The 72,089-nt window shown below is 37.3% G+C and overlaps 4 protein-coding genes and 1 long non-coding RNA gene across 6 annotated transcripts; 4 read left to right on the plus strand and 1 right to left on the minus strand.

Moving 5' to 3' along the window:
- The first annotated feature begins 6,071 nt into the window (after positions 1-6,071).
- Positions 6,072-30,121, plus strand: LOC136238111 (uncharacterized). 2 transcript variants are annotated; one of them, XM_066028442.1, is made up of 3 exons: positions 6,072-6,247; positions 17,591-21,559; positions 29,515-30,121. In XM_066028442.1, exons 1-3 carry the CDS (start codon positions 6,240-6,242, stop codon positions 29,534-29,536), a joined length of 3,999 nt encoding a protein of 1,332 aa, XP_065884514.1. In that variant the 5' UTR covers positions 6,072-6,239; the 3' UTR covers positions 29,537-30,121. The 2 variants fall into 2 exon arrangements, with proteins under 2 accessions (XP_065884514.1, XP_065884513.1); XM_066028441.1 differs by lacking the exon at positions 29,515-30,121 and adding an exon at positions 28,820-29,454 and having other exon boundaries at positions 6,073-6,247.
- LOC136238112 (52 kDa repressor of the inhibitor of the protein kinase-like) lies at positions 21,599-27,463 on the plus strand. Its single transcript, XM_066028443.1, has one exon. It carries the CDS (start codon positions 24,688-24,690, stop codon positions 27,448-27,450), a length of 2,763 nt encoding a protein of 920 aa, XP_065884515.1. The 5' UTR covers positions 21,599-24,687; the 3' UTR covers positions 27,451-27,463.
- Positions 30,122-34,654: 4,533 nt separating the features above from the next.
- LOC136238446 (uncharacterized) lies at positions 34,655-37,545 on the plus strand. Its single transcript, XR_010692988.1, has 3 exons — positions 34,655-35,376; positions 36,656-36,727; positions 37,242-37,545. It is a non-coding gene; the product is annotated as an uncharacterized lncRNA (long non-coding RNA).
- A 2,669-nt stretch (positions 37,546-40,214) lies between these two features.
- Positions 40,215-42,177, minus strand: LOC136238514 (uncharacterized). Its single transcript, XM_066029051.1, has 3 exons — positions 42,137-42,177; positions 40,467-42,005; positions 40,215-40,421 (listed from the first exon to the last, which is right to left on the minus strand). Exon 2 carries the CDS (start codon positions 41,864-41,866, stop codon positions 40,751-40,753), a length of 1,116 nt encoding a protein of 371 aa, XP_065885123.1. The 5' UTR covers positions 41,867-42,005; positions 42,137-42,177; the 3' UTR covers positions 40,215-40,421; positions 40,467-40,750.
- A 9,968-nt stretch (positions 42,178-52,145) lies between these two features.
- Positions 52,146-55,480, plus strand: LOC136239623 (uncharacterized). The gene is made up of 7 exons (XM_066030389.1): positions 52,146-52,326; positions 52,418-52,519; positions 54,736-54,888; positions 54,943-55,017; positions 55,068-55,123; positions 55,177-55,217; positions 55,278-55,480. The coding sequence occupies exons 1-7, from the start codon at positions 52,186-52,188 to the stop codon at positions 55,376-55,378; spliced, it is 669 nt and encodes a 222-aa protein (XP_065886461.1). The 5' UTR covers positions 52,146-52,185; the 3' UTR covers positions 55,379-55,480.
- The last annotated feature ends 16,609 nt before the right edge of the window (positions 55,481-72,089 follow it).

Consider the following 72,089-nt stretch of genomic DNA (forward strand, 5'->3'; position numbering starts at 1 on the left):
TTGTGCCCCACTAGTATGGTCTTTGCTCTAAAACCTTCCTCAATATTATTGATGCAGTTTTTGAAGTTGTAAATACAGTACAATCTCAATCTTCTGATACATGCAACCATTGACCTTTTACAACCTATAGCTATGTGCTGAATCGTATCACTGTAACACGTGTGTCATTCAACCATGCAAGAAAGCACATATTTGTATACACTGTGCATTCACAGCTGACCATCAACTTTTTTGTCATATGACATACTAAATTCTCCTTATAACTGTATCAAATTATTCCTATTCTAGATTTTCCAGAGAAATGTGGGTGGAAGGAGTGTCATTAGGGTAATAAAAGTGTATGTATATATATATAGCTAGTTTGTGTATAGCAAGTCACTCTAAATTATTTTATGTCACTGGAAACTGCATGTTAATTTATTCAAATGTGAAGTGGCTATGCGTCAGCCTTCATTAAGTAAACTGGCCTTGCTTTAAACCACAAGAAAAGTAACTGTTGAAGTTTCGTCATTGAATGTGCATGCATTGATGTAGCATTTGGAAAATCACCTTTGATTACATGGAGAAGTTAATGTTGTCATTTTCCATTCTACATGCAAGTGTTTATTCATGAATACAGTTTAAGTTTTGACTCACTAACTCTGGAACTTACCAACTGTTGTCAATCAGTGCGTACCAGTGTTCAGTTAGCTATAGAAAGTTGAAGTTTAGAACCACTTGCCAGATCAAAATCTTATGTTTAATATTATTGACAAAGTTGAAGCTATATGACCTATCTGATGCTTTGAGGCTTGTGGTTGATGCTACTTTAACTGGATAGCTAGCTAAGACCACTATTTGGTGATTTTCTGTTTTTTCATCAGAAAATTAATATAGAGTGCGGGCAGTACTTGTCACAATAAATTATAGCTAGCTATAGACTAATTTTCATACCTGTATACTATCAAGGGCCTGATACTCTCTGCATAGCAGGAAATTTGCTAACTTAGCAAAATTAAAATAGTTAGTTTAGCAATTATCCTCTGTAGCTAATTATAGTTGTCCTTTGTCACATGATCAGTTCCACTCGAGACTCAACTTCTTACTTGTAAATTCTCTTGGCTACAATGCACAAGGTAGATACTGTATGAGTGTGTGAACTGCAAATCTTCAATATTTGGTTAATCAGACAAAATAATAGTTAAATCTTTAATAATGGGGAATTCGTGTGGCAGTAAAAGTACATGTGGGCGCTGATGAAAAACAAAACAGAAAAAGTGGCTTAATCAAGGACAAAACTAACCAGATATGTTTCAGTAGGCAAGACATAATATACCTTTTAGAATAATATGGTTCAACGGCATCGACTCTACCTGATTAAATGGCTACAGACCCAAGGTATATTCAGTATCCCTGGAGAATGACTGTTGAGATTTCAGTTTAGATGGTGTCTCTGTGATTACGTCAGTAAACTCATCCAGGAGACTAGAGGCATACAAGTCCTCATAGTTTCTACTTATGGAAATAAAATATCAAAAGTTAGTTTATATGCAAATAAACTTGTTTATATTATATTATGTTGGCACAGAGAGTAAATTGAAGACTAAAGAGGAACTCTAGATCTATAAAGACACTTAGAATTCCAATAGACTCTGACAATGGTATTGTCAATAGTCAGGTAACTAAGAACTTAATAGCAGTCACAAATATTGGGACTTAAGGATTTGACGGCATCGACTCTACCTGATGGTGTTACTATTGCAAGGCGTTCAACAACGTCCTTGGCAAATGACCTCGGGGACATAGGCTTCTTTTTGGGGGTCTCACCGATGATATCTGCAGACACATCCAGGAGACTACTATCCATGTCTTCAATAATGTTACTTGTGTCACCATGTGTGGTGGAGAGAAAAAACTGTAAATAATAAAATGTTTAATCTTAATACTGTAGTAAGTTATGATATGTGTTAAGAGGTGATTAGTGAGAGATAAGATGGTAGACGGAACTCTGTGACGTTGTTCAGAATTCCAGGAGACTCTGACAATAGTATTGTCAATAGTCAGGTAACTAAGAACTTAATACTAGTCAATACTAGTACTGACATAATCACAGAGTGACTGCTATAAAGTTCTTAGTTACCTGACTATTGACAATACCATTGTCAGAGTCTACCAGAATTCTGACTGTCTTTACAGATCTAGAGCTCCTCTTTAGTTTTCAATTTACTCTCTGTGCCAATATCTATCTATATATATAAAGCTGAAAAGCATTCTGTCTGTCTGTCTGTCTGACGGTCACGCTGCTTACTCACCAGACTTGGCGCGAATCGACATAGTCTGTGCTGATAATGAAGGGCTCATCATCCGCCTACTCTAAGATTGTTATCACGAGTTCACGCGTGCTTCCTTTCGGTCTCTACAGCGCGTAGAAGGCCAAGGTGTAGAGAAAACTTGAGCAACATTCCTTTGAAAACCACAGCACATACTGTTCGAGTGGTAGAACGCCTGACTAGCGTGTAAGAGGTCGTGGGTTCAAATCCAAGTGTTGACAGATTTTTTTCTTTCTACTCAGTACCTTTGTGTTAACACCTTTTTAAAACACGACTTTTAGCTCATCATATCTTGGCATGCAAAGCACGTATCGAGGCGGGAGCAACTCGAGTGTTGTTGTAGCAAATCAATACGTGCTTTTGTTCGCTCTTTATAGGGCGATGAAGCCGCACTGGTGTAGGGAAGGATCACTGAAAAGTTGAGCTACATTCCTGTCAAAACCACTGATAAACAACTGTGGCGATTTGTGCACCTCTTAACCCCAAGTTATTATAACCAGCCAGGGTTCAATCCCCACCTAGGTCATAACTTTTTTTTTCACTTTTGGGACCTTTTTGATGCACCTTTTTGCTCTGTCTGTTCCATGCAAGTCTTCATCTACAAACTCTTATGATCAGTTTTTCAGCACTGGCACTGAATTACCTCACATAATAGGGACTCTTTTAGCACTTTTGGGACAGGGCAGACAAATTTCCAACATATTTGTCCGTCTGTGTGTTGGTCCAGTGTGTTGTATTAGAGTAGGTAAAAGCTTCTTTCACCAGTATCCAGAATATCTACATCTTTGTTTTAAGCACATAGGTGTGCACTGACATGAAAAACTGTTTGTTCAGACTTACCTCAATACTGCTGTAGTAATAGGCAGCTTGCATGATTGAACAAATACTACTGTGCATCTGAAAAATGATAATACTGGAACCATGCAGATCCATAGTTTACACCGAGGAACTGCATCTGACCTGGCACAACTGTTTCACTATCCTGCTTACATGCTTTCACTCTAAAGATTCATACATTACCTTACTGGTCAATTACACTGCAGGTGTTTCAAAACTGGGTTTTTGTATGGCAAGAGGTATATGTGTCACTGCAACATCAGAACTGAAAGTGCATAGGACAAGTTCTGAACTTTTGCTTGCCATGCAGTAACTATAACTGCAAATTGTGTTGACTTTAAATTATGCTCAAGTTCATTTCTCTTTGTGACAGTCAGTAAGGTAAACATCAAAATGTAGAAACTGAAATTGTACCGTGTGTACACAACCTGTATGTAATGTAGGGTATACTGTATACAATTGCCTTAGCTCGCATGCAGTTTAACTAATTAGCTAGCCTTGCATGCATGCTTCACTATAAATTATTATGTACTGCATAAGGATCATGTACTTTAAAGCACTATCGACATACATGCTACACAGTAAATATAGGACACTAATATTTATGCTTAGTTCCCAATATATTACAGGGGCGGATCCAGAGTTTGGAAAGAGGGGGGGGCACCTTGCTGAAAAAAGTCGAAGAGCAAAAAAAAAAAAGGTCACGACAATAATAGCTAGTTATCCTTTACCAAACATATTATATATAAAATAAAATACTATTTGTAGCTTCATAGATAAGCTACACTGCCTCATGAACATTGTGACTGCTTTATTAGAGTAATTGACTGCTCTATTAGAGTATCTCGATCTTGTATGCAATTTCTTGAGGGGGGGGGGGGGGGGGGGGGCATTTGCCCCAAATGCCCCATCCTGGATCCGCCATTGTATTAATTATTGTTGCATTAGTTCTCATGTAAAGCAGCAAAGGTTTCATTTGTTCTATACAGCACGTTGAAGTCACTGGTAGGGAAGATGCACTGAATAATTAAACTACAATCCTGTCAAAACCACAAACAATAAACTTTAGTGTTTTGCATCATATTTAATGACATAAGAAAACCTCATGCTCTTTAAAAAATGTGACATCACCATGTACCCTACATAGCTACATTAGCAGTGCTGGTGTTTAATCTCTTCGTGGCATTAAAATGTTTAATGTGGAGATGGTCCTGCACATAGGGCAGGTACCAATGCTAGTACTATAATATAAACAAGTTTATTTGCATATAAACTAACTTTTGATATTTTATTACCATAAGCAGAAACTACGAGGAATTGATTGCCTCCAGTCTCCTGGATGAGTTTACCGAAGTGATCACAGAGACACCATCTAAACTGAAATCTCAACAGTCATTCTCCAGGGATACTGAATATACCTTGGGTCTGTAGCCATTTAATCAGGTAGAGTCGATGCCGCTGAACCATATTATTCAAATACTATTATATAGAGTCAAGGGCAGTGTGACTGCTCTATTAAGAGTTTCTGACTGCTCTATTAGACTATCTTGATCTCTTACAGTGTTTTCAAACTCTGTATCTAATTATTATCAGGTCACGTGCATTAATAATAATAATAATGCTTTACAGAATAGTAATTCTGAGGGTCTACCAGTGACCTACACTGATAGCCTAACATGCACTAAATAATAACTATACACTAACATCTACATACTTAGTTACAAGTGGTTAAAATTGTTAGATGCAGGATTCTTGGAACAACAGGAACAGGGACAAAAGTAATGGAAACAACAAGGAGAATTGTCAAAGTTAGCTAAGAAATTATTCCATAGAAATTTCTTCAATTTCTGTTTTATTACAGCTAATGATTGTGTGTGATCAATTATTGGCAGAGAGTTCCATAGTCTAGGTAGGCAGAAAAAATAAGAGTTCATAGTGGCATTTGTATGGCTGTCTTGTGGTGCAGTTATGGTGCCAGAAGATCTAGTATTGAAGTTGACATAATATTAAAGTGCCTGTAATATTAGTAATAGTACTCATAAGGCCATACCAAATTAATCATATGTTTCACACATTGTTTGCTCTCTAGCAGTGACCTGGCAGGTCGAAGAATAAATAAAAATGCAGCCGCAATCATTTTAGCTGCAACCGACTGTTTTGTTAGAGTTGACTGCCCTATTAGAAAGTCTCGATCTTGACAGGTGCAAAAGCTATCGCCTTTCTGAAATAAAGTGATGGAGCCTTCCCCTTTACTACTACACCTGTTACTGCTTGCACACTATTTACAGCCACATCAGCACTATTTTAAAGAGATCACGTGATTTACTTGGGTAGATTTATAATTTGTCGTGGGGTTCCAGGGCTTCCATGCAGGTGGGTGACCAGAAACTAAGGTATCACTTGGTGTAGCCTGGAATTATATTATTAAAGGCTCCAGTGAAATCAAAGTAGGGCTTTGACCAGGGCCGCCCAGAGAAATTAAGGGGCCCAGGACAATGAGTTAAAGTGGGGCCCCAGAGGTAAGGAGGTTTCACCCAAGCTGTAAGTTGAAGACAAAAAAAAAAGGTCATGACCTGCTAACAATGACAATAACTACCCCTCACCAACCATATCTTCTTATCTATAAGCTTACTACACTGCTCCTCTGAAGAATACTGTGACTGCTCTATTAGAGTATTTAGATCTGACTGCTCTATTAGAGTATATCGATCTTTTAAACAGGTATTCAAGGGGCCCTTCATGGGGCCTCCTGGGGCCCCTTTCAGGCTGGGCCCGGGGCAAAATGCCCCAGTTACCCCCCCTGTGGGCGGCCCTGGCTTTGACTTACCCCCCAACTACGCACAATTCAGAAATCACGTGATAACAAAATACGTACCATTCATGTCGTGGGCGATCGATGACGACAAGCAACATGTTGTACGTCAAAATAGTCGTTTTGCCACGCGGCCCGGGACTCATAAAATCGTATGATACTCTGAATGGAGTCTGTACCACAAAATAAACTTTCGGTCACATGACCAGACTAATTGATGTTCTGTAGGATCACCTCCTTCAACTAGCTACGTAGAAACCAACTTTGATGTGAAGACAGAAATGTGCAGGTGCGTCGTACGCATACGTATAATAAGTTATAAGTCAGTGTAGCTACTGTATTAAGATTCTCAGACAGCATCTGCCTCGACATTCCCTCTGACAAGTTACTGAATTACTCGGCCGGGTTTATTAAACAGATTTAGAATTTTGCTGCGTACGTAGCCACCTAGCACAGCTTTTGACCAGAAAATTATAGTGTTGTGAATCATTACAAGCTCGTGGAGCAGGCCATGTAGGTCAGTAGCAGCACTGATCATTGGTGATGGGAGCATGGTACGTAGGTGGAACGTGATCCACGCAGACACATTATGGCCGATCTGAGCAGAGAAAAGCATGACTTGCATCTCAACCAATACAGTACCCGGTTCACCTCTCTTTTCAGCAGCAATCAGGGTTGCAATACCTTTGGCAGTGGCTAGGGCCCATACCTCCAGATGATGAGAAGACTAGTGGAGAGAAAGTGTCTCTTTCAACCTCATGCCTGGCTAGTAGTACACAAATATCCTACATAACACAGCAAGATCACACGTTCCGCCAAGTTGCACTGTGCATCAATCATCATGGCAGCTATGCTGTTGGCTAGTGAGCCACTTGCTGTCAGTACTGGAAGATCAGCACTTTACCCATTAGTTCATGCAACTGATAGCCAGTATGTTTCACCATGATCAATTTTACATCATCAAGCAATCGAGGCTTTTTGCAGTGGATCAGATGATCAAGAGTATAGGTATTCAACTAAGTACTTTAGAAAGCAATGTAGAAACAATCTAATCCAAAACAGCCAAGCTGTAAAAAAAGAGTGCGGCCCTGAGAAAGGCTATGGTGAAAAAAGATGTGAAATCCAAGGTGGCGGCCAAGAAATGGCTGTGATGGTAGGTTAATGGTAAAAATTTTAATAACGACAATTCAGGTGAATTTTGTGCCAATTGACCAAGCGGCACCAAATTCACCTGAATTGTTGTTATTAAAATTTTTACCATTAACCTACCATCACAGCCATTTCTTGGCCGCCACCTTGGATTTCACATCTTTTTTCACCATAGCCTTTCTCAGGGCCGCACTCTTTTTTTACAGCTTGGCTGTTTTGGATTAGATTTCACTTCTTTTTGTATTTGTATACCCCAAAGCCGGATATGGCCGGCTTTAGGGCTTTTTAACCTGTCATTTTTTCTTTACTACAGGAAGAAGAAAAGATGAAACAGGGTGATTTCTTTGTAGCTGACCTCTCTGCAAGGTGACCCTTCTAGCTGATCTCTCTACCGGATGACTTGTTTGTAGCTGAACTCTCTACAGGGTGGTTTGTTTGTAGCTGAACTCTCTACAAGGTAACTTCTTCTAGCTGATCTTTCTACAGGGTGATTTGTTTGTAGCTGAACTCTCTACAATGTAACTTCTTCTAGCTGATCTTTCTACAGGATGATTTGTTTGTCTCTACAGGGCAATTTGTTTGCAGCTGAACTCTCTACATGGTAGTTTCTTTGTAGCTGAACTCTCTACAACGTAATTTCTTCTAGCTGAACTCTCTACAGGGTGACTTGTTTCTAACTGAACTCTCTACATGGTGATTTGTTTGTAGCTGAACTCTCTACAAGGTAACTTCTTCTAGCTGATCTTTCTACAGGGTGATTTGTTTGTAGCTGAATTCTCTACAGGGCGATTTGTTTGCTGCTGAACTCTCTACATGGTAGTTTCTTTGTAGCTGAACTCTCTACAATGTAATTTCTTCTAGCTGAACTCTCTACAGGGTGACTTGTTTCTAACTGAACTCTCTACAGGGTGATTTGTTTGTAGCTGAACTCTCTACAAGGTAACTTCTTCTAGCTGATCTTTCTACAGGGTGATTTGTTTGTAGATGAATTCTCTACAGGGCAATTTGTTTGCAGCTGAACTCTGTACATGGTAGTTTCTTTGTAGCTGAACTCTCTACAATGTAACTTCTTCTAGCTGAACTCTCTACAGGGTGACTTGTTTCTAGCTGAACTCTCTACAGGGTGATTTGTTTGTAGCTGAACTCTCTACAAGGTAACTTGTTCTAGCTGATCTTTCTACAAGGTGATTTGTCTGTAGCTGAATTCTCTACAGTGCAATTTGTTTGCTGCTGAACTCTGTACATGGTAGTTTCTTGTAGCTGAACTCTCTACAATGTAACTATTTCTAGCTGAACTTTCTACAGGGTGAGTTGTTTGTAGCTGAACCCTCTACAGGGTGATTTGTTTCTAGCTGAACTCTCTACAAGGTAACTTCTTCTAGCTGATCTTTCTACAGGGTGATTTGTTTGTAGCTGAATTCTCTACAGGGCGATTTGTTTGCTGCTGAACTCTCTACATGGTAGTTTCTTTGTAGCTGAACTCTCTACAATGTAACTTCTTCTAGCTGAACTCTCTACAGGGTGACTTGTTTCTAGCTGATCTCTCTACAGGCCTAGGGTGACTTGTTTCTAGCTGAACTCTCTACAGGGTGATTTGTTTGTAGCTGAACTCTCTACAAGGTAACTTCTTCTAGCTGATCTTTCTACAAGGTGATTTGTCTGTAGCTGAATTCTCTACAGGGAAATTTGTTTGCTGCTGAACTCTCTACATGGTAGTTTCTTTGTAGCTGAACTCTCTACAAGGTAACTTCTTCTAGCTGAACTCTCTACAGGGTGACTTGTTTCTAGCTGAACTCTCTACAGGGTGATTTGTTTGTAGCTGAACTCTCTACATGGTAACTTCTTCTAGCTGAACTTTCTACAGGGTGATTTGTTTGTAGCTGAATTGTCTACAGGACAATTTGTTTGCAGTTGAACTCTGTACATGGTAGTTTCTTTGTAGCTGAACTCTCTATAATGTAACTTCTTCTAGCTGAACTCTCTACAGGGTGACTTGTTTGTAGCTGAACCCTCTACAGGGTGATTTGTTTGCTGCTAAACTCTATACAAGGTAACTTCTTCTAGCTGATCTTTCTACAAGTTGATTTGTCTGTAGCTGAATTCTCTACAGGGCAATTTGTTTGCAGTTGAACTCTGTACATGGTAGTTTCTTTGTAGCTGAACTCTCTACAATGTAACTTCTTCTAGCTGATCTCTCTACAGGGTGACTTGTTTCTAGCTGAACTCTCTACAGGGTGATTTGTTAGTAGCTGAACTCTCTACAAGGTAACTTCTTCTAGCTGATCTTTCTACAAGTTGATTTGTCTGTAGCTGAATTCTCTACAGGGAAATTTGTTTGCTGCTGAACTCTGTACATGGTAGTTTCTTTGTAGCTGAACTTTCTACAATGTAACTTCTTCTAGCTGAACTCTCTACAGGATGACTTGTTTGTAGCTGAACTCTCTACAGGGTGATTTGTTTGTAGCTGAACTCTCTACAAGGTAACTTCTTCTAGCTGATCTTTCGACAGGGTGATTTGTTTATAGCTGAATTCTCTACAGGGCAATTTGTTTGCAGTTGAACTCTGTACATGGTAGTTTCTTTGTAGCTAAACTCTCTACAATGTAACTTCTTCTAGCTGAACTCTCTACAGGGTGACTTGTTTCTAGCTGATCTCTCTACAATGTAACTTCTTCTAGCTGAACTCTCTAGAGGGTGACTTGTTTGTAGCTGAACCCTCTACAGGGTGATTTGTTTGCAGCTGAACTCTCTACATGGTAGTTTCTTTGTAACCGAACTCTCTACAATGTAACTTCTTCTAGCTGAACTCTCTACAGGATGACTTGTTTCTAGCTGATCTCTGTACAGGGTGACTTGTTCCTAGCTGAACTCTCTACAGGGTGATTTGTTTGTAGCTGAACTCTCTACAAAGTGACTTCTTCTAGCTGATCTATCTACAGGATGACTTGTTTCTAACTGAACTCTCTACAGTGTGATCTGTTCATAGCGGAACTTTCTACTGGGTGATTTGTTTGCAGCTAAACTCTTTGCATGATTGTTTCTTTGTAACTGAACTCTCTACAAGGTAACTTCTTCTTGCTGATCTCTCTACAGGGCAATTTGTTTGTAGCTGAATTCTCTACAGGGTGATTTATTTGAGCTGAACTCTCTACATGATGGCTTCTTTGTAGCTGAACTCTCTATTAGGTACCTTCTTCTAGCTGATCTGACTACAGGGTGACTTGTTTGTAGCTGAATTCCCTACAGAATAACTTGCAATGTAATATAACTGAGTAAATTATACATGCAGCTGAATGCTTTATTAGGGTGACTGTTCTATTAGAGTATCTCGATCTCGCATTTGCTGCACGTAGTTGCCTTTCGAATCATAACTCAGTGATTTGTAATGCGATTCTTCTGTACTACTGCAAGAACTTTCTATGATGATTATTCCAGCTACATACTGATTTTCAGCTCGTTGCTCTAAGCGGTTTGCCTGGTAGACACGAAAACTAATAGTTTTTTTATTCATAAAAATCGATCGCGTAATTTTGACACAGGTTGGGTTTTGTGTCATATCTCCATGGTCTTTATCCCGATTCCTTTCAAACCACAAAAAGGCACTCCTACGATGGTTGCTCCATCTACATATCAATTTTCAACTGATTCGTCCAAGGCGTTTACCCTGTAGGCGTGACAGACCTTCGACCTTATTTTACGCAAATAATCGGTCATAACTCCGTGAATGTTCATCGGATTCCTACCAAAGTTGGTACGGAGATCCGCCTTAATGAGCCCTTTAAGTGTGCCAAATTTCAGCCCAATCCGAGCACGCATTCGTGTTTTATGGCGAATTTTGCGAAGTGTGCGAAATGAAGAAGATGAAGAAGAAGAAGAAGAAAAAAACGAAGAAATTAAAACGAAATTTTGTTCGCTCGTATCTCGGAAATGGCTGGAGCGATTTTCTTCAAATTTGGTATGTAGACTACCCTAGCTGGGCGGCACGTCTCCAGCAAATTTGGTTCCAATCGAATAAGGAATCACAGAGCTACATAGGTGTGAAAATTGCGTTTTCTTTCTTCCTGTTAATATACTCACGGTGTGGCGCGCCGGCTTCTTGGGCCGCACGACACACTATCGTGTGTCTTGATTACGGAGTTGGGATAGTGAAACTGCCACATTGCAACAATCGTCTTAATTTACTCAGATGAGTTAGATTCTTATAGTTCTTGTGCGACAACAACAACAAAACAAAGTAACATGCACAAGATTTCGACTAATCGAACTTAACTGAATTTCCACTTTAAATCTGTTATCAGACAAGAATTAGTACCCCGTGTACATGACTACATGATTCTTTACCTCAAACCATTTCCAATAATCTGTTAATAGCTTTCACTGCTATCAAGGTAGTGCAGATGTCAGTAAACATTTTCTATCCCAGACACTTACTTTTACTTGCCTCTATAATCGTAACTTAATTGTAACTTAAACTTAGCACTTATGTGTACATGTACATTAGCGTTAGAACTCTGTCGGGTGATTGCTAATTAATAAATAAATATAACCTGTTATATAAATAATGTGTTGTAGAAGTAACTAGCTGCTTCTTGAATTCAAAAGATGTTTAAAATAACCACATGCAAAATCAGTTGAATTACTTTTCTATACACATTATGTAGTTGTTTGCTCAGTAGCTGACATAACCACATCTGTTGACTTTAATACAGGTGATTTTTATGATCTCATCAGGTGTTTAACTAAATTGGCTGTTGCTGTAAACAGTGATATTCTATGGTTTCCCAAATTTATATGGAGCTATTATGGCACAGACATATTGTGCTTAATCGCAGAAACACTTTTTAACAAACTAACCTGCAGAACTAATTCACAATTCTTTTGTTTCATTGTAACACTAATGTAGTGAAGATTAATGGGTGTCAAAATGTTGAAATAGCTTCTGAGCGTTCCCTTCCAAAGATCCGCCATTTAATTCACCATAGATAAAATGAGTGATTTTCAATCCTCTGATTTCCTTATATATATGCTATAGCTCATTTTAATCGCTATTCACTGCTCTTTCCAAATCTGGTCTGGAATCTAAAGTATCTGTCACTATTTATTACATGCTCACAAAATGTCAATACAACATGTATGGGGAAATTTGCTATACACAATCGGTTTAGGCCATTTTGATGCACCAAACTTTCTGGACTTCTTCTGGCATCATTGTACTCGCAAAGAGTTGCTCTGCATGGATCACTCCCGGAAAGTTACTAAGCAGACTCGAGGTAGGTGGTACACAATACTTAATTTAATTTTTAATTGTTTTTCAATTGAAATTTATTGCGGGACATGCTTCAGCTGGCATTTTTGCCATGAGCAAAAGTCTGCAAACTTCTTGCTATGTATGCGTTTTGCTGTGAAGTCAGTGAAGTGCATGCAATTCTGTAAATAACCTTATCAGGATTCTAACTGATATTTTTAACTGTAGCCTTTTCAGAAGGAATGAAGATCTGTGTGGGGTGTGTAATTGTTTATTGAGCTTCCTACTACTTTTTTTGTGAATTTTATAATGTCTATAATTAACTCACTGGTGGAAATTTCATAAGTTAATATGTGGCAGATAAAAATTCCTCATCATCACTAATAAATAATGTCCTGCTAATCATGAAAATGACTAAACTCAGGGATCATGAAATCTGCCAATCAGATCATGTCTGACCCCAAACTGATCGGAATTGAATTTTGTGAGTATGTTAATACATCCACAGGTCCTCTTTCTAAAGTGATCTTATGTGATGCAGCAATACACTAGAATCTGTATAATTATGGTTCCAACTTATCTTTTTTTATGTTGTACTAGTATATAAAAATTATTTCTTTAAAAATGAAGTAGGGATTTAAGTTGATAAAAAAAAAATAGTGAAACAAGAGATGAATGATGGTATTACAGCATAGCTTGGTTGGAAAATCCCTACATTGGCATGTTATAACAATCATTCTGATGCCAAAGTAGGAATTTTCCTACCGAGCTATGCAGTAATACCATCATTCATCGCATGTTTCACTAGTTTTATCATTTGGATCCGTACTTCATTGTTAAATTAATATACTAGTTTGTTTGGTTTTTTTGACTGTTCTATTAGGATGACTGCTGTATTAGAGTATCTGTTAGCCTTAACCTACCAGGGGGTGTGTCACTGTTTCATATTTCATTGTGCTAGCATTATGAATACAAATATTGGGATGCGTTATTGTGATCAAGTAGATTGTTAAGAGGTAAGATTGTGTTAAAAGGTGTGGTATTGAACCTATCATGAAGTTACAGATTGTACTGTTTGATATAAATCCAACAATTTTGTCATCCTTATTTATCCAAAAGATAGATCATTCATTCTTCTTTAAAAGTAATGCTGAATACAAAACATTTCGCAGGGATGGTGGAGCAGGCCAAACAACTTTGATTATGAAAGCAACACAATATAGATTGAACTATACAACAGATATAGATTCTATTCATGGCCGCGTCTGGGGGCTTACCCCCAGGAAAACTTTTATACTTAAATTGCCTTGAGAGAGTATTTTAGACAGTTTTTGCAAATAATTTAAATAGTTACTAACAATTTCAAAAAGAAAGTAACTATTCTATTTGAGTGATTAACTGCTCTATTAGAGTATCTGACCTTTTTCTTACTAGCATTATCCAATGAAAGTGGAGGGACCATGGCCCTCATTTAAATGACCTACTATTCGTTCACATTATAGTACTATGCATCAGTGCTACACATACTGTGCGTTGGTCTAACATACGTAACCCCCTTGATAAGTTTATGCATCTTATCTACATAAGATTAAAATTAAACCTGACTGACCTGTAGTGGTATTCAATGCACATGCATTGATTATAATATTATTTTGAACAAAATGCGTTTAATGGTTTGAACAAATTTATGTCATCAAATTCTCTTGTATTCACAGGAAGAACTTTATCTAGAGCAGCATTCAGTTTTTCTTCTCTTGAAATTAATTTTGAAAGTGCTTTATATTGCCTTCATAGTTAGTGTCATACTGGTAAATTTTCCTGTAGGCTTCCTCCCATCCCCAGCTGAACTTACATGCACTACTGAGTTTTAATCAACGGTCAATCCTGCTGTTGCTCTCCTGTAAGTTGATACTGATTAACAGATTTCTAGCCATGTAAGCAGGTAAATAGGAGGGGTTTAAGTGATTCAAGAACCCCATAATTTTGGTTGAGCTATTGCAGCTACTGGGTCTTGTATAATCAATAGGGAATAAACTAGCAAGTACAGCATAGCACAACCTTACAGAATTACAATTAATATAACCTCAAATTCAAAGCAACCGTAACCTGTTCTTTGTATCCACAGTGTAGATTTATTGGAATCATACATGCATGCATGCATGTCAAGACATCTTGATTGAAAGGAGATGTCAACAAACACCTAAATAGTAGTCCTTTAAAATGGTTGATGGCTGCAAATGCTGTATTTTATTGGTTAAGACTAGCAGCTACTATAATTTTTTAGCAGGAAAAAAGGAAGCTAAGCACTGCATTAAGGTTCGCTCTTTACACTGCTTGTCACTCTAAACCAGCAAAGAGAGCTTTGAGGTGGCATTGAATAGATGGATTTATATTTGTAGCTATTGCAATTAGCCTTGTCTTTCAAGTAATGAGAGATGATGTGGCAGGCTCTGAAAAGACCATGTTCTACTCCCTCCTTGTTAAATCCTCAAGAGAGCCTATAGCTTGTCACTCAAGAGCCTTGTTTGGCTGGTTACTAATAAGATGCCTTGGTTGCTTGGAGAAGAGAAATTCTTACTACATGAATGGTACCATAGGAATGGTCATGAATACACTATAGAATATGGGTGTCTATGAATATACTGTGATAATTTCCCCTATGTATAAAATTATTTAACAGGGAAAAATGTTGACAAATTTCATATTCATCTAATTTTGTTGTCAAAGTCATTCTACCACAGCATGATCTTATTTAGTAGTAATGAGCTATGATATACACAATGTGTCATAGTTTGTGCTGTGATTTTATCCTTCATTCTGAGCATAAGTTAGTGAGTAAACATAATGATGGACAAATGGATGCATGGCTTTTCAGCTTTATACGTACTGCTAGCATTGGTACCTGTTCTATGGTGGTGCAGCAATAATGATTAATGAGCTACCTGCCTGCTTTGGTTTAGGCTAACTTTCTGATCTGAAACACACAATGTATTGTGTTTATTATTTGAGGTTGTGCAGTAGCAACCCCTGTGTTGTATCTGCCATTTGGCTGTCTTACACAACAATTAAATCTGAATCCAAATAAATGGCCTAGCAGGCAGTATTGGTTAGGCAAAATCAAACTACGGACCAAAATGTTTCTGATAAGTTGTTACCTAATTTAGCAAATTAAATTTTCTACTGACTAACTGATACCTTCAGCCAAACTTAACTCCACCATGGGAACCACTATGGGCTTGATTTCTTTACTATCTGATCTCACTTTGGCCCAAGATGTTCGTTTTTGCATACTGCAGCTGCTACAATACATGCATCATGGACTTACCTCTGTCCTCCTTTGTGTCCCATGCATTTCTTCCTCCACTACCGTGATGTGTTGATTTGCAGGTAGCTAGTGTGGTTATGGCTGCTTTTGCTAGCTATCTTGAGAATTGCTGTAGGGAGAGGATGAAGTGCTTCTCATACTACTCTTCATTCAGTTTGTAGTGCTGTAAAACGTGTTGGGGCATAGCTGGAAATTAAGTGGAATGGCCACAGTGCTCCTCAGCAATTGATAGTTGGGGCACATGTTCAATTGTACAATGTCTGGAAAAACTTTTTCTGTATGCATTGGTTCACCATGCAGTCATGAATTTTGAAAAAAGTAAGCAAACAAGCATAACTAAAAAAATTTACATTTTGGTAGTAGGGATAATAGAAATATAAAGCCATGAAACAATGGAGGTTGCCTGGCATTTAATTCCTACTTCAGTAATATATACAATATTTTGCCATGATTAAAGTAGGAATTAAATTAGTGATGCACCGATTGATCGGTAAATAATCGAAAATCAGTTTTATTGGCCAAATTTTGGCCATATCAGTATTGGTAGATATTAACACATTAATTTGCTCAACCTGATGACAGCGTTTCCAAAAATAAAGTTTTAAAAGGTAATTTTAAAAAATACATGTAACTATAATCATTGGATGGGTTATTGGTCTGGGCCATTATATGAAATTATCGGCTATAATTAGATATCGGCAAAATCTCTTATTGGTGCATCACTAGATTATGTGTTTTATTCATTTATTTAATAAGGCTTTACAGCTGAAAGCCTGTAGGACACTGAAAGTTGTTACATAAAGTATGTTTGAAAAGGTGGAAAATGTCCGCTAGCATGTACTATACAGCTGAAAGTGTATAACCTTCCTTGTTTCATTGCTGATCTTCCAATGTATTTTCCTTATGCTTGTATAAATGTACAGATTTTACAGTAGTATTATTATATACCTGCCCTGTCATGCAGGGCTTTTTCATAACACAGATATTTTGAATTGTGGAGTAGGGGAAACATCATACAGCCTAAGCAAGTTTGGCTATATAGCTAAATTAAAAAAAATCTTTTGAACAAACGAACATTCGATCATGGCATAAGAGGTTTGAACCTTTCCATAGTTAATGTAAACCTGAAATCTAAACTAGAAGTGAAACTTGGAGCAAAAGATAACCTAGATGGTAAAAGTAATGGACCAAGGTTTTTCATTTTTCTCCATAGCAACCATAGCTTAATCACATAATGTAAAGACCTGAGTCAAGCTGAAGTACTATGTGTTTAAGTATTGAGACATGTATTAAATATGCTGTGATTTATTACTTTGTGTGAGACATGTATTGTTAAAGTTTGATAGATTCATGAACTTAAAGTAACGAATGTTCAAACTCTGATAATTGGGCCCTAGTAGTGGTGGATCCAAGGAAGGGGGGGGGCACAAGAGGCACATAGCCCCTCCCCCCATATAAAAGAAAATCAAGCAAAACTGTAAACAAGATCAAGATACTCTAATAGAGCAGTCAGTAAAATACTCTAATAGAACAGTCACCTCATGGAATCCTCCACAGGTACTGGTATCTGTAGTATCATCCCATGGGAACATTTGGCCTGCTATGATAAAATGTACACGGTTCTGTGTATAGCCATTCTATATGGCAATTTGGTTCATAACTGAACTACTTATGACTGTCACTGATCCACATATTAAGTACCTTTAACTTCTGGGGGGCTGTGATCCCAGACCCCCTACTACCCTAGTGCACCTCCTCCTGCCAAAACCTGGATTTGCCTTTCCCTAGCATAAACAAACTTGTGAAAAAGGTTCAGCACAACACAAACAAGATAAATAAACAGTTATGCAATATGCCTTTGGGATAGTAATATCATCAGAAGTACATTATATCATGTATACATTCTCCTACAGAAACATGATTGTACAGTATATACTAGTGTTAGTGGCAGCAATTCAGGTGGTCTGGGGAAGATATGACTGTGGCAGAGAGATCACTGTTGATGCTGACGGAAATGATACTCAAAGTTGCTTGAAAGGAATTTATCCTTGTTCTTCACTTGGTTATGTACTAAACCATTTACAGAGCAATGATTGTGTCAACATGACATCTGACTCAGTTCCATTAACTACAATAGTAGAGTTACACAACCTTAATGCTATTGCAATAAGAGGACAGGGTGACACCATTGTAATGTGCAACAATACTGGCGTAGTATCCTGTGATAACTGTAGTAATGTTGTTATTGAAGGGATCACATGGGATAGGTGTGGTGATCCTCAGAAGCAAGGACCTGATCGTTGGGGAGGAATAAACTTCACCTTAATATCCAATTTGTTTATCAACAATTGTTTCTTTCAGCATTCTAGTGTTCGTGCACTCTTTGTAGTTGACATATCAGGCTCAATTCAAATCTTGAATACCAATTTTACGGATAATGCTAATTACGAGACAATATTCTGTGCCTACTCTCAGTATGGATTTGTTCAATGCACTACAGCCAGCTTCACTATAACTGGTGCAGTATACATTGTGAGTGCCATCAGTGAAGCTATTGTTAATATCTTGAATTGTGTTTTCCATCACAATGGCCACTTTGGGAGAATTAATGATACCAGTAATAGAGAACTCCCAGGTCCAGGACTAGAAATAGCAGATGGAGCTGGCTTACTGCTTGTGCTCCCTAATCCCAATTACACAGTCAATATTTCTATTGTAAACAATAGTTTCTCCTCTAATTGTGGTCGTAGTGGTGCTGGAGCCCTGATTAGCACTAGAAATTCACTTATTATCAAGTTAGCCGATCTGGTGTTCTACAACAATAGTGTCATTAAATCTTACATCAATGCTTCTGCTATTATGGTGGATTTACGAACACCAATGAATTCTACTACTATGCCTTTATTGCAGATGTTGTCTTGTGAATTTTATAACAATAATGGTGGACGGAATATGATAGGTTATATTGTTGGAGATGATCCAGCACACGTAACAATAGAACAGTGCAATTGTTCTAATAATACAAATTATGACATTGGTATGATAGAGCTGAATATGCAATCTCATAGTCCAGTTAGAATTTATGATGCCAATTTCTATGGCAACAATGGATCTGCTTTAGTTTATATGCAAATACATTCCAGAAATATACCTGTCTCAATTGTTAATGTAACAATGACAAACAATGCAGGAGTTGCTAAGAGAGAAACAGGAGGGCTCATTATAGCAGAAATTTTTGAAGACAATTGTACAATAGAGATTACAGAGTTGCATATGACTCACAACAGATTACTTGGGCATGGCAATGGAGGTGGAATGTATATCACTGGTTCTTTTTGGTCATCTTTCAAATGTCTTATCCACAGTTCAGAGTTTACATACAATGTTGGGTTTGGCACTGGTACTGCTATTTACAGTTCTCTGGAGTGCGCAAGTAATAAGCAGGCCTATTTGATGTTCATTGACGAATGTACATTTACACATAACCAAGGTAACAGTATTGTCTATGCAGCCATGCAGTGTTTTGAGGTACCAGGATTTTTAGTTTTGAATGGACAGTTTAGTAACAATACAGGTAGTCCGCTGAAGCTTTCCAACATGATACTAGTTAGCAATGACAGTATTACATTTCAAGATAATCAAGCTGATGCTGGGGCAGCATTGTATTTGACAAACTCATACATTCTAATGAGCTATTCTTCATTTCAAATGGACATTACAAATAATTTTGCTAATTTAAATGGAGGAGGCATTTTTGTTGAATTTCTTGACCCTGGTCAGTGTCATTGGTTACTGTATTCTCAAGATGATTTCTGTAATGCTTCTCATGTAGCCAATGACTGTGAAACAAAACTAGACACTGAACTGTTTTGCAATGAACTGCCAAAACCTGGTCATGCTGTTTCAACTGTGAAAATAATGAACAATACAGCATTACTGTCTGGTAGTACAATATTTTATGACGATGTTTACAACATTCCACCATCACGTAGATCCAGTGACATTGAAGATGTTACATCTGTATTTTATATTCCAGAAGATTTCACCTTAACACCAAATGCAAGCTCTGGTATGTCACTAGCAACTCAACCAGAGTTGGTAATGTTACAAGAAGGAGCACAATGTAATGATAAATTTAATGCATGCAGTGTTACTGGCATTACCTTAGGTCAAGAAATTTCAATACCGGCTAATACTATTGGCTATAATAACAAATCTGCAGAACCCACAAGATTTCTGATTGAATGTATGGATAGCTGTAAACATTTTAGCTTTCCTGATGATGCAGTTATTCTGATCAATAAAAAATTAAGATTTAGTATTGTTGGAGATAAAGTTAATGAGAAGGCAACATTGCCATTAAAGTTACGCAGTGAAATGATTACTTTGGATTTAACTCTTGATATTTTTCCATGTTATTTGGGTTACGCATATGATGAAACACTCCATAAATGTGTCTGCTATGATGTAAGCAACATAGTATCATGTACACCTACCACAACTATTAAAAAGGGTTACTGGATTGGGACAGTTTATGAACAAACTACTACGTCACAATGCCCAAAAAAGTATTGCAATTTTAAACGCAATGAAGTTAGCCCTGGAAGGTTTTGGCTGCCAGCGGGATATGATGATCAGTGTAATACACACAGATATGGACCAGCTTGTGGCAAATGTGAAGATGGTTACACTTTATCCTTTGACTTTGATGATTGTATTGAAACTGATAATTGCACAATTGGCATAATACTACTGGTGATTGTTTGTATGATAATATACTGGGTGTTTATCATAGTTGTTTCTTTGGGGCTCATGTATTTTAAGATCAGCATTGGATACCTGTATGGGATTATTTACTATTACAGTGTCGTGCATATTCTATTGGGACAAATAATGCATTACTCTAATGGACTAGAGGTTGTGGAGAAAATTTTATTGAGTATTGTGGGACTCAGACCAGGATTTCTCAGCAAACTGTGCTTTATACAAGGAATGAGTGGGATCGATCAGTATGCTTTGCATTACATTCATCCAACAGCAATTTCATTAATTTTGATGCTGTTAGCTATATGTGCCAGACATTCCAGAAGGTTTGCAAAATTTATTAGCAGAGGAATTATTCCTACTATTTGTCTAATCCTTACACTGACTTACACTTCAATAGCAGACACTTCACTTCAACTGTTTCAGCAGCTAAAGTATTATGGCAGTGACCAGATATACTGCTACTTGTCACCACATATTGAATACTTGACTGGTCAACACATTGTATATTTCATAATTGCTGCATTTTTTGAAATGATAATAGTGATTGGGTTATCTCTTTTGTTGCTATTGGAGCCATTTGTTAACCACAGAATCAACTTTACATGTATAAAACCACTATTGGACCAGTTTCAAGGATGTTACAAGGACAAATATCGATGGTTTGCTGCTGTTTACTTGCTATGTCGCCAATCTATCCTTGCTATATTGGTAATCGGCATTTCTGACCAGTACATTGCGTTGTACCTGCTTGCAGTGGTATGTATAGCTGTTGCTTTGTTGCATTTCCTGCTATGTCCATATAAGGATGATAAACTTAACCAATATGATGGAATAGTATTACAGCTACTGGTACTTGTTGTGTCTCTACAAATAGTTTCTATCACAGAATTATCTGGTTTTAATAATGCCACCATTGTCGGTATGGCATATGGACTGATTTTTCTACCACTTGGGCTTTATATCATTTTGTTGGTTTACATCAGAAGAGCTTACTTCATAGCATGTCTGAGCAGTAAGTGTAACAGCAGGAGTCAATGGAGAGATCATGATGACACAGAAATGATACCACCACCATCTCCACAGGAGCACCATGCGTTGCTTGCTACTGGGTTAAGGTTTGTGTATATAAGTACAATGGAATATGTTTATTTATAAATGACATGTAATCCACATAACTTAGCCAAGGACCCAAAAACATTCTATACTGCATTAACTGGTATTGAAAGCAGGCTTCTTTGATAATGAAGATAACTCTGGTTATTCTCATCATAGCATTAGCCAGGATTTTAAGTGGGTGTCCAACAGCAGTACTGATTTACAGAATATGCAAGGGTCTAGGGACTCATCCCCATGGCTAGCTGTTGAGAGGCTTCCAGTATTTAATAACTCATGTGTATCAGTTAAATTGTATAACCCCTGGAAACAGCTATCTAGTGGGACAACATGAATTTAGTGATGACTTATATATAAACAGTCAAACTTTTTGTGTCAAGTAAGAATAATGAGAATGGGATATATAAATACAGGAGGTCTTTTTCGATCTCCATGATAAAAAGTCAGCAGAATAGTATAGTGTAAGCTTACACTCAGGTTTATATCACCTGCATGTTATGTTACAATGTCTATAATCTGTTTGTGTTCACCAGAGCCCTCATTTCTTGTTACATGGGCCAGCTACCCAAATATTAATAGCACCGTGAAGTTGTTTAAATGCCAGAACTGTTAACAAAAAGTGCTTCGATAAGGGCAAGATCAAGTGAGTTATGAGGCTTTAAAATATCCCATACATTAAGTATAGACGATTCAGGTGTGCAAACATGTTTGCAACATGAAAACATGTTTGTTCCAGTACAAAACCATTGAGAGTGAACACATGTTCACCTCTTTGATATTACTATATTTGGCAGGCTGACTATATATAATGTTCTTTCCCCAATAGAACCCTATAAATTCAATACTCTGTATCATAGTTTCCAGCAATGAAGTCCCATTAATACAATGATATTTATAACACTTGACTGCTGTGATTTTGAAGTATTCTTGTCTGCTGTGTTAGTGAATCTCAATCTTTCAAAAATAAATTTCTATAGAGCAAGTCCATCCTTCTTTGAGAGATTGCTGATACTCACTACTTTTGTACTAACTGCTAAACTAAGAAGTGTGTTTGGTTCCTGCTGCAACCTTCGTAATCTAAATTCAAAGAGGGCTTCCTGGAAACCGTCTATACCTATGAAGTTGCCCAGGGTGTGTTTATTACTTGGGTTAGTTTCTGTAACTATTATTTTCTTGAAATTATCTCAATCATTTGGTACAGTAGTACTGTATAGCAGGACTCCCTTAAACAAAATGGCACTACTAAAAATGGTGCTACCAAAAATCATTCATGGAAATCTTACACATAACGAAAAGCACCTCTATAGAAGAGTCTTAGCATTTCTAACATCAAGTCTTTTGAAGAAAAGCTCAACACAATGTTGAATTTTAAAGAAGTCAACAGAACCCTGATTTTGGTCTGCCTAACTACCTGACCACAGTTGCAAGGCTTGAGGCAAAATGATGCAATGTAGCTACCACCACCACCATTTTATGGTTCCAACTAGTGTCTGCCCTCTGCGACTTTTCTTTTAGTTTCATCTTCAATCATGCTGGTTGTTGTCTTCTTCATGCAGCGAAACCATGACGAAGTGTCAATTTTCTGTATTGACATTCACCTTAGTAGCATATTTAGAGGCCACACAGATGTGTTTACACAACACCCAGTGGATACCTATGCTTGCACAATAGGCTTGTAGCTGCACAATAAGCTCGACCATGCCCCTTAATGATCTAGCTGTACTAATAATGACTGAGCAAGGAGATCGCACCTCTTTAAAGGATTAATTGCTCAAACACAGTGACCACATCCATTAGTGATCATCTAGCAGTACTTATAGTGATCGATCACTCCTCTCACTTGAGATACTCTAATAAAGCAGTCATCTTAATACAAAGGATACTCTAATAGAACAGTCACAAGTGCATATCATAGGCTATAACAAAGCACTAAATTAAAAATTTTTAAAATCCAAGCAATAAAAAGTCATGAAACAGATTTGAATGATAGTTACAGCATGGTGTAAAATCCCTACTTTGGCTGAACAGTTATGACATGCTAATATTGCCTGGTATTATCCATCAAACTATGTTGTAATGCCATCATTTTGAGGATACAGCTCAATGCGTACATTCCCTAGTTATAAATATAGCAAACTTTAGCAGCATTCTTCTTACTTAGTGGTGCAAATGCTATTTGTACAAGTACACAAAAACTTAGGGACCATAGCACATGAAAAAAAGCACTGAAACAAGCTGGAGTAGTGCACAATATTAAATCACAGTAAGACAATAAGAAGTGTTGTATCCCTACTGTCCCTACTGTGTATTTTCATTATAGTATCTTGAGCACAGTAAGGATATAAGACATCTTGTTGTTTTACTGTGATTTAATATTGTGCACTACCAGGGGCTGATCCAGGAATAAATGAAAGGGGGTGGCTGGCTTAGTTCACAAGCTTTACATGTGCAGTAAGGGTGTAGCTATACACTGGTGAGAGAGGTGACTGCAGACAGCGTGCGGAGCACGCTTAGCGAAGTGCGAAGCACGAGCTGTCTAGGGGGGTCTGGGGGCATGCCCCCCCAGGAAAATTTTTAAAATTAGGTGTTCAAAACATGCTATTTAGATCAAATTTTACTTAGTTTCAAAACTTTTGTTCTTATACAGTAACTGTTGGCTGCTACTGCTACTGCCCTAACTACACTATAGTGTACAGATACAATATCCTAAAAGGGTCCCTTTAGGATAAATTGTATCTGTACACTGTAGTGTAGTTAGAGCAGTAGCAGCTAAGAAAAGCAGTAGCAGCTAACAGTTACTGTATAAGAACAAAAGTTTTACCGTAGCCCCCTTCCCTCCACCCTGAATCCACCAAAGAATTAGATTGAATCTGGAAGTGATTTTGACTGAAAAGAACAATTGTATGTAGCTACTAGCTAGAATTTCAGACAGTGTACTAGCTGTTTAGAAGAAACACTGTAAAGCTAGCTACAGCATATAGTTTAAAAACTTGTTGGCAGCTGTGCTATTATGTCCATTTAACAACTGCAGCTGTAAATGAACAAAACCATAATAATAAATGTCCACCTGAAGGTTTTGCTTCAAATAAAGTGCACTGTTAGTGTAGATGCCATGTGCTAGTTTGTACAGATGTCCAGGTCTATTTTAGATTATTTTAGATCAAAAGTTATAGCCCAACAAGGACAGAATCCTCTAAGTGAAACCCTTACTACTGATGGAAGTAACAGTGACAGTGAAGTTGGGGAAGAAGGTTTGATTGACAATGAGACTGAGTCTGGAAGTGAAACTCCAGTCACAATCACTAATGAAAGTGGTATCAACAATGACAGTGATGGGAATGAATGTCAATCTCAGGGCATAAATGAAGAGACAGAGGCTACCCCTTCCACTACTGAAAGTATTAGAGTTAATGCGGATTTCATTGAAGCAGCTAACTGGCCAGATAATTTGACAGTGAGCCTTCAACAATCAACTGGTGAGCTTTGCCGTGAGGTTGCACCAGAAACTTTCCATGATAGTGATCCTGTTGAATTTAATAGCAATGGTGAGCCATCTTATCCTAACGTGAACTTTGTATCTAACTCAGAATCTAGTGATATTCTGCAAGTGGCCATTAGTAGATCAAGAATAATAAAAGATCATGAAAAATATGAATTGATTACTTCATCACAAAGCAATCTAAGGAGCACTGATTTTGACACAGTCTACTTCACTGTTTCTGGAGGAAGGAAAAGAAAACAGATAACTTTTCAATCTCGATGGCTTCAAGATTACAAATGGTTACGTTATGGTTTGGAGAATAGTCAAGGAGGATGGTGTTTGCCCTGCATTTTGTTTTTAACTGACAGTGAAAAGACACATCTCGGTGCATTTGTGTGTACGCCCTTCAAGAATTACAACAAATCCAAGGAGTTGATGGAGAGGCATGCCAAACATGCATATCATTTGAGAGCAGTAGATCATGCCTTTGAATTTACAAGAAGGTGGGCTAATCCTGAATCAAGAATCGATAGTCAGTTAATTGATAAAAGCTCTAAGAATTTTAAATTTAATACTGAAGTATTGCCAACAATTGCTGAGACAGTATTATTGTGTGCAAAGCAACGAATTTCTCTCCAAGGTCACAATCAGGATAAGGTGAACTTTACACAGGAGCCATTAAGAAATGAAGGAAATTTCATTGCCATACTTAGATTGCTGGCAAAGAACAATAAAGCACTGAGCGAACACTTAATACTTGGTCCAAAGAATGCAAAATATACCAGTAAGACCGTTCAAAACGAGATACTGGAAATAGCTGCTGACCAAATTCGTGCATTTTATCGAACCTGCATACAGAAGTGTCCACATTTTTCATTAATTGCTGATGAAGCTACATCTCATGGTAAGGAGATTTTGTCGGTTTGCTTAAGGTTCTTGGAAATTGATAATGAAAATTTTCGTGTGAAGCCAATAAAGCACGAAGTGTTACTTGACTTCCATTTTCTTCAGAGGATAACTGGGAAAAGCATTGCAGATGGCATCTTGCAAGTTTTACAAAAACATGAAATTGATGTTAAAAATTGCCGAGGGCAGGCATACGATACAACAGCTTCCATGAGCTCTTCAAATTCTGGTGTACAAGCACATATAAAGAATAATGCACCAGATGCAGAATTTCAAGGTTGCTGCCTGCATAGTTTGAATCTAGTAATATGCCATTCTTCAAAGGTTCAAGCTGTAAAAAATATGATTGATAACTGTCATCAGGCGTTCTTATACTTCCACAACTCTCCAAAGAGACAACGGTTTCTTGAACACATAATTCAGCGCTTGTGTCCATCTGCCAGGAAATCTAAGATAAATGGGCTGTGTAAAACAAGATGGGTTGAACGGCATAATACTTTCACCACAATTTTAGAATTGTATCCTTACCTTATTAAGACTTGGGAACATATTTGTTCACCTGCTGATGATGACAATGAAATTTATCCTGATGGAAATACTTGGAACTGGGATTCTGAATCTCGTAGCACTGCTAATGGTTTGAAGCACATTTTTACTAGCTTTGAGCACGTGGTTGCATTTTTGCTATCAAAAGAATTATTGGAGCCGATTAAACCAATTGCAGAATGTTTACAAGGTAGACTACAAGAGGTATACTTTGGTTTTAAAAAAGTTGATGAAGTCAAGGAGCATTACAAGCAACTTCGTGAAAATGTAAATGCTGAACATAATAGAATTTATCATAAAGCTCTAAATCTATGCAGGGATATTAGCAGCAGCGAAAGTATGCCCCGTGTTATAAGAGGCCGTCAAACTAGACCAAACCCTACAGTAAGCTCACCAACTGATTACTGGAGAGTGACAATTACCATTCCTTTGTTAGACTCAATTATAAGTGAATTGGAAGCCAGATTTTCTGTAGATACACGAGCACATTATGAACTGTGTGCATTGGTGCCCACTGTAATTACCACAAAAGACGAACATCAACTGTGTACCATCTTAAAATCTAAATGGAGTCATTTGCTACCAGCAGAAGATGACCTTGACAGTGAACTTGCTAGATGGAAAGCTCACTGCAATAAATTCCATGCCACTTTAAAGGAGAAGTCTATAACTCACTTGCTGAGTGAAGATGCAGATCCAATATTCTTCCCCAATATAAGAGAACTCCTGTGCATATTGGTAATACTTCCGATTGGAAGCACTGAAGCAGAAAGGACCTTTTCTTGTCTCAGGCAAATTCATTTGTGGTTGCGCACCACTATGACGGATGAAAGACTGGGCAACCTTGGGGTGTTAGCAATGCAAGGATTTAGCTTTCAACTGAATGTTGAACAAATATGTAAAGAGTTTGCAACTAAACATAGCAGAAAAATGTGTACAAGTAGTGTTTTATATGATTAGTATGAGCTGTTAATGCTTAATTTGCATGCCGTGATATATAGTTTAATCCAGGGTGGGTGGCTAGCCACCCCATCCACCCCCCCTGGATCAGCCCCTGACTACGTACTCCAGCTTTTTTCAGTACTTTTTATTGATGTGCTATGGTCTCTACTCTAGTTGAAGATTCCAAATATTTTTGTGTACTTGTTTGTTAACTTTTTTTGACTGGTGAACCCATGCATTCCACATCAAAAGAAAGAAATGATGCTGCGCACTCTAGTAGTAAATTATCGTCCGAAAAGTGAAGTATCCAATATGCTTTGTTGTCAGCTATGTTCAACCTGTTACACAACATTACGAATCAAGAACTGTTCAAAAAGCACCTCTGCAATCAAAATAGCCACAATGAAAAATACGGATGATTTCCATTACAAAGGGAAGCCATCATGTGCTACCACCAAATTGACACCTTTTGCTGTCAGCAAAGATGAATGGGACACAAAGGAGGACACTGGTAAGTCCATGAAGAATGCATTGTACATACTGTGGTATGCCAAAAGGCAACTCTTGGACCAAAACGACATCGAACAGTGAAAAAAATTAACTCTATAGCCTTAGTCATTATCAAGTTACACTTGTCTGAAGACATCAGTCAGTCAGTCAGTCAGTCAGTCAGTCAGTCAGTCAGTCAGTCAGTCAGTCAGTCAGTCAGTCGGTAAGTCAGTAGAAAATTCTGTTAAATATATATATATATATATTTAAATTCCAAAGCAACTTGTTAAAACATTTCGGGTCAATCTGAATTCTGGTTGGGCTTAGTTTTTCCTAACCAATATACCGCCTCATTATTGTCTGAGACTGGTATCTGTGTGTTGTTTTTTCATGGGCCACACCCACACCTTTGTGGTCCCTACTATACAGTACTATTGTACTAAATGATGGATGGTGTGGTTTGATTGCTCCAAAATGTTACAGTTCATAGCAGACATAATTAATTTGTGTCACCCAGGGGTGTATCCCAGATGTGGTTTCCAGATGTGGTACTGAAGTATGGTTGCAGAGGTACAGCTGACAAATTTTGAGCATAGACTCGTCACTTAGCCAAGTCCTTAATGGTTTATGGATATATTTAGGTATCGTAAGTGACCCAAATACATATGCATATCAATAATAATGAATTAAGTAAAAATTAATATATAAAGCTGCTAAATTATTATTCTTAAATTTCAAGGTAGTCTTATACATTTATATCAATACCCTTGTAAGTTATGAGTAGTTTTGCCTGTTATGAGTAGTTTGACTGCTCTATTGATCTTTGCTCATTGCATACCCGTGGTATGTATAATGGTTGTGGAAAAACTAATTCATCTGTTATGTAATTGCATGATAGGACATCGCAGGAGTCAAGTGAAATGTACAACCAGTTCCAAGAGTCATTTTTCAACTATGATCACATTGACTGAATCTTACACTGTGAATATTGCACCATGTCAGCATTGAAACACTATGTAATTTACTAACTCATTTTAAAGTGTAATTTATATAAGTTTTGAGAATTCAGTAGTATGCTCTGAGTTTTATATAGCTAATGCACTAATATTACTGTAAAGAATGTTAAAGATTTTTTTCTCAGATTATTCAAGAGAACATTGCATTCTTAAGAGAACATTGAATCACTGCGTTCTTAATCTGTAAACTAGTCAGCTATACAGTACATTTGTGAAAATCTGCACATTCTTATTCTATACATACAAAGAATTTTGGTAACTTAAGTGATTAAATTTTTGAAGTTGGAATTTCACTGTTATCAATATAGGAAAACACATACAGTGAAATATCAGTTGTCTGAACCCCTGGGAGCCATCTACAGTATTAGATAACTGAAAAATCAATAACTATAAAGTTGTATTCAAAGTCACTATGAAATGTTTTTAATACTTTTACAAAATAATAATAACAAATGAAATTTGACCTCTCAAACAGAACATCATGTCAATCAATATAATTCCATTGCAATGAAAAAGTTAAATATTTACAATTTGCTGTGTTGCTATTATAGCAGTCAGTGCACGTGTTTTTTTCTAGAAATCAGGAATTTGGAGGGTGACCAGGTGATAGTCCATATGATAGCTAGCTATACACTTGTTCCAGTGTGCAACTAGATACATAAGACAGTTGAACTATCTGTTGGACTAGCTAGTTAGTTACAAGAATTGATTTAGATTTTTGTGATTATATAGATGAAATCTGATTGTATGGTTGGTAGAGCCAAGAGTTCATAATATAAAAAGAGAGGAGAGTGTCCTACTGCAGTATAGCCTGTGCAAATGCGAATCTCAAAGTTATGATGCAATACCTATGGTCACTTTCAATGCGTTAGTTGGTCAGGGATACACTCAGCAGTAAGTTTCAATGACTTCAATAAGCAGCCTACTGATGACATTTTCAACACTCCTTAACACTTCATGTGTTGACATGATATCCTAAAGTAATCAAAGATTTACTGTATTACTTTGAGATACGCATTTATACAGGCTATACCAAAGTACGACACTCTCCTCTCTTGGTAGAGCTGTATGCATGTGTGTTGTAATGATGTAATATCTGTATAGTATAAATTATGTGTACCTCGTATACACAATTTTTCTATTAGTATAGTGCACTACACATGTTGAATATAAATAAACAATTTGTATGAGTTGGCCACAATTGTATGATACCACAAGGCAGTAGCACACTAAAAGATCTGGGTGGGTGTCTTTTTAAAATAATAATTAGGCTAATTTGGTAGTTTTCATGGCTATATGGAGCCATTCTGGTTAAATCTGTGGGTATTTTTTGCTGCCAATTTGAAAGCAAACAGGCTCAGAAAATTTTAAAAATTACAATATCTGAGATTGAATTTTTGAGAGATGAGTGTGCTATTTTGAAACCAAGCTTAATCTAAGAAATTAGGTAACCTTTAGAATTGGGATAGGTACTTGTTTGTTTTCCATGTAACTCATAAATTGCAAAAGTAACTAGTGGATAAGTTACTAGTTGCTGTCATAATTGTATTTTGTTTGTCAACTTTAAAAACATGTTTGTATGACTATATATTCCACTCATACATATGTGCCTAACAAAGGGAGGAATAGAACTCTATGCATATGCACTTCCTCAAAATGTTAGTAAAGTAGCTAGTTTTGACTCTAGTACCATAACTTTAGTTGTTGAATAATTTTCGTATGCAAGATTTGTACAAAAATTTTTATCACACTTTTTTTTGCATGAAAATAAAGCGATTTATGGTAGTTACAAAAGTAACTCAACTCTGGTGACCTTAGGTGTCAGATATGAAATAGCCATCACTATGTAGGAATTTTTGAGTCATATATTTTATGTACAATGTAGCTACCCAAATTAAAAAAAAAATTATGCTGAATCTGAAAGCATTTAAAGGTCAAATTTCTACCTGGGGAAAATGTTACATATTATACACTCTGAGATGGAATTTGAGGGCATTTTGATTGTTTGTGAAATTTAGAAACAAGCTTAGCCTAAGTATAAAGTGCAGTAGTCAATCACAAGTTTACGGCTGGGAAGAGTATGAGATTTTAGTGGGAGAAGTTCCCCCCTAACAGCCTTAGAATGAACACTGAAAGCAGTTCTGTACATTTGCACTGTTATTCAAGATAATTATAGTGAAGTGTTGGGTTGATAATGTGAACCCTGCATGGCCTGCATGCAGCAGGGTAATGCCAGACATTGAACAAGCAGACTCATTGCCAACTTTCGAAGATCTTGGGTTCCAGAATTAGTAGTGAGGAGTTTGGGGAACCACTGACAGATTTTGAAAATCAAATGCTTCAAATTTTACCAGTTCATGTTCTATGGATAATACAAACTGCTATCTTCAATACATCTGACTGCTCTATTAGAGTATGTTGATCTTTATTAGCACGTTTCCTTGTATAGTTAATTTCATACTCTTAATTGTTCTCACTAAAACCTTTTTAGCAAGCTTTCAATTACATGTATTGTATAGCTCTGTTCTATTCTCATCTTTCTGTATGTTTGTGCAGCCAAACTATGATGGTTTCACTTTGGTGTTCTAATTTGCTGCAAGACCACAAGTTCAAATTTTGAAGGGAGTTTCTAGAACCCCAGGAAACACCAGTAAATATGCCCCTGAACTTCCTACATTTCACAATTTCACAATTGGCAGTGGTAAACACTTGATAAAGTAAAAAAGGTGACCAAATAACAATATCCATGTAATGTACCAAATTTAACTCTTGATAATATAATTATTTTTCCACAGCTTATAATTATCAGAGGTTACACAGCCATACATTACATGAGGTGTATCTTACTTGTGCAGCACACTGTTATTTCCTAAGTAATGAACATTGATAAGTATTAAGCATCTAGCTACATACATATCTCATAGACTGAAAAATTATGGAAAATGTGTAAGTGAAGGACTATAATGTAACACAGGTCCCTCCCAATATCATTACTTGGTGTAACATGTTTAGGATATCCAAAGTAAAACTCTGTGTTTGTACACAATTAACTTTGACTCTTAAAGGATAATATCAGTGCATACATAGCTTGTTCCCAACACTAACAATGCATATATGCATAGCTTTGTTTTAACATGCTGTATAACAATGGTATCAGGTAAATCACACCATTTTGCACTACGTTCCTTACACCATCTGTGATCTATTGCTGTGTTATGCATAGTAATCTCATCTGTGACTCATTTGGTTGGCAACATACCATTAATTTGTCTACTGTACTTACATAACACAAAGTGGTGCTTGACCACATAGTTGGCAAGTTGTAAAGTATACATGTATGCAAGTTTATTCATCTTAAGTCATCAGTGTCTAAGGAAAGTTCTTTCTTCAGGCTAGTATTCAAGTCCCACACTGCATTAACCAACCAGTGACATAGCACCTGTATAGTCACCTTGTCTGTGACCTATGTGGTTCACTCTACAGACATTATAGTTACCTCATCTTCGACCTTTCCAGTTCACACCATTGTGTTATATAGACATATATTGCCACCTTATGACATAGTTACCCCTCTCTGACCCAGGGGCGGATCCAGAGTCTGGAAAGAGGGGGGGCACCTTGCTGAAAAAAAGTTGGAGCAAAAAAAAAGAAAAAGGTCACAACAATAATAGCTAGTTATCCTTTACCAAATATATTATATCACGTATGTTATGTAAAATAAAATCCTTGTTTATAGCTTCATAAATAAACTGCAATGCCTCATGAACATTATGACTGCTTTATTAGAGTAATTGACTGCTCTATTAGAGTATCTCGATCTTGTATACAATTTCTTGAAGGGGGGGGCATTTGCCCCAAATGCCCCATCCTGGATCCGCCATTGTGACCTATTTGGTTCATTCTATTGTTATAGTCATCCCATCTGTGACCTTTTCTGTTTGCACTAAAGTACTAATCACACCACTTGTATCCTGCGATAGTTATGATGTAATCTAAGTTACAGTGGATATAAAAGCAGCTACTTTGTGTGACCAAATCACTTGTTGTAGTACAAATTTTAAGTGTTTGCGTGTACCTGCTGACCAGAAGTGGCAGGTTTAAGATGCAGTTTATTGTTTTAGTTATTTTTGCAGCCTTTGCATTACAAAGAAGGTTAGTAATATTTCGTGTATTACACAGATGCATATTTAACAAGTATGTTTTACAGCAAATCTGCAACACTAGGAATTGTAGGTCACAATATATTGAAAGTGAGCAACACTAAATAGCAAGTAGCTTACCATTTAGGGCTGTGATTTAAATTTATATATTTGATACTCAGGCTAAGTGATGTTTATTTTGCATACATTGTAGAGGCAAAGTGCATCTCCACCTGAAACAACATGTAACAGCTCTAGTGAAGCAGTGTCAGTGCATGATGAAACATACAATAACATGATATGGATCTGTAAGAATAGTACATGGACTCTTTACCAGTAAGACGTTATTGTGTAAACATTCCATTAATAAAAATATTACATACTAGTTCTTGCAAACTCATTAGAGACGGGCTTGCAATGTCCATTGACTGTGCAAGAAGTGGGGTTTATTGGGTACAGGGTATGCAGGTATGATCATGTAATTATTACCCATCCAAAAACAGCTTATAGCTGTAAAAAAAGTGCGCGTCCAAGTAAAGCAGAGTTAACTGCGACAAAAAGTAATGATATCATAATGCGGCCATGTGCGAGGTGTGCAAGTTGTAATATTAGCTAATCAGATAATACAATGTTATTGTTAAAGTGTTAATGAGAACTATGTGATGCTGCTAGTTTTGAAGTGTGTGAGCATCTTCATAAATGCCACATAAATTTAATTCTCAATAAAGCAATGTGTATAGATTCTCTGATAGTAATAAATAGTTTGAGTTTGGCCACCTTTCCTTTGTTCGTAGCATTGCTGTATACAGGAAAGGCGGCCAAACTCAAACTATTTATTACTATCAGAGAATCTATACACATTGCTTTATTGAGAATTAAATTTATGTGGCATTTATGAAGATGCTCACACACTTCAAAACTAGCAGCATCACATAGTTCTCATTAACACTTTAACAATAACATTGTATTATCTGATTAGCTAATATTACAACTTGCACACCTCGCACATGGCCGCATTATGATATCATTACTTTTTGTCGCAGTTAACTCTGCTTTACTTGGACGCGCACTTTTTTTACAGCTATAAGCTGTTTTTGGATGGGATTTCAATACTTTTTGTTAGAATAAGCAATGCACTGTTGATAACAGTAGGTGAGTCAGTAGTTTCCATGGTTTTGACAGAAACCCCAGATTACAGTGACAGAATATTAAAATATAACTGTAATTTTAGTGGCCAGGGCCGCCCACATTGGGGGTAACTGGGGTATTTTTCCCCCTACCACAGCCTGAAAGGGGCCACTTGAATACCTGTTTAAAGAAAGATCGATATACTCTAATAGAGCAGTCAGGATCTAGACCCTTCCTTGCCCCTGGGCCCCTCTTTAACTCTTTTCCCTGGGCCCTCTAATTTCTCTGGACGGCCCTGTTAGTGGCATGCAACTGCAGTCAACTAACACCCATTTTAACTAGTAAACCCTTAACAACACTTTGCCTTTCATCTTGTACTGCATTGAAACGATCAAGATACTCTATTAGAACAGTCACAAAACAGCTGTAACACAGCCATAGGCGGCGGAAAGGGGGGGGGGGCTTAGCCCCCCCTCAGAATGATATCACACCGAAATTATCTTTCTTGGAGTGGGGCTGAAAACCGTGATAAAGATCGAGATACTCTAATAGAGCAGTCACTCTAATAAAGTATTCAGTGTGTAGCGAGCTATGTAAGGATTTTTATGTAGTTTATCAGCTAGAAATGGTAGCTGGTGAGGTGGAAGCTCTTGTCAGTTGGTTGCGACCTTTTTTTTTTTTTTTTTTTTTTTTTTTTTTTGGTCTCACCTTACTAAACTATAGAAATAAGTCTGGGTCAGCCCAGCCCCCCTCATATCAACTACTTGCTCCACCGCTGAACACAGCAATCAATATTTAGCATAGTTACAACTTCTGCTTAGCATCGGATTGTATAGTTTAAATTACTAGCTACTTACAGACTTTACAATATAAAAATATGGCACTTGTAGAAATGTGACTGTTTTATTAGAGTATCTCGATCTACTTCAAGCATTGACTAATTCAAGTGAAGAAGCTACGCCCCTGCCAAGAGATCTTGTGAAATGAAATGAGAAAAGGCAAGTATGTACAGAGACAATAGAGGGGCGCGTAATTATGTCCTGTTGTAAATAAACGCCTTTAAAATTTATATTACTACTAAATAAACGCACCAGAATAGGCTTGTGTGGCTGTTGTCTCCAAGGTTGTCTCATTATTTGTCTTTTCGTGTTGAAGGGATTTAGTCGCAATTGGTGAGTTTAACTATACATGTATTTGTGTTGTAAAACTTAATTGTAAAAAGGCGATTAGCACATATCATGATAAACATGTATTTGTCACAGTAGAGTCTCTCACGAAGTCACGATTATTATGAGACATTGGACCAGGGTAAAAAATTTACTGCTATATTTAGAGGTTGTAGCGTTTGTATATCTTAGTATCTTAATAATAAATAATCCCCCATGATCACTAATCACTAATAGTACAGTGAAAACTGGTCATTATTCAGGCCGTAGGGACAAAATTTTCTAACCTTGCCTTTTAAAGAGGTGGCTGCATTATGCGGCCTTAAAAAAAGGTAAGAAGCATGCTGTTCTAACTGGCTATAGAGATGGATTTAGTGTATGACAGCGTATGAGACAGTGAGTGCTGGCAGCAAGGGGGCAGCCAATCTGTTAGAGCACCAAAAGCACTGCTTCAGACATAGGCAGTTGACTGTCAGCCCCAAGTGTAAAAAGTTTCACTGTTGGTCCTTATAAGCTCCTGATGAAGAAAGTGATGAAGTCATTATCCATAGGATATATTTTTCAGAGTATCCATTTCAGTTCTACAATATAGTAGCCAAGCATAAGATGAACATAACACAGCATTCCAGTAGTTTAGTGGTGACCACAACACTGCCTGAGTTAAACTGTGGTGAGATTTGAGACTACCAGAAGCCCTGGAATGTCTTCAACACATGAAATACCAAATATCTAATGCCTGGCTTTCATCCACAGTGGACCTGTCTTGGTGGCCACTTGTACAGAAGGGAAACAGCTAGTTGCCACACCCCTTAATTATCAATTTGTAAAATCGTTAGCAAAATTGTGTGTGCGAGCAAGTGCGATGTGGCAGTGCCGTGTATATGGTTGCTGCCTAGCAGTGACACATCACGAGTATTGAAGTCACAATGCGTTACTGTATCATCCATCTAAATACAATCTCTGAATGTGTCATTTTGTGTAGAGAGCAATCTTCCACAAGAAGTGACCTGCAGGTTTCAGTGTATATTGTTAACCATTAATATTGTTCACAATATTGTGAACTATATGTACAGTGAAACCTCACTTAGTGGCCACCTCTTTAATAAGACCACCTCATTATATTGGCCACCTCTAGTAGGTCCCAAATATAGCTAAGCATTACTTATGACCTCATTAATAAGGCCACCTTGTTATTCAGGCCAAATTTTTTGGTCCCACAGCCTGCCATATTAATGAGGTTTCATTGTACTTATGTGAATTTTTATTTTTCGTAACTTTTCTTCAGGTTTACTGATGGGCACTATGAAGCATTGTTGACTGGTACGTGTATAATGTGGTGACTTGAAATGCTAAAACAGTACGTAGCGTGTCTTGTATGTACATGTAATGTGTTGTAATGTGTCCACACATCCACACATCTTAGAAATAAATGTAATTGTATTCTCTATAAATAGTCAGTTCCATTGTGCCACTGGGTCATAAGTTGGTTGAGTATGGATCATCCAGGGCACTTGAGTCACATTTTGTCCTGGCCAAGTGGATCTCATCCACTGACAGAATATACAGGATCAGATCACGTGTATAAATTACGGTGGAACTTGTTTATTGCCACCTTCACTCATTCAGCAGGTAACAGTGTATAAATTCTCAATTGGAATTGGCTTTTCAAGAGTGGTTGTCTTTCTATACTAGTGGCCATTAAGATAGGTTGTACTGATAGAGTGTACATACTAGAGATGCAACAATATCCTCCACTTAGTGTCGTTTGATAGTGATGCAATGGAGACTATGTATTATTGCATTTAAATACTATACTATTATATTGCAACTCTAGCACGTATTTATAACAGGAATGTTTGTTAACCGTTTAGACATACTGGAGCCACACCCACTCATCTGGATTCTACAAATGGAGTCATACCAACTTGTTGTCATCATACTCACTCGTTACTCCCATTGTGTTTGGATGAATATACATGCCGTCATGTGAGACTTGCTACCATGGCGGGCCACTGGAAAACATTTGCATAGCAGTTATATTACAGTCATTATTGTACAATTCTTACATTATTGTTGTGAAAAGTGTTTGGTATTCATGTGTCTCCTCTGTATGTTGTAATTACATGTGTAATTTTGTGTGGGGGTGCTATAAAATGCAATAATGCATGGTGACAATTGTATTAGGCGATTTTGCACACTTCCTTTTAAGCTAGCTACATGTGCTAATTACTCACAGCTTGTGTCAACAACTGGTAACCGCAGTTGTACTCTTGTGTCATTCTTTAAGCCGCGCCCTTAGAGGACAAATTATGTGGGGGCGACTAATTTCAAAACGAAGGATGGTATGCAGCACCATAGATTAGCTATATCTATGGACTATAATCTATGGCAGCACACTTCTTGGTGGCTATATGTACTGATTAACTACATAGAGCGCCAGTTCATCAATACCCAGAGACCGCAGTTGTGCTCTGCGTCATTCTTTAAATTCCGAGTAAAATTCTTAGAGAGCAAATGACGTGGGGGCGACTAAATTCAAATTTCAAACTAGCCATTCTCGAAAACAAATGTTTCAATCTGAACGAAACTTTCAGAACAGTTTAAAGACACATTGCCCTACATGCCAAGCGAGTATTGCGGAAAACAACAATCTGGGATTTGTATTTGGCCTCTAGGTCGACTGAGGACGACTGAAACTTCGTTTGGTGCTGAAATCACGACTGTAGGGTAATCATGTATGGTGAAATCGATGATGTGAATCTTGAGGTGATTGAGTGAATACTGAAGCGATAACAGGGCGATCAATGTTCGGAATGCACAAAGGAACGCAAGGCATACACCTGCGGTTGCGTCTAACCGCATGCGATAAAAAAAAAAAAAAAAAAAAAATGAAACGTCCCCTTTCATGTCGGCAATCTCGATCACGAAACAATCGGCATGGATTTGCTTCACTGCTTGTGTGGTAGTTACTAGTGACACGATGAGTTCAACTCCAGAGTTTCAGAGGGATAGCGTAAGTGACGGGTGGATTACAGGAAGGCCAAATTTGAGAACGTTCGTTCTTGTAAAATCCTCACGTAGTGGTCGCGTCATTTATTGTCTGCGGCGCGCGTTTCTGCTTTACTGGCCGCGCGACTCACTACCGTGAGTCTTGATGCAATAAATGGCCAAACAGTAATTTTTACAACAGCTTTATTGTGACTTAGGAGAGTTGGATGGTGGAGGATGGATATTAGTGTGGCAACATTCTTATATGGAAAATCTTCCAGTAACACATGATATGGAATTCTACAGTGACCACTATAGACCTTGTACCACACGAGCGTCTGGATGGTGTAACATACCAAATAAGGCAAGATTTAGTGCTACAGAACAAATGATTGTGGCTTATCACAAGGGAACTGTAGTGTACGCATATAAAGGATTATTTAATAGGAACATTGATTATAACTGGAGTGGAGCTATACTACTAGACTTTGTGAAGATTGTGGACAAGTGTAAACAAGATAATGGTGTTCAACCAGCCCCCAACAAATGGGATGGAATTACGTTTGACAAATACTCACCATACAACTACAGTACTAATTGTGACACTTATCACTGGGCAATTTCAGATCACACTGGTGACTGTCGTTGGGAGAACTGTGGGCTACCACAAGCAATTTCAAGTAGTCGTCGTCATGTCCAAATGACTTTAGCAATGTTTATTCGTTAAGTATAGAAATGAGAATACACACTAACAGCTAGCAGATAATTTACATGCTGTATGTGGAAAGTTACTGTAACATGTTATTAGTAGAGCCAGTAGCCAAATGTAGTAAAGATGAACATGCGTGCTCGTGCTTCAATTTCTTTGATCTTGTAAAGAGACTACATTACAAGTGATGGCAAGTGTGTGGAAAAAAGTAATCCCTCTGTTGGTAGTTCACTTATATTGGTTGTTTGTGTATCAAATTAAATAAGTTAATGGGTTACATTGTCTTAGAACACGTATTATTTTGCACAAAACATTAAAGCAGACATGACATGATAGTTGAGCTACAAAAGATTTCTAATGTCTGCATAACAGGTTACAATTTGTTTTGATCTTGTAAAATACTGAACAAAGCACTGAGCCACATATATGAATCAATAATGCTAGTACTTAAATGTGATCAAGATAATAACATATAAATTAGAAGAGTGGCTTCACACAAGCATTGTGATGATAGTCACAATCACGTACACGATCCATGATAATATTCCTGTTGTCACAGTTCATTTATATTTATACATGATGCATATATCACATCTTTATTACTTGATAACTATGGAATTATAGGTGCAATTTTTTCAATTGTGTATTTAGTTGTGACAGGATTTTGGAAATCAAAGATAATGACACACACAAAATAGTTAGAGCATTTCACAATTTAATGTACATATGTTACAGTTAGCTAAATCCTGCATGTTCAAATACTTTACAGAATTTGTTGTAATTCGATGGTGATAATTAATGACTTTTATCTGAATAGTACTTAACTTATAAAAAAAGTTACTTTCTGAGTTATTGAATGTGGTTAACTTTTCAAATTCTGGTCAGAAAGGATGCTTGATCCACTGCTAAGTAACCAGCCAGTTTCAAAAGCTATTAGGACTTCTGCTAACTACTGAAGACTTTATTATCTCACTACAGTACTATCTTTCCATTGAAGAGTTAAATTTTTAAGAAGTACGTACAGTAGATCCGACAGTTGCCAAATAGAGTACAGCTCAAGGCCAGCACAGCCATGTTCCTAAAATTGCTTACTGGTATATGATTGTCTGTGTATAAGCATTTGTGAACAGCATGCTTATACCCATGTAAACTGTTTGCAAATAAAGAAAGTATTTCACTTCAGGCTTTACAGACTCTATCTTGGCATGCAGGATTGGATTTTACATGCCATCATACAGTATAGTATTTCACTCACACATTTCCACTACCTGTTTTAGTCTATGTATAATATGTGAAAATCATAATGAGATTTGTACGTTGATATTGTTGTGTAACCTCAGGAGTTAAGGTTGTACTAAAATAAGAACATTACAAATGTATAATTATGTAAACCACTAACCTTGCTTCCTTGGTAATGCATATTAGTGGAGCTATCATTTTGGTTTATGTTTATAGGATTGTACTGAGCCATGTTATAGGTGGGTTATTTCATCCCAAATTAGCTTTTATAAGTACAGCTTGCACATCCACATTAAAAACTCTGCCATTTATTAGTCTCTGAATATAGTGATAATGATTACAATTTGATGAGGCAGCCTAAGCATTGATTCAAGCAGGAAGAAAGGAATCAGGTAACATAGTTTAATAAGAATACCGACATGGTTTAATTGAAGTACATATCTTTTATGGTTCATCATAACATACTTTGTATAAACAAAAGTTTCTCTGTGTCCTATGATAATAGTTAGTTACAATGTTATATTGAAATCTTGAGTACCCTCCGAACATAATAACACAATCTGCTGCTTCCACTATGGCCGCCTGCACTGCTGCAATGTACCCCTTGTCTTTTTGGCCTCCAGTGGTTCTTAAGAATGTATCCTCCCATTCTTCAACAGTTGTAGTATTGTCATAGATGGTAGCAATAACATCTTGCAGCAAATATTTCATTGTATCCTTGTTTATAAATTTTTCTGCAGAAGAATCCCCATATCTACCCAAGTCTATGGCCAAAAATGGCATACCACTTGTATGCATGGAAGACTGTACTTTACTCAGGGTGATTCCTAATTCTTTTATACAGTGTACCAAATGGTTTCTCACATACTCTATGTCATGCTTCTTGCTAGCCATCATCCATGCCTTCACCGTTCTAATGCTAATGGCAGTGTATTTGGGGCCGAGATATTGAGAGATATATTTCTTGCTGTCATACTTGACTCTATCACTTGCTCTAACCATTGAGTATGGCAAGTAGGACAGCTGATATTGTGAATCAGCAATGTTCATTCTCCCTTTAGTGATTCCTGTCCAGCAAGCAAACCATACTGTCACTTGATGTGGCTTAAGTTCCCCATATATGTGCTGATTGAACTCCTTCATTGTCACAGCACTATTATGGTCCTTTCCAAAAGTGAAGCAAACTCTTCTGACTACTTTAGTGTGAAGAATTTCTTTGTTTTTATAGTAGTACAAGTCATGAAAACGAAGCAGCTGTTGATTACAGTATGAGTCCTCTTTGACCTGATCATTTTCCCACATAATACGGCTAGTACTCTTGAGAACAACGATAATGACAATAATTAACTGTTTAGTCACAGCAGCAGTGAATTCTTCCCATGATGCTAATGGATTTACTCCATTACTTACTGAACAATTATTCCAGTAGTGTATGTCAAAATAATCTCTAAATCTTAGAGTAGTATTTACAGAAAACTGTGATAGGTCAGAAGGCATCATATATTTTGATCTAGCAACAAATGGCTCTACCACCTTTGCCCCAAGAGATGTTGCCCACATTTGAAAATTGAACAAATTGATTGCTGCCCCAATTTGTTGCTGGTAGTAGTCTGCAGCTAACACAAATCCTGTGGAGTGTACTGTTGGGTTAGAAATGTCACTTACATTGGTGATGACTGCCTGTAATTCCAGTGTGCTCCTGTACTTTACCATAGTAGTATTATCACCATTAGACATCATATGGAAATAGTAGTAGTACAGTATAACCAGACAGCAATATGTAAGGCACATTGCTGTAAAATACATGTAAATGTTGACCATTTTACTAACCAAATCCAAACAACTTTAACCACATAGATGTAACTTACAAAACTCACTAGAACTATACTATATAAAAACAATGCACCATGACTACATATATATACATGACTACATATATATATACGTGTATATACATGTATGGCATTATAGTCATACGTATATACATAGCTATATTTGGATTCAAGGTCTTGCAACTATAGACTTCTGTTTGGAGAACTCATACAAGAGCATACATAGATGCCATAGAGTAATGCACATTTATATTTCTTCATATATAAGTTTGTGGTTCTGGTCTAACATTGCATGGCTTAGCTACAGTGAAATAGAAATTCACTGAAATAGAAATTCACCGTAATTCACTGAATGTGCTTATTCTGATTCACATAGGAATGTGATTACCTAACTACTGTATATGGTGACGCTCAATGAATAAATCATGGAAGGAGTTAATGAATAGAATTGATTGTGCTATGTACCTACGTATGTGTAATCAGATTTGCAAAAGTGTACCTTTTTCACACAACACTTAATTTGACCAATTTAGAACTTTGAAGCTTCATAACTTTTACATCATTGCTTTTAAGTGTGCAAAATTTCCATTGAATAAAGTTAGCTACATCTTGATATAAAAAAGAAACTTACTCAGTATAAGAAGTCATTTGATATGGGAAGTATACTTAAAAATTATTTAACTGTACAGTCTGCATACAACCTCATGACCCCACAGGAAATTTCAATGCTTTGAGATTGAATTTGAGAGCATTTACAGAGGTACATGTGTACTGGAATAATACATTTCAGTATAGCAATAACTATCATTTGGACACACAAAACAGAGCCACAGTTTACTGTAAGAGGATGTTCGAAAAAGCATGTGGGTGGGTAGTCATACCGGTATTTCACTATGAAGATATACGAAATTCCCTTAAAGAAATTTACTGTGTCTACATTGCTTAGACATTTAGCTGCAGCCAGTACAACCAATATTCCTAAAAATGGTATAGCTAGCTACATGTTGCCAAATGGTATAGCTAGCTACATGTTACCGGTATACTGGTAACTGTGGTACAAGAGTAATGACAGCTCTTGACTGCTTTTCAGCCTCAGTGCTGCAGAGAGAAATTCCTTTGGAATGAGTCTCATCTTTGATGAATCCACACTCTGTGAAGTTACTAATCATCTTAGAAAGGCTATATTTGTTTATGCATTAGGGACCCGCCGATTATGCTGGCATAATTATGAGCATAATAGGTGTCTGAAAGCATTGAGCATAATGCTAGCATAATAGGTAGAATATTTATGTAATAGTATGAGTTCTTGCTTATCAAAATAGCTATCACAAAAAGATCGATATACTCTAATAGAACAGTCAGTAACTCTAATAGAACAATCATATAACTGACTGTTCTATTAGAGTATATCGATCTTTTCTGTGATATGCATCTTGACAAGTAAGTTTGTGCTTCAGCCACTTATTATTTATCCATAAATTGGAAATTATTACTAGAGCATGGGAACTGAAGCATAAATAATTGGGCATAATTTGAGCATAATGGGTAAGTATTGAGCATATATTTAAGCATAATAGGTAAATTTTTGAGCAGTGCAGCATAGCATAATAGGTAAAATTATGAGCATAATCGGCGGGTCCCTATTATGCATACTGCATACAGTACAACTCTAGGATGCATTCTTAGTACCTGACTATTAATAGAGTATAGGTAAGACTACTCTAATAAACCATATCCATACTTTAGATTTAAATCACGGCTCTAGTAAAATTCAAATGGGGCTGTGGCCTGCCTACCTAGGCCCTTTTGTTACATGTATACAAAAACAATTCAAGAAATCACATGTGAATAGTGAAATACCATGCAGGTAGTGATGAGAACATGTAATGAATTGACTTTTCCTGGCCTTAAGATGCTGCACAAATGAATACATCTGATTCCCAGCATTTCAAATAGACTCATACTCTTGATTGTGTATAGATAGCCATCTGTCAATGGAGACAGATTGGATGGATTGCATAGCAGAAAACTTGTTAGAGTAGTTGGGTGACTGCTCTCGTGCACTTCCAATACTGATTCATGCAATGTTCGCTGTTCTCCTAACTACCTTACATTTAGTGCAAAACCAATCCTACTTGCTAATAAGACATGCTCTGATTACTTGTGGGCATTGTTAGAAGTGAGGGGGCACTATATACCCCTTCACTCTTCAAAGTGAAGTAATTCCCCTTTTGTCCTTAATTCTCTTATGCTATTAATGGTAGATTGGTACAGTTGGCTCATAAACATTTTGCTACTTACAGTAGTTTATGAACACTTATATCGCACACTTTAATAGTCTAGTGGAAAATTTCTTGAGAAAATCATCAAGATTAGACTTCCTGCGACAATTACATTTCAGTTTGGTGGTTGTCTTGGTTGGCTAGCTGTTCAGCATGTTTTATCCTAATTTTCTGAGTCAAACTTTATAAAGACAATGGAAATTATGTGCATCACAAAATACATGATTTAATCTGTTAAATCTGTTAAATCAAAATAAAATATGCACAACGTGTAGGTAGATGACAATCACTAGTACATAGGAACACTGTCTGGCATTAGAATACTGTTGTGAGGCCTGGAATATAAATTGTTTTGTTCACATTTAGGTGCACTTCATATGTCAACACTCATCCCACATGTTCTGGGTGACAGCATGTCCTAGCTGTTTTGTGAACCTTTTTTGCTGAGTCATTTTACATATCAACACATTAAGTTAGGTCTTGCATTGCTTTGCTACACACAGAACTGTACATGTAGCTATATAAACTGAAGTTTTTCATAGAATCATGTGTGATATCATTGCATGTTGACTTTCCTGGATTGCAGGTAAGTAACTCTCCTCAGGCAACAATTCCCCTATCTTTACTTGTTACACTATGATCATCTATGTAGCTATATCTTTAGCAGCAACTTACAACAACTGCAGCAACGTTAACTTAGTGGCCATGTTGAAACTTGCCCCTTGGACCCAGTTCAGCATCTGGAGTCTGCAAGAGGTGGTAAACTAGGGGGAAAAGAATATCAGAAATGCAGTCAGAATTCAATCACCTCATCAGGGAACTTTGAATGTTGCCAGACTGACACCAATATAATATGTTATCGGATCTGTAAAAAAAGGGGTCTTATAGCCTTTCCAATTCCATGTACTTGGCAATCCATAATTTGACATGTGTGTATGGTACCAGCCTGCAATTTGGTTACCTCACACTCCTAACATAGCACTATTCCTGGATGTAATTTTAAGAGAATGAGTTAAACGTATGATGAGTTATGACTCATCAACCTTGGAAATTTGGAAATGCTATAAGATCCCTTTTCACAGATCTGGTCACATATATGTAGTGTATTACCAGACATGTATTTAGGGGGATTTCCTGGGATTCTGGAAACCCCCTCTAAAATTTTAACTTGTGGGTTTGGAGCAGGAACAGCAGACTATCTCAGTTGCTAAATGGGGAGAAGGCAGGGCAGTATAGCTAAAGTGTAATAGGAAACTTACATTGATTTCTTAGAAGTGGGGAATTGAAAACCTTTTAAAGATTCAGATACTCTAATAGAGCAGTCAGATGAATTCTAATACAGCAGTCAAATAGTGCATGGGTTTTATTCAATCATCAAACTGTGCCTCCAGTGGCTACCAGTTCTCACTCCTCCCTGACCACCCTGTATCTACTCCTCTTTTCATGCCCATGATTGTCCCACTTCCTGCATGACTTTATATACCGTATAGAGGGAAACTTTGGTGGGGGTAAACTTGTGGCGAATAGCAAGCTAAATCGCATTTGGCGAAATAAACTTTGGCGAATTCAAGCTCAATCCATAGCTATAAAGATGCTAATCTCAGGTGCTATGAGCAATTGGCGGGTTAAACTTTGGTGAATTTGTAGCGAATCGCCAAATTCGCCAAAGTTTTCCCCCGCCAAATTCGCCAAAGTTTTCCAAAGTTTCCCTCTATACGGTAGGTAAGCCTTAGTGAGCCCCACCATAATTATGAGGATAGCTGTGATGGATTCATGTACTGTACCTTTATTTCCTTATAAGGGATAAAGGCTATCAACATGTATACCAAACATTACAACCAATAACCCACCTAAGCACAACAGTTAATTGGCTTTGATGCATCACCACCATTTATCCATCTAAGTGATAACCATACAAACCATGTAAACAAACATGCCTGTCAACCTTGATACTGACTGGCATGTAACATTTATACAGTAGTTATTTGTATGTCATGCTCCTGTGTGTTGATATAAATTTAATATGCTCAGAATCTATTGTCTGTAACTGGGCACTTTTTAATACCTACTGTATTACTTTATTATTATTTTTATATTAAGGCTTTACAGCACAAGTGCTGATATATATATCACTTCTATTCTGTTTCACTACAAACTTGTATATGTCACTCCAATTAATGTTGAGAAATGTATGAATAAGTCACTATCTTTTCAAACAAATAAGTAATAAGATTAGTTGATGCTTGCCCCTTCAATGCTATGCATTTCCTTCAATGCTATGCATTTCCTTCAGTGTTATGCATTTCCTTCAGTGTTATGTATGATATTAACTGTACAGTCAAAACTACTCTAATAGAGCATTCATAACGTAAAGCGTACGGTCTGGGGGTCTGGTGGCTCCAGCTCATTGATTATAACCAGCACTTTTAACATCTTAGTACTAGGGGTGGTGGCAAGGGGTGCTGGTAAATAATCCCTGGAAAAAATACGGCTTCCTGTCAGAGTTTGAAGATATTGTGCACACTAGTAGCCCAGGGGCGGAGAACAGTACTCAAAAGTGTGTGTGTGGGGGGGGGGGGGGGGGGGGGGGGGAAGTCATGTGGAAGTTACAAAGTGTTTTAAAATCATTAACTGTACCTTACTGTGCAAAGCACAATAGCATGCAAAGCATGTCAATACTAGGGGATCTGGGGCATGCCCCCACAGGAAAATTTTGAAATTTGAATGCTTTGAGATTGAATCTGAGAGCGAATCTGAGAGAGATAAACATCATAATAATTGATAATTACATGAACAAATAATTACAAGGGGTCAGGAGTCCAGTCTCAGGGTTACCAAGTTATTACTAAAAAGTATGGAGCCCTGGCAAGACCAAAAAAAAAAAAAAAAAAAACTACATACAAAACTAAACAATTATATATGGCTTCTCAACAGGTAAACAGATCAACTACATCCCAAGTAGTGGAAGCACGGGAGTTAAAGATCCTGTATGAACAGGAGATTGCAACACGAGCTGCTTGCTGAAGAATACAACGAATAGTATTCTTCGGTAGATGGCATACATCGCTTAGTTTAGAGACAGTCTGTGGCATGAAATGGCCCAAACAGCCAACCTCAATTGTCACAAGATTAACTGAAAATCCAGCCTGTTGAAGGTCAGTCAGTAATGAACCATAGCGATCTTCAGCATTTTCAGTGGTACATGTGTACTTGAATATGGCAATGACTATCATTAGATACTGTACAATTATTGAAGGCATTTCAGATAGACTCATGCTCTTGATTACGTATAGATATATGTGTTAATGAAGACATATTGAATTAATTGTGTAGCAGGATCAACTCATATGATTCCGCTGAATGTTCTATTAGAGTAGTTAGGTGACTGCTCTATTAAAGTATATCGATCTTCTGCATTCCCAGCACTGATTCATGCAGTATTCCATTCATTAGCTAGTACAAATCCCAGTAAGTCAAGGTAAAGTAAGTTGGCTAATGACTACAGTGGTTGCTTTACTTTGGCAACTGGGCATTGGAAAAAGTGAGGGGGCACTGTCCCTCCACTGTTGAAAGTTGGGGGGGGGGGGGGGGGGGGGAGGGGGGTTGCCCCCTTCCCCACCCCCATTTCTCCGCCCCTGTAGTAGCCTGCAAACCTCATTCAAACACACGTGCAATGCGAAGTGGCGGGCGCCGCCATGCTATAGTTGAAACACGTGGTCAGTACACTAGGCTTGAAAGTTCATGCCGGGGATGCGATTTCCGAAGTGGACATGGATCGAGTCATGGATCGAGTCATGGATCGATACGTGGATAGTAAGCGACCTCTGTACACCTTGTTGACTCTTCCTGTTGAACTACTGGTTTATATATCTTCTTTTGACTAATGCACGTGACAGGCTGAGTTTAAGCAGTGTTTCACGATTGGTTCGCAATATTAGCCAAACACCGTCACTGTGGAGGGAGCTTATCTGGCCTCATCTTGATAGTAGACAGAAGCCTGCTGTGAAGAACATGTTGGAGTACCATGGAGACTCCATTAAGCAACTGTGGATAATGGATCACATCTAGCCTTTTGAGTTAGGGATAATACTTCACCATTGTAAACATGTTGTATGGCTAAGTTTGTCAGTAAGTACTAAACTGCCACCAGAACAATTAGGAATGGTTATACAATCCTTGAAGAAATTGCAATGCTTGGACGTTCTGTTTACATCTCATGATGAGATCCCAAAGCTACTTTTGATTAGTGCAAACTTACAGGAGCTGACCATCAGAATTCCTTCAAAAGGAAAAAGAGGTTCACTTGTAGTTGATATACTTTCCTGGTTTTTATATACAACAAACTGGTTAGAAAAGTGGACAATGCTAGGATTTCTGCCATGTGTGTTAAATGTTGTTTCAAGTGAAGGAATGCATGCAAGTAGCTGCATAACTAGGTGGTTGGATTTAAATTCTAATTCACCAGATGAATTCACCAGTTGTTTCAGGTTCTATACTCATTACAAACTTCCTATGGATCTTTTTCCTGCACTGCCGATGTTTCAGTTGGAATTTGGTCAGTCAAGTTCCCTACCAATTGTAAAAGCCAGCAGTTATGGTTTGTTGGGATTAGAAGACGATCTTTTATTACTGACAAGTCGTAATTTTGTTGGAAAAGCAGTACACAAAGCAACTCTGGTTCCATTCAGTAGATTTGGTATAGGGAATCAAGTAAACAGTGATGTTACAAGTCTTAACTTTGTTGCTCATTTTGATGCTTGCCATTGCAATCAGTTCATTGTGGTCATCTAGATCAACTAGCCCTGGTATGTCCAAACCTAGAAGAACTAAAGTTGGAAGGTAATGCCAATTGCTTGAGATGTTTACAAGGGTTATATGCATTAGCTAGTAGTTGTACTAATTGATGTGGTGTTGGGTGTATCAGTGATAGCGGTGGAGAGTCGTGTGCAGTTATGGGAAATATTGACAAGTCTGCGTCTAGCTTATCTAGCCATTGAATTGTGTGTCATAATACCACACAAAGAAGACATTTTCAATATTCCAAGATCAATAGCTCTTTATAAGAAATGTTTGTGGTTGAGAGCATTAGAGTTGTGTGATACGAGCTGTTGTAGTGAATGTAGGAACATTTTTAGTGAAGAACTATTGCTACCATATTTGCCATCGCTTGTTCATTGCATAGTGGAGAGTTCTCAGGATGCCGCTGTTGTTTTGTTGGATATAATCTCAAAGTGTAAGAGTCTGAAGTGTTTTAAGTACACAAACCATAACATTCTACGTTGTTCTGTTGCATTCAAATGCTATTTTTTGGAGGAATTATATATCCTACAGAACTGAAATTACTGACACATTCATGCATTCAGTATCAGCCCACGGTGGACTAGTACATGTTGTTTTGTGTGTGAAGTCGGTGACTGGTGAATGTGTTGCTACACTGATAGCAAATTCTCCAAAGTTGACACTTTATCATGTTCATACACAGATTATCTCCCTTTTGTAGGCACTACGTTTAGTTTAGAGCTATTTAATACCACATTAAAAAGAAAGTATTCTGACAGAAAGCTGTATTGTTGTGGAAGTTATAGTTTGCAAGTGGGACAAGGAAATTTCACAAGGAATACGGAGAACCTAGAAATCCTGTTGCTAGAACATAACACTTCTCTCACTTCCTAGTGGAGATCATATTCAAGGGATATATTCCGCTTTTAGGTTTTTCTGCTGCTATACACTTGTGTATGGACTAGTGTAATAATCACTTGTAACCCTTTGCTGTATATATGCTTTGTTGTTAGTTGTTGTACATATGTATACGCTTCATGTAAATACCGAAGGTACCTTTTTAACAGTTCCTTAACCATTTTGTGACTGTCTGCAAATTTAAGACAATGCTAGGTCTACAAATCAAAAGGAGTTACATTCAAGTACTCTTAACTATGATATAGAAACAAGATCGCTGTGCGAGTTGAAATTTTACCTCATCTATTGACCTGTACAGTGTTATGTTGTGCTTTTTATGCACTGAACCATGAAGGGGTCAATTGTATTATAGCTATAGCTTTTGAAAGACCATTCCCTAAATAACTTTTGACTAATAAGTGGGTATTTTCACAAACATGATGCTTGGGTTCAAAAGTTTGTTTTGGTAGTAAAACATCAATATTTAAGTGTTAGTAGGGTCACATGCAATAACTGGGAACTGCAATCCTAGGCCTCTTGCTTAGCCTACCAGCTCAGAAATTCTATATTCAATCAAGCTCCTCAGTCCACACAATTACCCTCTTCTTAACGTTAATGATTCCTATAATATTTGTATATTGTGATAAACTTTATACTACAAACAGTTTAACACTTTGAAGAAGGGATGCTACAAGTTAGCGTGCAGTCCTTTCATTTACAGGTGGTTTAGCTTACATAGCCTGATGCAATTTTGAAGATCAAATGGAGCAGTCAACTGTGCACTGATTAAATATTTTGATAAATTTGTGACTGAATCATATTTACGAAAAGGTACCTTTTAACATATTTTACATACCAGCAAACAAAGTGCATGTAGGATTAGCTAGGTTTCTCTAATTCTTTTAAATCAAAATGTAGCGATACAGCTACTGTGGCTTCACTCATGCAAAATTATAGATAGTATAAAACTGTTAAGTTTCGAGTTCACAAATTGTGCATGTGTGTGTGTGTGTGTGTGTGTGTGTGTGTGTGTGTGTGTGTGTGTGTGTGTGTGTGTGTGTGTGTGTGTGTGTGTGTCCACAAAGGTTTGATGCCAGGTTATGCTGAAGTGGTGATTTTGTTGTTTACTTGAGCAAGCTTGACTCACATTGCTACCGTCTACCCAGATGTAAAATAGAGAGCTGGTGACCTGGTGTCAACTGGGGAAGCAGCCCACCAGTTGAAACATTAATGGGTACCTGGGAAAGCAAATGCCAACTGTCCTTATAGTGGGTGAAAGTCCAGGTGGGATTTCAGATGCCCACACCTTCACCTGTGAGACATGCATGGTACAGCCTAGCCTCCTGTGGGTTACTAGTCCTGCTCTACAATATGTAGCAGATCCATACATTATTCTCCTGGTTGAGTAGTACCACCCAGTACAATTATTTTATTATCAACCACACCCACTACTGATAGCAAACTCCTTGTTGCTGGAATATTTGTTGTTTGTCTCCACAAACCAGTTGATGAGTTGTACTGGATATGATAAACTGATCATATAGCTGGAGGTCTGAGAAAGAACAGTGATATTACAAGCAAAGTGCTAGACAGTGGCCAGAGGAATGATTATAGTTATATACTCTGCACATAATTCTTAAATAGTTAACACTGCAGTTCACTATATGCAATTATGGTTCTAGCAGAATTGCTGCTAGACTAGCATGTACCTAGTACATATAAAGGCACATGACTTGTTCATCTCTGAAGTTGCAGTCTCAGCTATTATCACCATTTTTTGCTTTGCTCACAAAAAGAGGCAATGAGTCTTTTAAGTCAGCTATATGGCTATTTACATGTTTTGACTCATATTTGGTGTAGATCAACACACACCCACTCTCATAATATGTTTTACCTCATGTCAATTGGATAGGCTTTGTAACACTAGAGAACTGCTAACCAGTACTGGAACAAATACACACATAAACTGAATACATACAAATACATGCAGTGAATCATATAAAAAAGAACAGATAGGATAACTAGTCAGTATCACAGCTTAAAGTGGTTTAAAGCTCTCTCTCTCTCTGTGCTATTTTTGTTGTGACTGATGATGGATTATATACTTTTGATATTGCTTGTTGTAGCTGGTGGAAGAATTTCAAGCTGTGATGAAGAAGTGGAAAGGAATACACAAGCACCATCAACAAATCATGTCATAGTGCTACAGCCTAGAGGAGTTCAGCAAAAGGTAAATATCAATTAATTATTTTTTTAATGATTTACATTGTATCAGGTAGCTGGACCTAAACCTTTGAATTTTTATGTTATAATTCATGTAGTGCTGTGACAACCATTGGAGTTTATGCTGCCGTGATTTCCCCTGGGAGAACAGTGCTATTGATGAGGGTGGACAGTACTGTGACAAATATTTTAAAGCCCTTGTAAGTTGAATATGTTTTCTTTCTTTTTTGACCATATAACAAAATTTTAGCTAGCAACTGTTTTATAGCTTCTTATATGCATACATATATGAGACAGTGAAACTAAATTTTTAAAAAGCAAATTTTAAGAGTGCATAATAGAGAGAGAGAGAGTGTCCACTTTAGGTACAGGCCCCACAAGTCAAGTAAACTTTAGGTTATTCTTGTTAATATCAACACTTTGCAATCAAGTAAAAGGCCTGTTGATAGGTGTCAATGGGGCTGCACATCAGTGGCTTATGATGATAAGACACAATATACCATGCCTCTTGTGTTGTGGCTTTCATGTTGCAGGTCAAAGAATTTAGCATGTTGGGCAAATACAACTTGTTGCATCCTCACTTGGGGAGTTTATTCCAGTGTAGGGCACTCTCCCTATGTACTCTTGTTTTACATGACTGTTTACAGCTATTTCAGTCGAGGAACTAGTGAGGTTTTGGTCAAATTTCCCTTTTAAATTTAGCCCAGCAGTCTAGCTAGCAACTATATGGTTAGTCACAGTTCAAAGAATTTGGTTTGTAAACTAAAAGTAGGCTAGTATTCAATCTCATAGCTTAAATTTTCTGAGGACATATTCCTAACAGTAAGATAGCTAGTAGTACCTGTATATTAGGGACTCACTTTTTTACTCACTTACACACTCACTCATTCACTCACTCACTCACTCACTTACTAATGTCTTCAGACAAGCATAACATAATGGCTACAGCAGTACAGCTTTGGACTTGATTTTTTTACTGTTTGATGTCGCAGGTACTTTTGGTATACTGTAGCACTAGAGGAGTGCAGACATGATATAGGCGCTGCTAAAATATGTTATATAAATAGATCGTTTTTAACATGTCGAAGAACAATAAGCTTACGACAGGAGTTATCAAACAATGTTTATTGCTGCTACATATGGCTGAGGTGATTGCACACAATATAGTTTACAATGTTGATATTGCCTTAAACTAAAGGATTTTTTAAAAACCAAGCATAGCATTTTAAAACTTATACTAAACTTGATTCAATTATCCAGTAAACCTCATTCAACCCCACTGTAATTTTTGCCACATCAGTGGCGGATCTAGGATTTTTAAAAGGGGGTTTCTGAAAATTAGTATAGTTAAATAAGGAATCTGATGACAATTCTCCAGAAATTAGAAGCTCTGAGATCGGATTTTAGGCTATTTGTAGTTAACAATTACAATAAATTCAATGCTTTAAACTGTAAATAGTTACTAAATACTATAGCTAACTATAGGGCAAATATGGTGACTACAAGCTGGACTGCTCTATTAGAGTATCTTGTTCGCTTTTAATGTAGTGGGAGATGAAAAGTGAAGTGTTGCTGAGGGTTTAATAGCTATAAATGGTGTTAGTTAAGTGCAACTGCATGCATGCTACTGAAATACAGTGGTATATAGTTGTTTGCTATGACAAATTGTCAATACAACAATGTTTATGCATTGAGAATGCCACTAAGCTAAATTTAAAAAGGGGTTTCTGTCGAAACCCCAGAAACCCATCTAGATCTGCCACTGCACATTTGTATTGGTTCACATGAACTATGCAATTAAAGCAATAATTAATGTAGTGCTTAAAATGTGTCTGCCATACTCTGCTGTAGCACATACAATACACACATCATGGGTTTACCTTTGTCCCCATTGTGTTCCATTTCTCTTTGCTGACAGTTCAAGGTGTCAGTTTGCAGCCAGTATCACTTGATGACTTCCCTATATTTGTAACAGGAATTGTCTGTACTTTCCGTAGTGATTGGATTGATTGCAAAAGTACTTCTCGTACTGTTCTTCACTGTGTAATGGGCTGAACAAGAAGCATAATGACCACTTGGAATGCCTTACTTGGAACTTTTTAGCACGTAGTCATTGGGGTTGTGTGTTTAGACAAAAACCTTAAAGTCCGGTGCCATTCTTTGCAAGGAAAAGTAGGAATTCTAAATTTGATTAGGGATCATTGAAATAAAGTACGTAATGAAATAAGGGAGGTCACCACTGGTATATATCTTCAGTATCTTCAGGTGTAGGTGACCTCTCTTGGTTCACTACCTTTTCCATGATCTCTAATCAAACTAATTCTTCCTTGGATTTATATATACAATTCATGCATCAACGCTTATAATGCTCTCACTTAGTGTCATAAGTTCATTATCTTCTCTTTGTTCACTTTAGTTTGCTGACACTTACGCAATGAAATGTGTCAACTATCAAGTACTGATATTGGATGTCAAGAGAAGCAGAAATCATATTTACAGGAATCACAGATGTTATTATAACAAAGATGAAGTGTTTGTTGATAAGCTATTATTATCATTAGATAGAATGGTAAGTGAAAAGTGCAGATATTTATACAACTCACCTTAAGCATTGCTGTTGTAGAGAAGAGAGGCCGCCCGATGTTGTCAGCTGTTTTACAAAGAAGGCAGTGGCCCAGTCAATGATGTCATTTTGAAAGTATGTAGCATGTTGAATAATCTGTCCTATTAGCTATGTTTTTCCTGCAGGTTTTTGACACTGACATAATGATGCAAAAAGTTGACAAACTTTATGCATCTCACAGGTTAATACTTTGCCTATGTTATCGTTAATAACATATTCTGTTTGTACATACAGAGCTGAGCAGAATCCAAATTGTACTATGCAGGGAAGTGCAAGTAAGGGATACATATTATAGTGAAACAAGTTGGTTTACTTAAGTGCTTGTTGTGGTTTAGCTGAAATTGGAGACAAGCTTGCGAGAGCTGTTTATGAAATGGGCATATTCATCAAATGTTCCAGCCAACTTTACTGCTCTGGTGATCTGTATAGCCACTAAAGAAGTTTGCAAAATAATTGACTGAACTCTATACATGATCCTGTAATGCTGTTATCTACAAATCATTTGCTACATTTAGTGGATGTTTAACTCACCTTAAGTTTGTACCAATACAAGACTAAAGTGCTTTGTTTCAGACAGATAATGTGTTGTCACAAATGAAAGAAATTCTGTACAATTTAATGTTATTTGTGTACCTTAGTGGATCATGTTTCTTGCTATCAAAAAAGCTCAGTCTGTGTATCTTATATACATACACACAGTCACATGAGCCAGTGCAGTAAATCAAGGAAAATGTTCAGGTTATCTAGTATCATTTAATCATTAACAACTTATGGTTCCAGTCTTTGTCCACATGAATAAATTTTGCTAGCGGGTATGATATTGAAGCAACCTATATATAGGTATGTCCCTTTGTGAAACAGTTAGTAACCTCTCTTTCCAAAAAGATGAGGAATATAAACATTGGGGTAGGTTGTGAAGGCAGCTTGTCAATAGACTCTACCTATAGTATGTGTGCATTGAGCTGGATCCTCAAAAACATTTAATAACTCATGGATGCAATTACACATGATCTAAAAATTTCATTCAAAATATTTTTGTTCAAATGTCCAACAAAATAATTATAAAATTTCCTCATACACTACCAATGGGGAAATCATAAAAGCACATTGTCTATTATGACCCTATCCCAAACATTTAATGGAGTCACACCACACGTGTGTCTGTTGTTGACACCTTTTCTGTACCACTAATCATCTAGTTGACTGAAATGCTATTTCTCCTGACCAACTTTCATTTTTAGCTGTTTTTCAGGATCCATGCAGCTCAACTTGTACATACTATAGAAAACCATCCTTCACTCAGATTGCTATAGATTTATCTACATTATGTTATGTAAATGATAAAAGAGAGAGTGTCTAACTCCAGTATGGGCGGCCATCAAAAATGAGAGCCACAACTTCCCTTGAATTTACAGGAAGGGTGTTAATATACTCTGGCTTGCATATACACTAACTTTCCAGCTACTCAATGTCACCACCTTCTAAAGTGTTAACTCACTCAATCATCACATAAGCATAAATATAATATCCAGAAAGACTTGTGACACTCATTATTGATGGCCCATACAGGAGTTAGACACTCTCTCTTTTATTTACCCCATCAAAAAATTCCAATATATATATGTAGATTTAAACTCTTAACTTGATTGTCTAGAATATTGTCATAACTACCTATCTCTAATAGGTTAAGGATGTAAATAATTTTTGAAGCTGTGGTGTATTCCTATACAGTTTGACTGTTGATTGGATCACAATGAACAGCTTGCTACTGAAATTGATAGCATTATGAAATGTTTCATAGGATATACCCATAAATTGAGCCTAGCATCTTCGTGTTAACATACCAGTGTAGGTAAAGAGACTAGTTTGCAAGTATAAGTGGAATAATGAATTTCTGTAATATAGCTTTATACCAGGTTGCATACATAAGATACATAGCAACACATTATGTGTGCATGTGTATTTCATGTGAGAATTAATTTTAAAGTGACATCATGTTGTAATTGAGCTGTTAACTATGACACTTGAGATAGTTGCATCACAGGTCATGCATTTAGTTACAAGCAATCTGTTTTAAATCGGAGGCAGTTGGTCACTTGTCATAAACCTATGATGTAAAATTATGCAACCAAACATTGTTCTAGGTGTTAAGGCTTGTTTAGCTGCTAGGAAAGCAGCGCATTGTGCTGAGAAGGTTTGTAAGGGTGCTGGGATGATCTGGTATGGATTTACAATCCGTCCTTTAGAATATTAAGAGGTGTGAATGTTGAATTACTTTGTTTGAGATCACGAGATGAATGATGACGCATGACCAACCTTCCCTGGCTAAATTATGTTCCTTGTAGTGTATTGTGCACCCAAAATAAAGCACACCATATGATGTACATAGTAACACCATCTCTCCTTGTAATCAACCTGGTTAGTTACATAGATGTATTTGTTTGTCAGGCTATATAGAAAAAGTACCATTTTTACTACAATGTACCTTAGTGTACCTTAGTGGATCACACAGCATGCTATCTTGAGAACCTGAGGCATGCCTCCACAGGAAATTTTAACTTTCTGTAAAATTTTAACTGAACTTCATTTGTGGTCGAAAGTTTTTTTAAAACATTTTTTACATGATTGCTCTATTAGAGTAGCTGACTGTTCTGTTTGAATATCTCAACCTTAAAAGTGTCCTCTAGGCCTGCATAAAATATGCCAGCATAATAAAAAGCATAATAGGCTGGAGTGCTATGCCATCATAATGTAACATATTATATAATTAGTTGGATATTTAAAAAAATTCCATGAAAATAGATCAATACTCGCTAATAGAGTAGTCAGTGGAAACTGAAATAGAGAAATTGTGCGTAGCTCCTTAGATTGATACTCTCTAACAAAAGTCACTTTGTAGTGAAATACTATAATAGGGCATTCACTGATTAAAATATTCCAAGATGATTGTGAAAAATGTTGTTAACCTAGGAGCGTAATGCAAGCATAATTGGAATACTGAAGAGCATAATAGGTGAAAATTTTGGGAAATTCCTGAATGCATTTTGGGCAAAATTTTGAACATATTTGACTCACGCCTAGTGTCCTCTAAAATATGAGTGGAACCCCACTGAACCTAGTGAACCTCATTGCTATACCTATGTAATGTGTAATGAAGCGTAATGCTGAACATTGCGTCACATAAAATAAACTTATCACTATATATGGTTAGCTGGTACCTGTGGTAATTGTATGTATAGTATACAGTTAAGTATATAGCTATCTGTATAATATATGTTGAGCCAGAAATTGTACTGATGATATATACCACTTATCAACTTCCCTTATGTGATTTCCAATCTCATAGAGCTACACAGAACACACATTGTTGCTAAACCAAACACATCTACTCACTTTCAGACACTTGGTCATATGTCAAATTACTGGGAGAATACAGCTAATAGCATTCACCTCAGTACTGTTCACCACAAATACTGTTGGGTTCTGCAATTGGTTTGGCAATATGTATATATATCAAGACACACGGTAGTGTGTCGTGCGGCCCAAGAAGCTGGCGCGCCACACCCGTGAGTATATTGACAGGAAGAACGAAAACGTCATTTTCACACATTTGTATCTCGGTGATCACTTATCTGATTGGAACCAAATTTGCTACACAGTTTCCCGCCAGCCAATGGAGTCTACATTCCAAATTTGAAGGAAATCGCTCCAGCCATTTCCGAGATACGAGCTGCCAAAGTTTCGTTTTTTTTTCGTCGTTTTTTTCTTCTTCTTCGTCTTTTCGCACACTTGCAAAAATTGCTATAACAAGCAAACGCGTACTCCGATCGCCTTGAAATTTGGCACACAGAAAGGGAGTCCAACGGCAAATCCTAGCATCAAATTTGGTACAAATCCGATGAATGGTTCAGGAGTTATGACCGATTATTCGCGTAAAACAAGATCGATTTGTTGTCACGCCTACAGGGTAAACCGCTTCATGGAATGAGTTGAAAATTGCTATGTAGATGGAGTAACCATCGTAGGAGTGCCTTTTGGTGGTTTGAAAGGAATCGAGATAAAGACCACGGAGATATGACACAAAACCCAACCTGTGTCACAATTACGCGATCGATTTTTATGAATAAAAAAGTATTAGTTTTCACGCCTACTAGGCAAACCGCTTAGAGCAATGAGCTGAAAATCGGTGTATAGCTGGAATAATCTTCATAGAAAGTCCTTGCAGTAGTACAGAAGAATCGGATTACAAACCATTGAGTTATGATTCGAAAGCCAACTCCGTGTAGCAAATGCGAGATCGAGATACTCTAATAGAACAGTCACCCTAATAGAGCATTCGGCTAATTTATTTATTCCATTATAGAATTTTATTACATCACAAGTTATTCTGTAGGGAGTTCAGCTGCAAACAGTTAATCTTATAGACAGTTCAGCAAGAAGACAGTCACCATGTGGAGAGTTATGCAAATATATCACTATAGAGATTCAGAACATTACAAGTCACACTGAAGAAAGTTCAGCTATAAACAAGTCATGCACTGTGTAGAGAATTCAGCTACAATTAAGTCACTCTCTAGAGAATTCAGTTACACAGAATTCAGCTACACACAAGTCACTGTGGAGAGAGTTCAGCTACAAACAAATTACCCTTTAGAGTGATCAGCTACAAACAAAACACTTTGCAGGGTGTTCAGCTGCAACAAATCAACCTTTAGAGCGATCAGCAATGAACAAATCTACCTGTAGAGAGATAAGCTAGAAAAAAATCACCCTGTAGAGAGTTCAGCTACAAAAAATCACCCTGTAGAGACATCAGTTAGAAACTAGACACAGTGTAAGGAGTTCAGCTACAAGCAATCACCCTGTAGAGAGTTCAGCTACAAAAAATCACCCTGTAGACACATCAGCTACAAACTACACACAATGTAAGGAGTTCAGCTACAAATAAATCACCCTGTAGAGAGTTCAGCTAAAACAAATCAACCTGCAGAGAGATCAGCTACAGACAAATCACCTTTTAGATAGTTCAGCTACAAACAAATTACCTTGTAGAGAGATCGGCTACAAACAAATCAACCTGCAGAGAGATCAGCTACACACAATTCAACTTGTATAGAGATCAGCTACAAACAAATCACCCTGTAGAGAGATCAGCTACAAACTAAACACAATGTAAGGAGTTCAGCTACAAGCAAATCACCCTGTAGAGAGTTCAGCTACAAACAAACCAACCTGTAGAGCGATCAACTAGAAACAAATCACCCTGAAGAGAGGTCAGCTACAAAAAATCACCCTGTAGAGATATCAGCTAGAAACAAATCACCCTGAAGAGAGGTCAGTTACAAAAAATCACTTTGTAGAGAGATCAACTACAAACAAAACACTTTGCAGAGAGCTCAGCTACAAACAAATCAACCTGTAGAGAGATCATCTAGAAACAAATCAACCTGCAGAGTGATCAGCTACAAACAAATCAGCTTGTAGAGAGATCAGTTACACACAAATCAACCTGTAGAGAGATAAGCTAGAAACAAATCACCCTGTAGAGAGTTCAGCTAAAACAAATCAATCTGCAGAGAGATCAGCTACATACAAATCACCATAAAGATAGCTCAGCTACAAACAAATTACCTTGTAGAGAGATCGACTACAAACAAATCACCCTGCAGAGAGATCAGCTACACACAAATCAACTTGTATAGAGATCAGCTACAAACAAATCACCCTGTAGAGAGATCAGCTACAAACTAGACACAAAGTAAGGAGTTCAGCTACAAGCAAATTACCCTGTAGAGAGTTCATCTACAAACAAATCAACCTGTAGAGCAATCAGCTAGAAAAAAATCACCCTGAAGAGAGGTCAGCTACAAAAATCACCCTGTAGAGAGATCAGCTAGAAACAAATCACCCTGTAGAGAGTTCAGCTACAAGCAAAACACCCTGTAGAGAGTTCAGCAACAAAGAAACCACCATGTAGAGAGTTCAGCTGCAAACGAATCACCTTATAGAGAGTTCAGCTACAAACAAATTACCTTGTAGAGAGATCGGCTACAAATTAATCAACCTGCAGAGAGATCAGCTACACTCAAATCAACTTGTAGAGAGATTAGCTACAAACAAATCACCCTGTAGAGAGATCAGCTAGAAACTAGACACGATGTAAGGAGTTCAGCTACAAGCAAATCACCCTTTAGTGAGTTCAGCTACAAAACAATCAACCTGCAGTGAGATCACCTACAAAAAAGCACCTTGTACAGAGTTCAGCTACAAACAAATTATCTTGTAGAGAGATCGGCTACAAACAAATCAACCTGTAGAAAGATCAGCCACACACAAATCACCCTGTAGAGAGATCAGCTAGAAACTAGACACAATGTAAGGGGTTCAGCTACAAGTAAATCACCCTGTAGAGAGTTCAGCTAAAACAAATCAACCTGCAGAGAGATCAGCTACAAATAAATCACCTTATAGACAGTTCAGTTACAAACAAATTACCTTGTAGAGAGATCGGCTACAAATCAATCAACCTGCAGAGAGATCAGCTACACACAAATCAACTTGTAGAGAGATCAGCTACAAACAAATCACCCTGTAGAGAGATCAGCTAGAAACTAGACACAATGCAAGGAGTTCAGCTACAAGCAAAATCACCCTTTAGTGAGTTCAGCTGCAAACAAATCAACCTGCAGTGAGATCACCCACAAAAACGCACTTGTACAGAGTTCAGTTACAAACAAATTACCCTGTAGAGAGATCAGGTAGAAGAATTCACCTTGTAGAGAGTTCAGCAACAAAGAAACCACCATGTAGAGATTTCAGCTGCAAACAAATCACCCAGTAGAAAGATCAGCTAGAAGAAGTTACATTGTAGAGAGTTCAGTTACAAAGAAACCATTATATAGAGAGTTCAGCTACAAAGAAATTACCCCATAGAGAGTTCAGCTAGAAGAAGTCACCTTGTAAAGAGTTCAGCTACAAAGAAACCATCATGTACAGAGTTCAGCTACAAAGAAACCACCATGTAGAGTGTTTAGCTGCAAAAAATCACCTGTAGAGAGTTCAGCTAGAAACAAATCACCCTGTAGAGAGATCAGCTAGAAGAGGTCACCTTGTAGAGAGTTCAGCTACAAAGAAACCACCACATAAAGAGTTCAGCTGCAAATAAATCACTTGTAGAGAGTTCAGCTACAAGTAAATCCCCCTGTAGAGGGATCAGCTAGAAGAAGTCACCTTGTAGAGAGTTCAGCTACAAAGAAACCATCATGCAGAGAGTTCAGTTACAAACAAATCACCCTGTAGAGAGATCAGCTAGAAGAAGTTACCTTGTAGATAGTTCAGCTACAACAATTCACCCTGTAGAAAGATCAGCTAGAAGAAGTCACCTTGTAGAGTGTTCAGTTACAAAGAAACCATTATGTAGAGAGTTCAGCTGCAAACAAATCACTCTGTAGAGAGTTCAGCTACAAAGAAACCGCCATGTAGAGAGTTCAGCCTCAAACAAACCACCTTGTAGAGAATTCAACTACAACAAATCACCCTGTAGAGAAGAAGTTACCTTGTAGAGAGTTCAGCTACAAAGAAACCATCATGTAGGGAGTTCAGCTACAAAGAAACCACCATGTAGAGAGTTTAGCTGCAAACAAATCACCTGCAGAGAGTTCAGCTAGAAACAAATCACCCCGTAGAGAGATCAGCTGGACAAAGTCACCTTGTAGAGAGTTCAGCTACAAAGGAACCATCATGTAGAGAGTTCAGCTGCAAACAAATCACCTGCAGAGAGTTCAGCTAGAAACAAATCACCCCGTAGAGAGATCAGCTGGACAAAGTCACCTTGTAGAGAGTTCAGCTACAAAGGAACCATCATGTAGAGAGTTCAGCTGCAAACAAATCACCCTGTAGAGAGTTCAGCTACAAAAAAATCACCCTGTAGAGAGTTCAGCTAGACGAAGTCACCTTTTGGAGAGTTCAGCTACAAAGAAACCATCATGTAGAGAGTTCTGCTACAAACAATCCACCATGTAGAGAGTTTAGCTGCAAACAAATCACCTGTAGAGAGTTCAGCTAGAAACAAATCACCCTGTAGAGAGACCAGCTAGAAGAGGTCACCTTGTAGAGAGTTCAGCTACAAAGAAACCATCCTGTATATAGTTCAGCTACATTTCAAGTCACCCAGTAGAGAGATCAACTGCAAAAAAATATCCTGTGGGGAATAATGGGCATGTAATAAACATATGTATATAATTTGTATAATTACTAATAAAATCAAAAACAATTGAAGCATTAAAAATCTTCTTTAAGTTCTTTTCTTCTTCCTGTGGTAAAGAAAAAAACACATGGGTTAAAAAAGCCCCAAAGCCAGCCATAGGCCGGCTTTGCAGTATACAAATACAAAAAGAAGTGATATCTAATCAAAAACAGCCAAGCTGTAAAAAAAGGTGCGGCCCCCAAAAAGGCCATGGTGAAAAAAGATGTGAAATCCAAGGTGGCGGCCAAGAAATGGCTGTGATGGTAGGTTAATGGTTACATTTTAATAACGACAATTCAGGTGAATTTTGTGCCGCTTGGTCTTGGCACCAAATTCACCTGAATTGTCGTTATTAAAATGTAACCATTAACCTACCATCACAGCCATTTCTTGGCCGCCACCTTGGATTTCACATCTTTTTTCACCATGGCCTTTTTGGGGGCCGCACCTTTTTTTACAGCTTGGCTGTTTTTGATTAGATATATATATACAGTAAATTAGTAAATTTCAGTACATTGAAGCCACTGCTTACTATAGTTTGTGTTTTGGTAAAAGTTTATACACTTATTTGCATACAATGTACATCAGAAGGTCCAACTTTACAATGTGCTCAGATAATCACCATAACTCCACTTCCTGGATATGGTCCTCATATACATGGCATTGTGATGAATGTACAATCAGTATATGGGTACAGTGTTTTCCCTCCCAATTTCACAAGCAGTTATGCAATGATATATAATAGTAGCTAGTGTTATATATATATATATATGTTCTTGAATATGAAGAGTGGATTGGTATTTACCCCATGCTGTAGGTCTGTTGCACAGATTGTGGCTGCAAAATGTAGAAGTATCGGAACTGCATGTAGCATAAAATTTTACATGTATTCCTTGCATTTTTCTGACAGAATCTACATGACCTAATGTAAATACAGAAGTATTGATAAACACTGTGGAAAGTCAACTTGTGTAGCCTTGCACAGCCAGACTCTTTCTTCTTGTCCCAATGACAAAAAAGAAAAAAAAAGAAGAAGAGTGATCAAGGCTAAACATCCATATCCACATTCTGGCTTCATCACTTCAGCTAGACCACTGATTACTAACAGTTCACTTCAAGGACGCTTGTGTTATTTCAACAGGCTTTATATGTCATGATGAGAGCTTAATTGGAAGGGTGTCAAATACGTTCAAGTTTTAATGGTCAACCACAGGGAAGGAACTTGTTAACTGAAATATCAAGGCTGTGGATATATAGCCAGGATAAACCTGACTCAGCCTGACTACTTTTCAGATATAACCAAACTTTAACAAGAAATATAATCTTGAGATAGAAAAGATACAAAACAATCTTGAAATGCTTCAAAACCCCAAGAGATATAGATGCATGCTTCACATATATGTAGGTGATAAAAGTCCTTCCAGCATGTAAACTCCACTAACATTCAGTTTCAACCATTACAAATTGCAGTTGCTATATACAACCTTACATACTGGATCTGATTTCCCCATTAGATCTAGAGTGTGTCAAACTTCTAAATACCTTCTACCCACATAATGACTGCTCTATAAGGGTTTCCCTGAATTTGCACGTAAGCCACATATGAATGATATGATATACCATGCTACAGATCTAGAGTTGATGAATTTGACAAATCAGTTAAGTTCATCAAATTTTAATTCGTCAAATGTCTACAAGCACCTCCATGTTTAGATCTTGATTGTCATCAACATTAATTCATCAGTGCTGATGATTCATGGATTTGTCAACCTTCCTTTAATCATAATTTCCTGTTGTACTGTACATAGCTAATCAATCAGGTTATATTTCTAGCTGTGGCACGCTTACAAGCTCTCAACATGACATATAAATGCTGACCTGCTGAAACAGGACAAATATCCTTTAAGTGAACTGCTAATCAGTGGGGAGAGTGAGAAGTAACATTCAGTTTCAATCGCAATTACAGTCAAGCAACTAAGTGTAATCTTATAGGGACTGAAATTATGTCATTATAACATTGTGAAATAACCATAATTTTGTACAGATCATTCACAAGGAAAAGAGTTGTAAATAGTTGAATTTTGTGCTTACGCTGTCTATAAATGCTGTTGTAGCTATTAACATCATATACAGATCCTTTTCTTGTATAGATCTAAAATTATGAGATGCAAACATTAACTACACCAGCATAATTTCAGTGGTAGATTCAAGGATGGGGGGGAGGTATGTGCCCCAACCCCCATCCCTCCCAAAAGAATTATACAAGATCGAGACACTCTTAATAGAGCAGTCAGTCAAATACTTTAATAGAACAGTCACCACATATAACACTTGAGAATCATCCATAGTTGCAAAATAACTAGTACCTGCAGCACTATCCCATGCATGGGCACACTTAGCCTGCTAAGAATATTTTCCAAATGAAATGCATATGATCTTGTGTATGCCATTCTTTAGGCTCACAATATTATATAGCTAGTTGAACTATTCATTACTGTCACATACTCCTATACAACTCTTGATCAGAGTAGTCCACTTAGAAAACAGTATGATGTAGATATTAAATTTGTGCATAAAACCACTCCACATCAAAATTTTTAGTCCTGCAATATTTGAAATAGCTGTAACTTCTGGGGGAGACTCCTTGCTCCATACACCTACTATCCTGGTGCACCCTCCCTTGCCAAAGCCTGGATCCGCCCCTGAATTCCATGTGGTCAGTTCATTGCCTTGCTCATGGTGGGTTATATACAATGCCAGTGTTGAATTCAGTGGCGGATCTAGGATTTCTAAAAGGGGCTTTCTGAAAGTTGGTATAGCTGAAAAATATGGACATTAATTTTCTTTAGAATTTTTGGTGATTTTTATTGAAGCACTGAGATGGGATTTTGGGCTACTTTTAGTTAACAATTACAATAAATCCAAGGATTTGAATATAGTTACTATATAGGGCAAAAGTTGTGACTATAAGCTGTAGCTCTGATTGCTATATTAGAGTAGTTACCTGACTGCTCTATTAGAGTATCTCGATCGTTTTGAATGCAGTAGGAGGTGAGAGGTGAAAAGTGAAGTATTGCTGAGGTAGTCTCGCGTGCCAGACGGTTTGTGTGGGGGCGGTTTATTTACCGCCCCCACACAAACCGTCTGGCACGCGAGACTATTGCTGAGGGTGTTATAGCTATACATGGTGTCAGTTAAGTGCAATTACACGCATGCCACTGAATTACAGTTGTTTGCTATGTCATATTGCCACAGCTAGTTAGACTGTTACTGAGCGCGAGCTAAATTTAAAAGGGGGTTTCCGTCGAAACCACAGAGACCCATCTAGATCCACCACTGTTGATATCTTCTTTACCCTGATAACCTCATATGTTTACAAGACCAAGTGGAGAAATTATGGCCAAACTAGTTTACCAATCAACTAACATTATACATTACCATTATACCCATAATGAACTGTTGTTAGGACATGATGATATTTAGTGTACAAATTTAAACTGTTCCACATTTATTGTTATATGTTCTCATTAAGCTATATATATTTGCATAGCTCACTAGTAGTCAAAATCTGTTTGGACATACAAAGCATGTAATATGGCGATTTATAGCTAATATTCTCTTATGACAAGGCAAAATAAAGTGCATGACTGCTCAAACAAAGCATCCCATGTTTCAGCACTAGCAGTGCTGTTGGAACTTGTGTATTGTAGCTAAATTGGTTTGTTCAAAACTCTATGGTAGTTCAAGTATCTTAGAGTGTTGAAGAGAAGTTCACTACCAGCTGCAGTAAGAGACTGCATGAGCCAGACAGCAATTACAACTCAAAGAGAATATGTATGTAGCATACTAGGACAATTATGAAATACATTGAGCACACATAACGCAACTTCGCAATTCATAGCAGATATGTTGTACATGGGTGGCAGTAATTATTGAATACGAAAGTGAAATCTGTACACAAATTTGACAAATACCCAAGCAGTTTACACTACCATGGTTAGTCACCATGCAGTGCTATAACCATGTTCCACATGCTGCACACATGCACAGTACTATTACATATATATCATGATGATTACATAGAAGCGCATGTGTGTGTGTGTGTGTGTGTGTGTGTGCGTGCGTGTGTGTGTGCAAGTACTCACTGTTAATGCAACTAGCTATACACAAGTGTTAGATAACTATATAGGCTGCTAGTAGTTGAAGAAATGCTAGCCTAAAAAAATAGATACCATAATTTCACGCAGGCTATGTGCGTTGCTTTGAAGTGGTAAACTATACCTGACACATGACATGACATGAACAGTATACAGACAGACTCTCTCAATACATGTTTCATTAATGCAAGGCATGCTACAATGATTGATGTCCATGATAACTTATCGTAAAACATATCTGGTGTTTCATTATGAGCTCCTGATTTCAAGGGGGAGAGAAAAATTACAGTGAAGCCTCTATAATCCAATGCTCATTAATACCAAAAAGTGTAGGATATTAGTGAAAATAATAAATTGTCAATGTCTTATTGGTGCAACGACAGTGTCAGATTACTGGATATAGAGTTGTCAGATCAGAGAGGTTTCACACAAAAAAGCTAACTTTTCACAATAGGTGAATATTGAATAGCATTTGATACCTTATGCCTGAGACGACCATTGTTGGTATGCAACAAAAAATTTTAAAAGTGAGAATTCCACAATAATATGTGATTATTGAATGGGGTACAATACCCTATGCTGGAGAGACCATTATTGGTAATCTATACTACACAGGTACTTTTATGAAACTAACCATGAACTTGACAACCAAAGGACAAAGAATCAAAGGCTTCTTATGTATATATTATCCATTTATACTCATCCATACTTGCTGCTTTCACATGTAGTAAGTAGGCATACTGTACAAACTTCAACATAAAGTTGATGGATGGAAAATATCCACCCAGGTTATACATAAAGAGGGTTTTGTTTTACTTTAAATTACTCTGTTACAAAGCTGAAATTTAAAGAGTAAATAAAAGCCCTGTGAGATCATTTATTAGTCCAGTAAAATGTCACTGAGAATTTGTTAAATTTAGCATATGAGGCAATCACCTACTCTTACTAAAAAAATCCCTTCCACATGCACATCTGAGGGTACAAATATGTGTGTGTGTTTGTGTGTAATCTGTTCATATAGTGTGTGTGTGTGTGTGTGTGTGTGCATGCGTATGTGTTGTGTGTAACCTGCAGCTGTGTATATAGTGTGTGCGTGTGCGTGTGTGTGTGCGTGTGTGTGTGTGTGCATGCATGGGTGTGATGCTAACCGTTACCACATACCATGGCAATTATGTGATGAGCATAATTTTATTACAGCAGTATAATATTAATGTGTTCTGACAATAGTTAAATTATGTGGCGAGTAAGAAGACATACCAATGCACTGAACATTCTGTATAAAAGGAAAGAATCATTGCTAACACTCATTCACATCTATTGTGTATATGCTGATATGGAGACACTGTACAAGATAGTTCTACTGGTGACTGTGGTCTATGCTGCAAGACTGGCAGATGGTTTTGACACTGATGTTAGGCAAGCAGATATAAGATCTAAGGTATAGGGTATGGTATAGGTAAAAGATGAATTGACTGTTTTGCATTTGATTCACATGTAGTGCTGTAAGAAAAATTGGAAGCTATGCTGCCTGTTGCATCCTTGGGAAAGACCTTCCAATAATGTTAATATAGAACTCTATTGTGAACCTTATTTAGAGTCCCACGTGAGTTACATTACTGATGTACATATACTATTCTTTAATTCAGTCTAGTGATGACCGAACAACAAAATGTATTAACAACTACAAACTGTTGGCAGACATGAAGATAAACAGGAATAAGATTTATGAGTTCAACAAGTGCTCTACTATTAAGGACCAAGCTTTTATTAACCAGATTTTAGAAGGCGAGGAAAAAATTGAGAGGGGCATGGTAAGTATCATATATACGTGTATAATTATTTTGCTGTTGATGATCACATGATTAGGGAGCGACCATAAGACAGTGTTGCAGTCCTGAAATATATAAGAGTCATCATTTTTTGGAGGTAAGTACAGCATATTCAATCCATGTAGTATATACATACATGTTATTTTATTACAGATTTTCTGGCAATACCAGCGTATGAAATGGACTGACAAACGTTATAACTACTACAAGAGGTTGGTACATTAACAATAAACATGTCATTTAAATCATAATAATGGTACACCAGTGGTCACAATCCTGATTGTTCAAGATATAGATCATGTGAGACACAACATGTAATGTGTTAGGTAATTATGTACTTTTCCGTTTCAGTCTCACTCAGAGGAGACCTTCAAATTGCTATTCACAATATTGGACTTCTCATAGAATGTGCCAAACATATCACCTGTAATTAGACTCAAGACTGAAGTGTGACATAAAGTTGAAGCAGACATTATACGCATATTTGTCCAGTTCACCATGCAGTCTGTGATTTTGTGTATACATATATATACAGGTCATTGAAAAATAAAAGTTTTAAATTTTATGGTATAGAAACATACAATGTTCATGTGTGTTCATGTGTATACAACTTAGTTGGTATCAGGAGCTTATGTTAGTATTAATAATTTATCTCCTAGATTGAAGTGTAGGTGGCAATGTTCATACCTTTACAAAATTAGACAATGTTTGTACATGCAACCACAGCTGAACTGCATGGTCAGTATTCACTTACATAATTATGGAAAATTAATATTTTGTAAAAAAGTTGCAAGTTGTCACTTTATAAGCACAACAAAGTTCACAATATTATGGTAAAAAGAGAGGAGTGTTGACAATGTCATCAGTGGACTGCTTATTAAAGCCATTACAGTGTACAAAGGTCACAGAGACTTAATGCTGAGTAGAGAGACTTGGACAGCTAATTCATTGAATGTGATAAAGTATATGTATTGCATAACTTTATACATGTTTGTACAGGCTCATAAGACACTTTTATCTCTTAGTGGCAATTATATTAAAGACACTTTGAAGAAACCAAAACCTCAAAAGTGCTAGCTAAATTTTAAATTCATAAATGCAATTTGACATCAGTTTTATACTGTTTAAAACAAATCTATATTTTGTTCAACTGACTGAGTCATGTACCCAATAAATGACCATTAACATGTGGTCAGGTTACCAACAAGATACAAGTATTGTGCTCTTATCATTTACATATGTAATTCAAATAAGGCCACACAAAGTCAATTATATGTTTCTGGTCCCCGTGCGGGTCATTTTTTAAACCAGTCGCGCGCCCAGCCGGCTGTGCGCGCGCGCCTGTTTACTGAATTTGTTTTTTTGTAAAAACGTGTGTCTGTACCTAGGCGACTCTTCTTAAGCGGTTTTCCCTTTCTGTTTTATAGATATTTACCACCTTTAAAAACAATGGTGAAGGCCTCATAAGCTTCCAGAGATAGCGTCTCCTTCGAGGAAAGAGGGGGGCGTTGCCCTCTCTCTTACGCGAACAAAAATGCAGGGCATCCTCGAGGCTTTCTCTAAGAAGTTTGTGTAAAATAATATGATAGGAAGGCTATAAAACAGTTAAGAAGATAGCTCTGTACGTTATTTGTGGTTCAAAGCGTTTTTTTTTCTGGTTAGGCTTTCCAAGATGCTTCCTTAGCATGACGCGATCGATCGATTGTAAATGGGCGTGTTTGCTGCTATATCCTCAGTTTATTTTTTCATAGAGTTTATCAGCTTGTACCTTCTTTTGTGATTCCTGAAATTTAAACTTTTTACATCATTAATACTAAACATTACAGTGCAGTTGGTAGCTATGTATGCATTAATCATTTGTAAAAAAAAAAAAAAAAAAAAAAAAAAAGCCTGGTCACCTGGTCAATTTTTGCATCTGAGCTGGACCAGAAACATATAATTAACTTTGTGTGGCCTAATGCAGGTATATTTAGTTCTTGAAAAGAACACTTGGAAATTTTTGGAAAGTTACCAGTAACTCTCCTCCACACACTTTAGTTTTCCACACACCAATCAAGCATTGTACACACAGTTATCATGATGGCCATATAATTTACAACTGCAAAATGTGTGAAAGAAGAAAGTTTGAAGCCATGCAGATCAGGGGCAGATATAGGATTTTGCTAAGAGAATACAAAGAAGTCACTGCAAGATGTGAAAAGCACACTCTGAAATTCCAAGTATGAGCTTTCTATGAGAATCTGGGGACACCCTCCAGCCTCCTGAGATTAAATTTCCTATAGTAGATTATTTTCACTGAAAATTAGCATCATAAATTACAAATGCAATGCAAACTGGTTATTGAAACTGCAGCATGAAAATTAGCACTAATGTTACTTACAGTAGACAAAAGGACATCACTTACAGTAGACAAAAGGACATCTAAAAGGATAACCGTGTCTCCAGCTCTTCTGTCTTTGATATGCATTACACATGTCAACACTCTGGTTCTGTTTGAAAGTACATCTGCAGAGAATTTCTAGACATGTTAATTGATGTATGTAGTAGGCAACTCTGATAGAAGATGTGTATTAGGTGATCTGTACCCAGTGGCGATTCTAGACCTGACCTACAGGGGGGGCCAAGTAGGGAACAGCATAACTATTGTTGTTTGGTTATAGTATAAAGTAGAATTTTCAGGGGGGTCTGGGGGTGCAACCCCCAGAAGCTGCAGGATTTTTGCAATTTAAAGGCTTGAAAACAACCTAAAATTTGTTCTAAAAACATGAAAAATGCTAAAAATAACAATGCCAATCTATACAGCAACTTTTCCCCAAGATTTTTTAAAAGTTATTTTTTAACAGGGGGGCCATGGCCCCCCCTGGCCCCCCCTTAGAATCGCCTATGTCTGTACCATGTCTTCACAAATAGCTTCTC

Source organism: Dysidea avara, chromosome 11, assembly GCF_963678975.1.
Source record: "Dysidea avara chromosome 11, odDysAvar1.4, whole genome shotgun sequence".
Lineage (NCBI taxonomy): Eukaryota > Metazoa > Porifera > Demospongiae > Dictyoceratida > Dysideidae > Dysidea > Dysidea avara.

Coding starts and splice junctions, on each gene's coding strand:
- LOC136238111 (XM_066028441.1), top strand. Junction 21,560..28,819: donor TTGCTTGCTACTGGGTTAAG/GTTTGTGTATAT, acceptor ATTGCATGATAG/GACATCGCAGGAGTCAAGTG.
- LOC136238514 (XM_066029051.1), bottom strand. CDS start 41,866: ATGTGGGCAACATCTCTTGGGGCAAAGGTGGTAGAGCCATTTGTTGCT.
- LOC136238112 (XM_066028443.1), top strand. CDS start 24,688: ATGTCCAGGTCTATTTTAGATTATTTTAGATCAAAAGTTATAGCCCAA.
- LOC136239623 (XM_066030389.1), top strand. CDS start 52,186: ATGATGGATTATATACTTTTGATATTGCTTGTTGTAGCTGGTGGAAGA. Junction 52,520..54,735: donor ACAAATATTTTAAAGCCCTT/GTAAGTTGAATA, acceptor TGTTCACTTTAG/TTTGCTGACACTTACGCAAT. Junction 55,218..55,277: donor TACTATGCAGGGAAGTGCAA/GTAAGGGATACA, acceptor GTTGTGGTTTAG/CTGAAATTGGAGACAAGCTT.